Source organism: Castanea sativa, chromosome 8 (assembly GCF_040712315.1).
Source record: "Castanea sativa cultivar Marrone di Chiusa Pesio chromosome 8, ASM4071231v1".
Classification (NCBI taxonomy): Eukaryota; Viridiplantae; Streptophyta; class Magnoliopsida; order Fagales; family Fagaceae; genus Castanea; species Castanea sativa.
Genome location: NC_134020.1, coordinates 36,327,641 through 36,398,732, shown reverse-complemented (window position 1 = coordinate 36,398,732; position 71,092 = coordinate 36,327,641). Strand labels below are relative to the sequence as shown.

The 71,092-nt window shown below is 37.6% G+C and overlaps 4 protein-coding genes and 1 pseudogene across 8 annotated transcripts; 4 read left to right on the top strand and 1 right to left on the bottom strand.

The window, feature by feature from the left end:
* The first annotated feature begins 12,425 nt into the window (after window positions 1-12,425).
* LOC142606670 (cyclic nucleotide-gated ion channel 1-like) lies at window positions 12,426-18,287 on the top strand. Of its 4 annotated transcripts, XM_075778004.1 has the most exons (10): window positions 12,426-12,746; window positions 12,866-13,002; window positions 13,433-13,533; window positions 14,130-14,700; window positions 15,222-15,434; window positions 15,512-15,807; window positions 16,018-16,129; window positions 16,621-16,857; window positions 16,952-17,346; window positions 17,751-18,287. In XM_075778004.1, exons 3-10 carry the CDS (start codon window positions 13,505-13,507, stop codon window positions 18,052-18,054), a joined length of 2,157 nt encoding a protein of 718 aa, XP_075634119.1. In that variant the 5' UTR covers window positions 12,426-12,746; window positions 12,866-13,002; window positions 13,433-13,504; the 3' UTR covers window positions 18,055-18,287. The 4 variants fall into 4 exon arrangements, with proteins under 4 accessions (XP_075634119.1, XP_075634121.1, XP_075634118.1 ...); XM_075778006.1 differs by lacking the exon at window positions 12,866-13,002; XM_075778003.1 differs by having other exon boundaries at window positions 12,426-13,002.
* A 4,999-nt stretch (window positions 18,288-23,286) lies between these two features.
* LOC142608446 (uncharacterized) lies at window positions 23,287-33,712 on the top strand. 2 transcript variants are annotated; one of them, XM_075780226.1, is made up of 9 exons: window positions 23,287-23,545; window positions 25,802-25,904; window positions 26,870-27,059; window positions 29,421-29,470; window positions 30,447-30,495; window positions 30,613-31,460; window positions 32,402-32,683; window positions 32,765-32,821; window positions 33,304-33,712. In XM_075780226.1, exons 2-9 carry the CDS (start codon window positions 25,830-25,832, stop codon window positions 33,478-33,480), a joined length of 1,728 nt encoding a protein of 575 aa, XP_075636341.1. In that variant the 5' UTR covers window positions 23,287-23,545; window positions 25,802-25,829; the 3' UTR covers window positions 33,481-33,712. The 2 variants fall into 2 exon arrangements, with proteins under 2 accessions (XP_075636341.1, XP_075636340.1); XM_075780225.1 differs by having other exon boundaries at window positions 33,295-33,712.
* A 2,124-nt stretch (window positions 33,713-35,836) lies between these two features.
* On the bottom strand, window positions 35,837-38,006 carry LOC142606649 (lysM domain receptor-like kinase 3). Its single transcript, XM_075777977.1, has one exon. The coding sequence runs from the start codon at window positions 37,518-37,520 to the stop codon at window positions 36,075-36,077; it is 1,446 nt and encodes a 481-aa protein (XP_075634092.1). The 5' UTR covers window positions 37,521-38,006; the 3' UTR covers window positions 35,837-36,074.
* Window positions 38,007-61,520: 23,514 nt separating this feature from the next.
* Window positions 61,521-63,860, top strand: LOC142607284 (zinc finger BED domain-containing protein RICESLEEPER 2-like; annotated as a pseudogene).
* Window positions 63,861-67,242: 3,382 nt separating this feature from the next.
* On the top strand, window positions 67,243-67,716 carry LOC142606261 (uncharacterized). The gene has a single exon (XM_075777643.1). It carries the CDS (start codon window positions 67,243-67,245, stop codon window positions 67,714-67,716), a length of 474 nt encoding a protein of 157 aa, XP_075633758.1.
* The last annotated feature ends 3,376 nt before the right edge of the window (window positions 67,717-71,092 follow it).

Below are 71,092 nucleotides of genomic sequence, written 5' to 3'. Positions count from 1 at the left end.
ATCCTCCTCTCAGATACTTATCACATCCATCACCTTCTTAAATTCTTCAAATAATAGTAGGAAGGCTGAATTTTACTGTCCAGAGGTCATTTCTCCATCAATGCGGCCAGGGAGGTAGATGCAGGGTCTTTAATGTGGTGGTAGCAGCTTTTTCCTCAAATACTTCTCACACGTTCCTGCTTCTAAAGGGTGCTTAAACCACACTTTTACCCACTAGTTCTTCCAGAATTCTGCCTTTAGGAAATCTAGCAAGTCCTAGGGCCTTTGCTGGGCTTGTCCGAGGAGATACTCCTCATCGGACAACTCCTCAGACCACTATAGTGCGAACTGACCTGTGGGCCTAGAGACTTTGATCAAACAGACTTGTACCAACCAATCAGGCCCAAAACCCAAACGTTTATTCAAGCACTTTTACCCCTCACAATAGCCCCTAAAAACTTTATTTTTCCCTCCCATATGAGGAAAGAAATAGAGTTTTGATCCAAACAGCACACCCTCCACATACCTCGCAAACTGCCGCACGTGTAGGGGTCTTTTCGTTCCCTTAAACCGTCTCTGACGCTTCAAAACCCGAAACACACGCATTTATGACCGCAAGTTACATCCTATTCCCCACGTTCAACGATGAGATACGCATCCAACGGTCCAAATTTGCTCTAAAAAATTGAGCGGGAGAATTTTAATTTTGAGGCCGCCCCCCGCACGTCAAAACGCCTGGGAACCCGTATCTTCATTCATTCTTTCAGAAATCAATCACATCTAAGTGCCAATCATTATCTTTTCTCTCCAGAAGTTCGTGAAGAATCGCTTAATCAACTCTCGTAAGTTCTCACTTTTCTTTCTTATTCCTTCTCGGCTTCTGTCCTCGGCCATCATCTAGATCCCTTTCCTTCTTTAAACCTTTGTTTCATTCCTACCAAATGGGTAGATTTAAGTGTCTGGTTGATACCGACACCAGTATGGAGGGTTTTAGGGCCAAATACCAGATTCCTCACGACGTAGGCTTGAAATATTGCCCAGTAGAAGTCATAGGTGACGCTAGGAAAGAGGGAGAAGTTATCATTCCCATGATCACCTTCATAGAAGGTGGGATGACCCTCCCCATGAAAAACATAACCAGCGAATACCTACGTAACCATAGGTTATGCCCAAATTAGTTTACACCAAACGTATTTAGGGTCCTTGGTTGTGTCGATGCTCTAAACGAGCAAATGGGTTTGAACCTCACATGGCACGATGTTGCCTATATGTACGAGTGCCATAAACTCAAAAATGTAGGATACTACATTAAATCCAGGTCTAGCATCGTTAGACTGATATCCTGTCTTCCCAAATCCAACAAAGGCATGAAAGACAACTATCCCATCGCCTCGGGAAATTGGTTTGACGGTCCTCACTGCCCAGTTGAATGGGAGAGCCAGGTGTGACTCCATAGGAGTTAGATTTCCTAACCCATGACTCAATCCCATTACTTTTGATGTTTTTGAATTATATTGCGCATTATTGTTTTTTCCTTGATATTTATCACTAATCCAACCATGCTCGTCTTCTCGGACGTTTCCTTTCATAGATAAACAACACGTACATCCGCGTCTAAGCTTTTGCAACGTCGCAGACTTAAATTACGTCCTTCACTCTGAAGTCTTTGTCAGTGAAGACCTATAAGTGAGAGCTACCCACTTGATACTAGGATACGATCCTTTATCAGTGGACTTTCAAGAAATTGACAACGCGATCATTGCGGGAGACAAACAACGCGGAAGGATAGACGTGGCACAACCAGGCTTCCTTTCTAACCGCGAACTCCCAGACGATCCCTCCATCATACTATATTCTCGTCCGATCATAGTGATTCCTCTTTCGACACATTCCCAGACAACTGCCGTCCAAGAAGAGCTAGGGTCCTCGCAACAATCGTTAGACGAGGAGATCAACCAATTTCGACTCGAGGAAGTTGAAAGACCTCAAGAGGATCCACTCGTCATCCTCTCGAACGAAGAACACGCGCCCACTGAAACTTCAAGCATACAAGGTCTAGTAATTGCACAGCCTGATTCCAGCTCCGAAGAAGAAGATATGGACAGTCTTCGGAAGCTGATGAATAAGAGGGGCTCAAAAGTCTCTCAAAAAGGAACAGGTGGGTCGCAGGTCCCTCCGTCCTTGCCACCACCCCCTCCTCCCTCTGATCCTAAGCCTCTCGTTCCGGAGCCTAAGAAGAAGAGGAAGAATAAGGCCAAGGAGGCAGATGCGGAAAGGTAGAAGAAGCTGAAACAACAACAACAACAACAACAACAACAACAACAACAACAACAACAACAACAACAACAGAAACCTAGCAAAGGCAAGGGACATGCCTCTTTAGTGGAAAGCGGGGAGAACAAGGACCTTGCCAAGGTACGCCGTACACCGGCTAACTGGTCTCCCGAGCTGAAACTGTACGGGGCACCAATCTCCTACCAATCTAGTATTAGGACGTTCCAACAAGGTCACGCTCACCACTTGGCCGATGCCCTGGAACGTCCTCTTCTTCTACCCAAGGACATGGACGCCCTGGACAAGATGAACCAGCCACATCTGTTCCTTTTGCTAAAAAGGGACTTGACTTTGGTGAGTATCTATGTCTTATCCTCACTTTATTACTTTCATTACACCTTAACAAAAGAAACATTCTTATGTACTTTAGATTCGAGCTACTAATAATGCATTTATTTTGATATTTCAACACAGGCCATTCAAGAAGTCTTTGCTGTCGAGAAGTGGGTGGAAGATTCTCGGAAGAAAGCTGCAGTTGAACTGGAGCTTAGGCAGGAGACCGAGAGTCCCTAGGCCAAGCTCTTGCGCAGAACGAGAAGCTAACCACACAGTTGGCAGAGCTAAAAAGGGAAAGGGACGGTACCAAGGCTAGCCTGAAGACAATAAGGACCTAGGTGGAGGGGCAACGCAAGCTTCTTCGTCAGAAGGACGAAGACTTATCCAAAACTCAACAAGAAAACTTCGACCTAAAGAAGGAGCTTGCTAGGATGAGGGATGAGACTCGTACCTTCAAGGACTCCATAGAGGCCGCGAAGAAGGTCGCTTACAAAGAAGGGGTAGAGGCGATAGAAAACCAACTAACTGAGGAGTTCGCCGAGCTGTGCCGGGAATATTGTCAACAAGTGTGGGAGAAAGCCTTAAATGTGGCAGGGATTCCCACAACCTCCGAGTTAAGGAAGCCCGAAAACATCTGGCTCCCCCAAGACATCCAGGTGATCGAAAAATTTCCTCTTGTCACACCTGCCCTTGAGACAGCATCTTCCACGCTTCCACCCATGATTCCAAAGCCCATTCCATCTCTTAAAGAACCCAAGGGTTCCAACAAAGAGAAGGAACATGGCGATGGCGCCGAGAAGACTACGTGCCAAAATGCCGAGGCCAACGTCCCTCCACTGGTGGCTACAGATAAAGGGAAACAAGCCTAGACCTCATTCGAAATAGAGCTAAAACGAACAAAGGCTGCCAGCACTTCCGAGCAGGACCCTCCTCCTAAGGCTTAGGGCTTAGGCTAGCTAGGACTTCCTCCCTTTTTGTTATGTAACAAATTTTATGGTTTTTGCTTTGAATGTATATTAACAGAATTTAATGAGAAACCTTGACTAGTTTGATTTTCATTTAACTTCCAATCTTTAGTATAAAAATACTCATCAGCGCAAAGATGAATGAATGGAATAACTAACTCCACTTCCAATATTTCAATTTGCTGTAACTTTAAAGAAAAGTACACATACTTAGCGTATACTTGTCAATCGTGCCTCAAGAGCATAATATATGTGATACAGCAATACACAATCAAAAATTTAATTAAGAATTTAATTTGGGGCATGAAGCAATCCAAGTGGCTCATCAACACTTCAACACTAACGTGGTATGGTTTCTGCTAATATTTCCAAAGTAGAGGGTTTGAGAACCCGACATAACTAAACTTCTTTTTAACAAAAAGTAGGATGTCAATTTCTACAAGGCATGTGGTCCGAAGACTATGCACGTCCAAGTTTCTGTTTGATAGTTAGAAGTAGTAACTTGAAACGTTAATTTTCCCAAAGTAGAAGGTCTGAGGGCTCGACATAACTAAGGTTCTATTTAACAAACAATAAGATATCAATTTTCACAAGGCATGTGGTCCGAGGACCGTGCATGACCAAGTTACTGTTTGATACTTAGAAGTAGTAACTTGAAACGTTAATTTTCCCAAAGTAGAAGGTCTAAGAGTCCGACATAACTAAGGTTTTGTTTAACAAACAATAAGATATCAATTTCCACAAGGCATGTGGTTTAAGGACCATGCATGACCAAGTTTCTGTTTGATATTTAGAAGTAGTAACTTGAAATGTTAATTTCTCCAAAGTAGAAGGTTTGAGGACCTGACATAACTAAGGTTCTGTTTAACAAACAATAAGATATCAATTTCTACAAGGCATATGGTTTGAGAACCATGCATGACCAAGTTTCTGTTTGATACTTAGAAGTAACTTGAAATGTTAATTTCCCCAAAGTAGAAGGTCTGAGGACCCGACATAACTAAGGTTCGGTTTAACAAACAATAAGATATCAATTTTCACAAGGCATGTGGTCCGAAAACCATGCATGACCAAGTTTCTGTTTGATACTTAGAAGTAACTTGAAATGTTGATTTCCCCAAAGTAGAAGATCTGAAGACCCGACATAACTAAGGTTCTGTTTAACAAACAATAAGATATCAATTTCCACAAGGGATGTGGTCCTCGGACCATGCATGACCAAGTTTATGTTTGATACTTAGAAACAGTAACTTGGAATGTTAATTTCCCCAAAGTAAAAGGTCTGAGGACCTAACATAACTAAGGTTCTGTTTAACAAACAATAAGATATCAATTTCCACAAAACATGTGGTCTGAGGATCATGGATGACCAAGTTTCTGTTTGATACTTAGAAACAGTAACTTGGAATGTTAATTTTCCCAAAGTAGAAGGTCTGAGGACCCGACATAACTAAGGTTCTGTTTAACAAACAATAATATATCAATTTCCACAAAGCATGTGGTCTGAGGACCATGCATGACCAAGTTTATGTTTGATATTTAGAAACAGTAACTTGGAATATTAATTTCCCCAAAGTAGAAGGTCTGAGGACCCGACATAACTAAGGTTCTATTTAACAAACAATAAGATATCAATTTTCACAAGGCATGTGGTCCGAGGACCATGTATGACCAAATTTCTGTTTGATATTTATGAGCAACAATAAATAAGCCAAACTGCATAACGACAATCTGAACAACGAACGACAAAAGTACTTTTTGTTAATAATAATACATTCGTAGGTTGTTTACATTCCAGGGGCGTTGTACAATTTTTTCATCTAGATCAGCTAATCGATATGACCCTATGCCCGCTACGGAGATGATCTGATATGGTCCTTCCCAATTTGGTGCTAGCTTTCCCCAAGCTAGATTTTTGGCAGTACCCACGACTTTCCTCAACACCAAATCCCCAGGCGCTAGTGGCCTTAGCTTCACATGAGTATCATATCCTCTTTTAAGTTTTTGCTGATAATAAGCCATTTGGACCATGGCGGCCTCTCGCCGCTCCTCAACCAAATCCAAGTTTTTTTCAAGGAGGCCATCGTTATATCCCAGGCTAAAAGAACTAGTCCCTAACGTGGGGAAATCAGATTCTAAAGGTATCACCGCCTTTGCCCCATAGGTCATGGAGAAGGGGGTTTCTCTAGTGGATCTCCGTGGCGTAGTCCGATATGTCCACAAAACGTGTGACAACTCTTCTACCCATCTACCCTTCGTATCATCTAGCCTCTTCTTAAGTCCACTGACTATAACTTTGTTAACTGCCTCAGCCTGCCCATTTCCCTGAGGATAAGCTGGGGTGGAGTATCTATTTGTGATGCCCAAGTCATTATAATATTGCCTGAAAGCTCTACTATCAAATTGTACGTCATTATCTGAAATAAGTGTGTGTGGTACCCCAAATCTAGTGATAATATTCTTCTAGATAAACTTCTTGGAGTCGACATCCCTAATATTTGATAAAGGCTCAGCTTTGACCCACTTAGTGAAATAATCTGTCCCCACGAGCAGCCACCTTTTGTTTCCCACAGCCCTCGGAAAGGGCTCAACTATATCCAGTTTCCATTGAGTGAATGGCTATGGACTAGACAAAAGATTAAGGACTCCTCCAGGCTAATGAATATTGGGAGCAAACCTTTGGCATTGATCACACTTTCTTACGTAGTCTTGAGCTTCCCTCTGCATATTGGGCCACCAATATCCCTAAGTCAGAGCTCTATGGGCTAAGGATCTCCCCCCAGTATGACTTCCACAAATTCCCTCATGTAACTCTTCCAAAAGTGTCTCCATTGCTTCAGGATGTACACATAGCAGGTATGGTTTGAAAAAGGAGCATTTATGCAATTTCTGATCCTCGAACAACCAGAAACGAGGAACCTTTCTACAAATCTTATCTGCTTCAGACTTGTCCTCAGGCAGAACATCGCTTTTTAGAAAAGAGATCACAGGGTCAATCCAGCTAGGTCCAGGCTTTATCAGATGGATATGGACGGCACTTGCAGTGACTAAAGTTGGTTTTAGTAAGTCTTCGACGAGGATAATCTTAGGAAAACATTGAGCCGAGGATGTCGCCAAAGTGGCTAACGAGTCCCCATGTGTGTTTCCACTTCTAAAAATGTGCGAAAGGATGAAAGAATCGAACTCAGATTGTAAACATTTGACTTGTGTCAGGTACTCTTGCATTCTTGGATCCCTAGCCTCCATAGTCCCCGTGACTTGGCCCACAACTAATTGAGAGTTCGAGGACATATGAATTAGTCCGCACCATATTCATACTGACCAAGACAGCTTCGTATTCAGCCTCGTTATTAGTAGCCGAGAACACTAATCTCAATGATTTCTCAAAGGTAATTCCCTCAAGGGATACCAAAACAAGTCCAACCCCAAACCCCCTCTAGTTTGCTACCCCATCAACATACGCTTTCCAAATCGGAGGTCCTTCGCCAGTGATCATGCCAACTGACTTTTCATTCATGTGCGATTCCTTTGCAGTTTCTTCTAACGATGGTTCGGCGAACTTCGCCACCAAATCCGCGAGAACCTGGCCCTTCACAGAGGTGCGTGGCATATATTTGATATCGAAAACTTCCAGAGTAGTTCCCCACTTGGCTACCCTCCCTGAGTAGTCAGCACTTCGTAACACTGACTTAAGAGGCAGTTGAGTCAAAACCACAACGATGTGGGACTGGAAATAGTGAGGAAGCTTTCGTGTGGCATGAACTACAGCCAGAATTGCCTTCTCCAAAGGCAAATAACGCACCTCAGCTTCATTCAAAGATTTGCTGACGTAATAAACCGGTCTTTGTACCCCACTATCATCCCTTATCAGAACCAGGCTGACTGCATGGATAGCTACAGCTAGGTATGCAAACAGGATTTCATCGACCTCCAGCCGAGACATGATGGGTGGTCAGGAAAGATATTCCTTAAGTTGCTGGAAAGCTAAAGCGTACTCTTCGGACCATTGGAATCCCTTCCATTTATTTAACAATTGAAAAAAAGGTCTACATCTGTTAGCCGACCGAGAGATAAATCTATTAAGAGTGGCAGTCATCCCGGTCAATTTCTGAACTTCCTTTGGATTCTGAGATGGTTGCAAACCCTGAATGGCTCTGACCTGTGTCGGATTCACCTTTATTCCTCTATGAGTCACCATGTAACCTAGGAACTTTCCAGAACCCACCCCAAAAGAACACTTTGAGGCGTTAAGACGCAGCTTGTACTTCCTAAGTATTTGAAAGGTGTCTTCCAGATCTTTCACGTGCATAGGCACTGTCTTACTCTTCACTACCATATCATCCACATATACCTCAATAGTCTTTCCAAGTTGCGATTAAAACATCCTGGTCATCATCCTTTAGTAAGTAGCCCCTGCATTTTTCAAACCGAACGGCATTACTTTATAGTGATAATTTCTCGTAGGAGTAATGAAGGCAGTCTTCTCCTGATCACCCAACGCCAATGTTATTTGGTGATAACCCTGAAAGGCATCTAAAAAACTCATCTGAGGATGCCCGACCATGGCATCCACAAGCTGATCAATGCGAGACATTGGGAACGAGTCCTTTGGGCAGGCTTTATTCAGGTCTGTGAAGTCCACACACACTCTCCACTTTCTGCTCTTCTTTTTCACTACGACTGTGTGCGCCAACCACTCTGGGTAGAAAACTTCTTTAATAGCTCAGCCCTTTTGAGCTTGAGCACCTCTTCCTTGACAGCCTCAGAATGCTCTTTCGAAGAACGCTGAGGTGGTTGCCTCTTGGGAACAACGACAGGGTTGACGTTTAAATGATGGCAAATGAAGTTTGGGTCAACCCCCGGAGCCTCATAGGGATCCCAGGCAAAGACATCAATATTGTTTTTCAAAAACTTCACCAATTCCAACTTCTCTTGGTGTGGTAACCATATCCCAACTTGGAAGAACCTTCTGGGATCATCGACTATGAGAAATCTATCCAAATCTTCACACATGGCATCCTCTGCTATCACTGCATCGGGCGCATCTAGAGTCGTTAATTGCTATAAGTCCGGCACAGCCAAGGCCGAGGACTCCGTCGTGGCCTGATGCAGTACTACTGCCGATATGCATTGCCTTGCTACTGTTTGGTTACCAAGAATTTCTTCGACGATTCCACCCAAAGGAAATTTTACTTTAACATGAAAAGTTGAGGAGACAGCACCCAACGCATGCAACCAAGGCCTGGCGAGGATGGCCGTGTATGAAGAATATGCGACAACCACAATGAAATCCACCTCGACCGTTTCGGAGCCGGATTGTACGGGCAATCGGATCTGTCCCTTTGGTATAACAGTCTTCCCTTCAAAACTTATTAACGGCGAGTCATAGGGAGTGAGATCCTCCAGCCCCAACTTAAGCCCCTTGAATAAGTTAGAGTACATAATATCTGCACCGCTGGCTTGATCGATCATCACCCTCTTAACGTCATAATTCCCTATCCTTAATATGACCACTAGGGCGTCGTCATAGGGTTGAATGGTCCCAACCTTATCTTCGTCAGAGAATTCTAAGGTAGGCGCACTCCCCTTGATCCTCTTCAGCCTCGAGCCTGACTTCTCGGCCTAGGAATGTGACACTGCCATCACCTTGGTAGGACAGGAACCGGTCCTGCCAGGTACAGCGAAGATGACGTTGATCATCCCCAAGGGCGGCCGAGATAAGTTGTTCTTCTGATTATTTAAACCCGAACGATTTCCTTGTCCGTTGGGTTGATACAGGTGCTACTTCAATTTTCCCTCGCTAACAAGCTGCACTAAGTAGTTCCAAAGTGTCCGACAATTCTTGGTGGTATGACCCACATCCTGATGGTACTGGTAAAAAAGGTTCTGATTCCGTTTCGTAGGGTCCCCTGCCATCATAGTGGACCACTTAAAGTAGGGTTCCTTACAGACTTTCTCCAGCAATTGATGCACTGGTTCTCGAAATACAGTATTAACTACTTGAGGAGTGGCTGAGCCAGATTGCCCAGAGTAATCTCTCCTCGGCTTATTGTTATGGTACCTGTCCAACCTGAAATCCCTTCTCTCCTACGGGATAACCTTCGCCTTGGCCTTGCCTTGTAGTTGATCTTCCTCAACCTTTTTATACTCGTCGATGCGGTCTATGAGGCGACGTACACTCCGTACGAGCTTTTTGGTCAGGAATTTTCCTTAAATCATGATTAGTGGGAAGGCCAAATTTGAAAGTATTAATCGCCACTTCGTCAAAATCTCCATCGATCTCATTAAATATCTCCCAGTACCTGTCAGAGTACGCTTTCAATGTCTCACCCTCCCTCATGGCCATTGATAATAGTGAGTCCAAAGGTCGAGGGACTTTGCTGCATGTGATGAATCGAGACGCGAATGCCCTGGTAAGTTCCATGAATGAATCGACAGACCCCGACTTTAGTCTGTTAAACCATCTCATGGCAACGGGTCCCAAGCTAGAAGGAAAGACTTTGCACATCAAGGTATCATTCTAAGAATGTACTGCTATCCTCTGATTAAAATGGCTCACATGTTCCACCGAGTCTGTCCTGCCATTATAAATGGTAAAGGTGGGCTGGGTGAACCGTCTAGGGAGCCTTCCCTTCTCAATCCTGCTTGAAAAAGGCGATTTGGAGAGTTAGTGTAACGCTCGACTAATAGCATAGTTCCCTAAGCCCCTGGAAGGAAGCTTCCTATGCTTACGACTTGGTCGGTCGTCCCTTTCGTAAGAGAAGGTTTCGCTAGGGGAAGTCCTGGACCTTGGACTGTAACTGTTTCCCCGAGACCCCCTGAGGAAAGATTAGATGGGGGTGAAGCTCGCCTCCGTCTGACACGGCGTAGCCTTTTCTTGAGGTGGTTAATCTCCCTCCGCATGACCTTGGCATCATCCTCATAGGTGGCACTGCTTCCATTAGGCGTATGGCTCGCGTCAGGATATACGGTATGCACACTTCCCTCTCGACCCTTCTGACGCTCAAGACGCTCGAAAAGATCTTCATGCTGGGATCCCTGAGATTCTGGATGATGCGAACCTAAGCCTGCCATGATGTTCCAATTCCTTCAACGCTAGGTTCCCCACAGACGGCGCCAATTGTAAGTGCACAATTTGTACTCGGACCCAAAAACAAGTGATGGGCTCAGGCCCAAAGAGCCTTATACAATGAAATTTGTAAAGTATGGGTTTGAAACCTAGGTTTAGGATGTTGGAAGTTAATCAACAGGCTAGAGTACCACAATCTATGCAAGTGATAAATAAATATGACAAAGAACCCTCCTCGGATGTAAGCCGAGGACAATTTGTATAGTATTTCTCTTTCTAGGCCAAAGAGTACAAGGTTTAGTTTTTTAACCAAGAAAAAGATCCCCATCTTCTTTCCTCTCTCGTCTTCTTATATACTTCGTCTTCTTATATACTTCTTCTTCTTCCCTGTTTCATCCACATGTCACACAAATCCTCCTCTCAGATACTTGTCTCATCTACCACCTTCTTGAAGTCTTCAAATAATAGTAGGAAGGCTGAATTCTACTGTCCAGAGGTCATTTCTCCATCAATGCGGCTAGGGAGGTAGATGCAGGGCCTTTAATGTGGTGGTAGCAGCTTTTTCCTCAGATACTTCTCACGCGTTCTTGCTTCTAAAGGGTGCTTGGACCACACTTTTACCTACTAGTTCTTCCAGAATTCTGCCTTTAGGCCATCTAGCAAGTCCCAGGGCCTTTGTTGGGCCTGTCCGAGGAGATACTCCTCCTCGGACAATTCATCGAACCACTATAGTGCGGACTGACCTGTGGGCCTAGAGACTCTGATCAAACAGACTTGTACCGATCAAACAGGCCCAAAATCCAAACGTTTATTCAAGCACTTTTACCCCTCACACTAGCTATGACTGTTTAATAAATAGAATCAAGGAAAAAGAAAGGGCAGGCGATAGAACTATGATTATGAAAATTTAACCTAATTGATGAATTTATTTGATGCTTGCCTTTTGGTCTTGGATGCAATTTTTTACAACTTCATAAGAACAAACTAACTACGAGAGCTTTGGCATATTTAACAAACTCTAGCAATGACTCTGATGGAGAGTGTGGCAGGGTGGAGGTTAGGTACCAAGAGGAGGAGGATGGGATTTTTTTCATTGCATATCGTGTTTATAGATTTAGGATTTAAGAGAGTTATTATTGTGTGTGGGGTAAGGTGTGTATACAATTTTTACTAAAATGATGAGGTGATATTTTCTTATTAGAGAGTGTAATTCCTTGGTTTTGTATACATTAAAACAAAATTATGGTTGATCCTCAAAAAAAAAACAAAAACAAAATTATAGTTAAGACTATGAAATCTTTAAAATTAAAAAAAAAACACACACATTTTAAAAAGGAGTGTGTAATACTAAAGCTCTGTTTGGTAACCGTATTTAAATAACAAAAATTGTTATTTAAACATCACAACATATATTTTTATATACTTTTTTCCTCAAATTTATTTTTACAAAACTTAAACAACATTACTAAAAATATCTCACCAAACACTTTCCATTTTGATTTTTGAATACCGTTTTTTAAGTCTAACTGTGAAAACTACCATCACTTTCCATTTTGATTTTTGAATACCGTTTTCGAAGTCTAACTGTGAAAACTACTATCCTATGTAGGCCCAACATTATTAAATCCAACTATAATGTATATGGGTTCCATAAATAAATAAATTAAATAAAACATATATCTTGGAGGGTCAATTGAGTCATTAGAGGCTGTTGACTTGACCCTTTCTCTTTCGCGGATTCTGGCTTTGTTTATGTGTGTGTTAGTGTTTGGTGTTTCCCTCTCATTTTTCTTTCTCTTCAGACAGTAACTGCCATTGTAGAGTCTCTCCGCGAACTTTCTTCTGAAGGCTCTACCATTTTCTTTCACGAAACTTCCCTTTCATATCCTTTTTTATAGTGTTCATTTTCTTCCCTATCTTCCCACCAAACCAACAAAAGTTCAATGAACCCCAAATATTAATTCTTATGCAATATATATAGTTTCTTTTTCTCTGTTCAGGTTCCTCATTTGGTTTTTGAGAGAAACATTTGCAAAAGAAAAAGAAAACTAGTCCCAGAGGGCAACACAACACCCTTAACTTTCACCAAGTTTTGTTCAACAATTTGCCTTTTATATATAGAAGTGAGTTTTTTGTTTTGTTCTGTTCTGTTTTGGGTTCTTTTATTTTCTGGATATTAAGGGAACATAAGACGACAAAAGTAGAATTTTATTTTGTTTATATTTCCTTTTACTTTTCTTAGCAAACAAACAGAAAGTAGAAATCTGGGTGATTTTCTATTTTGGTCCTTCGATATATTCCATTTCCGGACGTGAATTTTGATGAAACCTTAGTAGTTCTCGCCAACCGAAAATAAACTTTAATCCGTCTTCTTTTTCGGTACTTTTTTTTTTCCCCTCAGTTCAGTATGATTATATTTTCAATTCTTTTATTTTACCGATGTTCATTCTTGTTAGGATTATTTATTATACGTTAGGATTTATTTATTTATTTTTACGTGACTTTCTCTTATGCTTTGTACAATTCCTTTATAATAATAATTAATAGACTAACGGTTCACTTAAATCTCGACTTATTTTTTTAATAACTTCTGCCGCTGACTGTAGAAATTTGGTCGGTGCAGTAGAAAGTGATCAAGACATGTTACACGTTTGAACTTTTGAATTTTAGACTTCATGGATTGACTAGTTCATGCTCAATAAATTGTACACGTTGGTCACAAGATTGTTAGCAAATTCATTGTTCTTACACATTAATCTTTTAGTGTTTTGTTGTAGAGAATTTCAAATTTGAACTTGTAATTCTGCAGGGCCTCAGTACTAAGTGTGTTCAAATCACAAGTTTGGTTTTTTTTATGATGGACGTCTAATTGGCTGAAGTTATGGATTCCATGAAACTAAAGCTTGTAAGGTTAGTTTGTTCAAGCCCAAGTTCCAATAATCTCTCCATTAGTCCATTTGTTGCTATGAATTTCTTTGATTTTATTCTAACTTGCTTGTTGACAATTTATCAGCATCTATATGTTGTGTCTTTGAATATATATGCATGTGTGTTATGAATACTATGGTTAATTGGATTATATCTATATGTGCTAAAAAAATATAGCACAATCAGTTTTTAAACGGGAGGATAGAATGAAATTCATGAAAGTCATAAATGGAGCAGTCTAAATGATCAATTGCATAGGACCCGCAGTAATGCATTCTAGTTTTGTACTAAATGTACAGTCAACTGGGTGATTCTAGTATTGCAAACGATGAATTACAGGATTGTTACATGTTTTTCCAATCTTCATTTTTAGTGCAAGGAATGAATACTTAGGGCCTTGTTCTTATGTTTGTATTTGGAAGAGACAGTAATCTGGACTTATGTTTCCCATCTTCTTTTGTCTTGCCAAGTCATTACCATTCAAATTATTTATTTGAATTTGTTAGTATCCAATTAAGTAATCCAACGGCTAATGACACCTTTTTAATGCTGCTTATTATATTTATTCTTACATCCAGGTTTAAAGATTGGAGTTCAGAGAAATCTTTGAGTTCCAACCAGGAATATCCCATTGATGATGGACTTCATCTGAAAAAAACTAGACCAATTGGCAGAATTTTGGGGAGTATCCAGAGAGGAGATGAAAGGGTTTCCGAGAGGATTACAAGTTTGAAAAACCCCTTAAGCACCCATTGCATAGATGATTGGCCAAGAAAAGAGTCAGGTCTCAGGAAGACAGTTCTTGATCCACAGAGTAAATTTCTTCAAACTTGGAATAAAATATTTGTGCTCTCTTGTGTGATATCACTGGCCCTGGATCCATTGTTCTTTTACATACCAGTGATGACTGGGGAGAAGAAATGCTTCGCTACAGACCATAAATTGGCAATTATTGCCTCTTTTCTTCGTTCCCTTGGAGATGCTTTTTATGTACTTCATATAATCTTTCAGTTCCGTACAGGGTTTATTAGATCTTCGTCTCAAGTATTTGGAAGGGGTGAATTGATTGATGATCCTGTGGCTATAGCAAAAAGATACATATCCACACACTTCATCATTGACATTCTAGCAATTCTTCCATTGCCGCAGGTAAGCGTGTGACATTCATTCAATTTGAGGTATCAAAAATTGTGTTTATTTCTAGAAATCTATGGTTTTTTTTTTTTTTTTGGTGTTAATCACAACATTCAGTTCAGAACCCACTGTGGTCTAAGTTCACAATTTTATAGGAAAAAAAATTTCTTCCCCAACTTGTAACTTTGTGGTCAGTGAGGGGAGATGATTATTTTCAAATGTTTCACTTCATTTCCATTTATTATGATGTTACACAACTTCAGGAAATGAAAAAATAACCACATGAGGATTGCTTAACTTATGCACTTTGAGGTGTCTGGATAGGCTAATGTTTGGTAATTATCAATGGTAGAACTGATTTTTTACCTCACTCTCTGAGAACTCTATTAATTGGTACCTAGGACACACAATGGAGAAACTTGTAGTAACCATACATTAAGTTGAGATTTGTGTGGGTTGCATGATGTAAAAGAATGACCTATGTAAGGTAATGTTAGTTTTTACAATTTTGATCTGTTCTGGCTTACTTTATTCAGATGGCGATTTTTGTTATCATTCCCACAATGAAAACCAAAGTTCCATTACTCATGAAGGAAATGTTGAAGGCTGTAATCTGGTCCCAATATGTGCCAAGAATTATGCGGATCTATCCACTATACAAAGAAGTAACAAGAACCTCTGGTATACTGACTGAGTCAGCCTGGGCTGGAGCTGTTTATAATCTTTTTCTCTATATGCTAGCTAGTCATGTAAGTTGATTTGGTAGGTTTTGAATCCTTAACACTATTCCTAGATTTTTTGATCACTAATAAATGTTATATACCAGGTAGTTGGAGCCTTTTGGTACTTATTTGCCATTGATCGAGAGGAGGCGTGCTGGCAAAAACAATGTAAGAACTATCCTGGCTGTAGAGATACAGATTTTTACTGTGGAGACCACCGAAGCAGCAACACATCATCTCTATATGCTGCTTGCCCTTTTAATGACACTGATGAAAACAACAATTCAACGGTCTTCGATTTTGGAATATTTCGTGATGTTCTGAAGTCTGGATTGGTGGAATCAAGAAATTTTTCAGAGAAATTCTTTTACTGCTTTTGGTGGGGTCTGCGTAATCTTAGGTTAGTGAATTCATAATCCTCAAACTATATTTTTACTGAATTTCCTTGCAGCCAAATTATTTTGAATGCCACATGCTTAATTTTCAATTTTAAAATCTAATTCCATAAGGCCAATCAAAGCTTGTCAACTTATAGCAAGACTGACCACATTCTGAGTAAGGTCTTTGGAGCTAATGGCATTCTTAATTTGTGTGTTTTCTTTTTTCTTAGTTCTCTTGGCCAAAGCCTGCAAACAAGCACTTTTGTTGGGGAGATACTCTTTGCTGTCTCCATATCCGTCTTTGGGTTGATTTTATTCTCGTTACTTATTGGCAATATGCAGGTAATACTTTGATCCTCATCAATTCTCTTTACAACCTATGTTGTAGCATTATGAGATGATGATGTTAGTACATGTCAGACTTTGTGCATATCCATCTTATCCTGACCATCCAACTGGTGTTTATAAAAAATTAGACTTTTTGCTAATTCATCCATAATATACATGCCTTTTATTAATGAATGAACAACATTTATGATTATTATATAGAATTACTTTGCTGTATCCAGACTAACACCAATCCAACCCATTTCATGAATAAAATGTGACCAATTAACCAACCAATACTTCTGCTCCAATCAATCTCTATATGGTGTATTTCTGCTGTTCTATTTTAACCTGCCAATAGTCATATTGTCAATAGAAGAATGATATTGGTTCATTCTTACCAAATATAATCGCTACTATCTCCAATTAGATTTTTTTTGTAGAACCATCCTGGTTCTAGATTCAATGGACTAAGGTTTGATGTTATGTTTCTTGTGCTGTTATAGAAATATTTGCAATCCACAACAGTGAGAATAGAAGAAATGAGAGTAAGAAGGACTGATGCAGAACGGTGGATGTCACACCGTATGCTTCCTGAGAATTTAAGGGAGCGAATTAGACGATATGAGCAATACAAATGGCAAGAAACCAGAGGTGTTGAGGAAGAGAATTTAGTTCGTAACCTTCCTAAAGACCTCAGGAGGGACATAAAGCACCATCTTTGCTTGGATCTTCTCAAGAGAGTGAGTGTTTTCCTTAATTTTCTTTTTTGGTGCGTCTTTTTGTCCAAATTCTAGCTAATTTGTTTACGAAGTCAATTTTATTTTTATCTTTTAGGTCCCAATGTTTGAAAAAATGGATGAACAACCATTGGACGCGCTGTGTGATCGTCTCAAGCCAGCACTTTACACAGAGAAGACCTGCATTGTCCGTGAGATGGATCCAGTGGATGAGATGCTCTTTATCATGCGAGGAAACCTAGCCACTATGACTACCAATGGTGGGAGAACTGGGTTCTTTAACTCTTTTGATCTTAAAGCTGGTGACTTCTGTGGAGAAGAGCTTCTTACATGGGCCTTGGATCCTCACTCCTCTTCCAATCTCCCCATCTCGACTAGAACAGTGATAGCTCAAACTGAGGTTCAAGCCTTTGCTTTAAAAGCCGCTGACTTGAAATTTGTGGCCTCCCAATTTCGGCGCCTTCATAGCAAGCAGCTCCGGCACACTTTCAGGCAAGGCCTTAAGCCATTCTATTTAACTTTTTTGGTAATTATTGTCATGGCATATAAATGAAGCAAGGTTATACAAACAAGAAACTTGTACAGTAATTGTACAAAAGGACATGGGTGGCCATATATATATATAATTCCTTCCCTAATTTAGGACAAATTACCATAATTATCTCATCAAAATCTACAATGCCACTGTCACATTGGTTTCTATACTATCATGATAGTTTTTCCTTGTTTATTATTCTCTTCATTCTTAGAATAGAATATTCATGTTAAATTGGAAGAAAAATATAAACACTTAATAAAAAGAAAGCAATAACAGTTATTACAATTCTGATTTCTTTATTCTTCTTTTTTTAATGTAATGATCCTTCATAATGTAATTGTGCAATTATGACTTTCAGGTTCTACTCCCTACAATGGAGGACATGGGCAGCCTGTTTTATACAAGTAGCTTGGCGCCGACATTATAAGAGAAAGCTCGATAAATCTTTGCGGGAAGCTGAAGACAGACTGCAAGATGCTTTAGCAAATAAACCTGGGATGTCGCCAAGTCTCGGCGCCACTGTTTATGCATCAAGGTTTGCTTCCAATGCGCTTCGATCCTTGCGAAAAAATCGTGCACGCAACCCCAGAGTACCACAAAAATTGTTACCGCTGTTGCCACCAAAGCCTGCTGAGCCCAATTTTGCTGATGAAGATCATTAATAGATTGTGTTTCAAGTGACTATTATGTAAGTTTTATTTTTACATATAAGGTTCATATGCAATAGGTTTTTGTATATAGCACGTGTAAAATGTACTCACCAAATTTTTACTTTACTACTACTATTGTCTTCTTCTGATTAACTACTTAGATGATAGAAGTCAGAAGACAATACTTCATTTCATATTTTTTATATAGAAAATAAAAGTCACTTTAACAACATTGATTATCCATGCTTTAAATTTCTATTGTTCCCTACAGAATAAAAGAGATATGTTAGAGATAAGTATGTGTGTTGAGTCTAAATCTCAGACTGTCACCTCCAAGAAAAGAGAGCAATGGTTCAATACGTTATCGGAATGCTATTGGTTGAAACTGATAAATGAAGACATGTTTGCCTCTTTTTCTGTACTTGTAATTTCACATTCTTTTGAGTATAGAATATAATTTCCTTACTGATTTTATTTCTTGGTCATTATTGTGAAGTGTACAGCGTATATAGAAAAAGTTTGTTTATGGCTTATGGAGCCTTTTCTCCCAATCATCTAATAGCTGATCAGAGCCAACAGGTTTATGAAATTTGCATAAACAGTTTTTTTTTTATGAATATGTTTCAATTTGTTAAAAGCAGCAGATCCTGTGTGATGTATCTCTATTTTATTTAATTTTTCATGATTGTATTTTTGTTATTAAGAGCTGAATAATTAGATAAAGATAAGATAGATTGTTAGGCTAATCTTTGAATTTAAATGTTACTATATCTTGAAAAGCCATTTATATATATGGCTTGATGTTGAATAATAAAGCAGGCTGACAATTATTATCATTGAGTGAGTTTTCATTTTCGAGGTCTAGACTCTCTCGAAATAGTCCATTTATTAAATTCAGCGGTATGGGTTCCCTCGAAGTAACCAACGAAACAATTGGTTTCATATCAGTTTGCAAAGCAAGAACAAGTTACACAAGCAGCTGAACTGGAAACACATCAAAAGAATCCAAGCAAACTCATAGCCACTTAAACATAGGAACATACCAGTTATCACAAAAATTTACAAGCAGGTAATTCAAACCCCTACCAACTAACAATCAAACACAGAAATTGAATATTCCAAAGACCAGCACACCAAGAAATTGAATGTCTTGTAGAATGTTTAGAGGAAAGGGTTGGTATCAAGGAAGTCAATTTTGTACTAAAGGTCATTTCTATTTGGCCAAGGAAACAAAATATTTCAGGTAACAGTTGATACTCGTTCATTGTTTCAAGGTTACTGGTATTTATAAATTTATGTGTGTGCATATATGTGTGTGTGTATATATATATATATATATAATTGTATGTATATATGTACTTATTTTTTATATCTTTATTTACATATTATTTTAAATCCACATATTTTATAATTTTAATATTAGTCTAAATATATTATCCAAATATATTAACTTAAATAACATGTTGTATAAATGTATAGTATTGTATCATTTATCTTTTATTTTGGTTTTTAAAATATGTATAAAGTTGATATTTCACTTTCATTTGGAATGAGGGAAGTGAACAGAAAAGAAAAGAAAAGAAAGGATATATAAGAGATATACTTTTCTTTTCTTTTTTTTGACTTTAAATGACAGATTTAAGAGATATTCTAAGTATTCAATTGCTTGGAAGTTTAGTAGGAATGAATGAAATAGTTACGAGGCAATGTTCATCATATTTCAGTCACTTCTAAGCATTCCTCCCACAAATAAGAGGTGCACTTATTCCATTAATGAAATAGTGATGGAGTACCAAATTTATCTTTATTTTTATAAAAGGTGAATGGTATTGTAACAATTTTTTTTTTTTTCATTTCCATTAGTTTTTTATAAACTGCCAAACACACCAAGAAAAAAATATTTCATATTTCACTCCGTTCCTTTATATTTATATATATATATATATATATATATTTTTTTTTTTTTTTTTTCTTTGCTAAGTTTGATAGTTATAATGGGAAGAGGGATTAGAATCATAAATATTTCTATTGAAAATACCAAAAAGTGCTAATTGAGGTATAAGTATAAAAGGAGTATGTATTCCTCCCAAATGGAGTGCTTAGTTGGGAGAAATTTTTTTTATTAAACTTTCTAACAATAAAATGAATAAAATATTCTTTAAAAATATTTTTCAAACCTTTTTTTTTCCCATCCTAAACAAATTGTAGAGCAAAAACACAAGTACTTGACACCACTAAATTAAGAGTGGTATAGAACAACTAAGAATTTTATAGTTCAATTGACACTTCATAGTATTTTTGAACAAAGATGATAGGCCGAGAATGTATTAACTCTTTGTGATAAATTAATTGATTAATTGGATTAATTAAGTAATTTAGCTAATTAATCAAATTAACATGCAAAATGCGTAGTAACACGAACAAATCACCAACTAAGTTAATATGCAGCAGAAAACCTCCAAGGCAAAAACCCCACTAGGTGATTTTAAGGTCAATACTCCCGAGAATCCACTATTATCACAACATGCGGTTACAAGTAAAAGAATCTCAATACCTTATACCAACCTACAATTAAACCATTTCTCCAATACACAATTGGACTTGTTCTGTAGTAATAATCTCTCATTTTCAATGCATGGCTCCCAGTAAGTGACTAATCAATAGATGCGCGGATCCCAGTATCCAACTTAATCACCAACTTGAGAAAGATGTTGGCTGCAAAGTTCTTCAGTTCATTAACACGATGAAGATCACGAAACTCCTTGGTCACAAAATCTAATGGCGTACAAACGCAGTAGCTTTTTTCAAGAGAAAAATGAACTAAGGCAAATTCTATCTCTAGTCACAATTTTTATGAACAAAACTTTGCTTCACACTCGTGTAACTATGCAACCTTTGATGGCCCTTAAAATAATCCTCATATATGTTTAGAGTTGTGAGAAAAGAAAGCCTAAACATGTACACACAGATTGGAGTGAAATCAGATCTGAAAAACTTATTTTTATAAATCTCGATAGATAGGGTTTCTATCGAGCAGTTGTCGAGCATCGGGCTAAAGCAGCCTTTTAAACCTCAATAGATGTTATCTGTCAAACTAATTGTCGAGTTTTAAAATCTAGCACTTCTTTACTTGTTTCTTAGACAGATTTGCATGGCTTTAACACTTAGACTTGAAACCTCATTCCTTAAAGTATTAAACACATCCTAGATCTACCTAATTACAAGAAAAGTACATTTTGTCAAAGGATTAGCAAATTTTAAATGACATATCTTCCTAACATGAATCACATATATTCTAACAAAAGACATGTTCAAATCCCCCTAACTATCGAATTACAAAAATTATATATATATATATATATATAGAGAGAGAGAGAGAGAGAGAGAGAGAGAGAGAGAGAGAGAGAGAGAGAGAGAGAGAGAGAGAGAGAATTTAAGCCAAAATTTTAAGTTGGCATGTTTTGTTTGGACACATGTAAGGTCTGTTTGAAATCTGCTTATTTTGCTGAAATTGAAATTTTTTTACTAAAAGTATTGTAAATAAAGGTAAAAATTAACTGAAATAGTACAGTAGGACCCATGAATAGTACCAAAAGTGTAGTGAGACCCATGAATAGTAGCAAAAATAAGCTGAATAGTAAAATAAATTAGCAAAATTAAACATGTCAAATGGATGTGTAGCTTATTTTTGGTTCTATTCATAGGTCTTATTACACTTTTTGGTACTATTCATGGGTCTCATTGTACTATTTCAGCTAACTTTCAGTAAAAAGTTTTCAGTTTCAGAAAAATAAACAAATCTCAAACGGCCTCTTAAGGTCTATTTGGAATCCATTTATTTTGCTGAAATTGAAAACTTTTTGTTGAAACTGAAAACCTTTTGCTAAAACTTAAAACTTTTTGCTGAAATTTAAAACTTTTTACTAAAAGTACTATAGATAAATGCAAATGTTAGTTGAAATAGTACAGTGAGACCCATGAATAGTAGCAAAATAAGCTGAATAGTAAAATAAGTTGGCAAAAAATAAGCTAGCCAAACAAACACTTGTCTATTTGGATAGCTTATTTTTTGTCACCTTATTTTACCATTTAACTTATCTTTGCTACAATTCATGAATTCCACTATACTATTTCAGTTAACTTTTACTTTTATTTACAATACTTTCAGCAAAATGTTTTCAGTTTTAGCAAAATATTTTCATTTTTTGCAAATAAGCAGATCTCAAACAAACCCTTAGCCCATAAATAGTACCAAAAAGTGCAGTGGGCTCATGAATAGTACCAAAAATAAGTTAAAAAGTAAAAGAAGCTACCTTTTTAATTTGGAGCCAAACTCACACACGTTCATTTGGCAAAGATTATTTTTGCTAGCTTATTTTTGCTACTATTAATGACTCTCACTGTACTATTTCACCTAACTTTTACCGTTATCTAACAGTACTTTTAACAAAAAAATTTCAGCTTATTTTTGCTCCTATTCATGGGTCCTACTACACTTTTTTGGTACTATTCATAGGTCTCAATATACAATTTCAGCTAACTTTTACCTTTATCAACAGTATTTTCAGTAAAAAGTTTTCAGTTTCAACAAAATAAGCAGATTCTAAACAGACTCTTGGTTTCCCCGAGCTTATTGCTAAATATAGTTTTTAATACTCCTAAACTAATTTTTGGAAGAGAAATTTTGTTAAACTTAAAAAAGAAAAATACAAAAAAAAATGATGAAAAGTAAAAAGTAACTTACAATAATTTCACAACATTCTTAAATTAATATATCAACTCCCCATTAATTTCTTCCTAAAAAAAAAAAAATCACTTTTTTTTTTTAATAATATGGTACATAAATTTAGAAATATTGTGAAATCATTGTACCTTTTTGGTGCGTACACAACATTTCTCAAACCAAAGAAAACTAAAATCTAAAGTTTTGATAATAATCATGGAGAAGCAAAAAAAAAACTAAAATCTAAAGTTTTGATAATAATCATGGAGAAGCAAAAAAAAAACTGGAAGAGGAGTACAGAGTGGTGACCCTTGGTCAGTATAAGTAGGGTGTAGGTGCACCAATCCGTGGAGGATGGCCAAATTCGTCAGATATCAGAAGCCCACCTCTCTCACTGACTCACATGCTTCCCACTTCTCAGTGGACTCTGGACTCCAACCCCTCTAATTCCATTTCAACTTTGTAAATGCATTTCAAATCCGTCACCCCAATATATTTTAACTACTAAAAAAAAAAAAAAAGGCTACCACCATTAATAATTGTTGTACAGCTACAGTTTCTCTCTCCCCAACACACTTTCCCTCTCTCTCTCTCTCTCTCAAAGTCCCATTGCTGGTTTCAGCTTTTGGGTCCCCGAAATTCTCATCTTTCTCTGTAAGCACAATGTGATAGAACCATTTCTTCCTCTCTTTTTTTTTTTTTTTTTTTTATTGTTTGAAAACCAGAGGCTCTCACAGTTGCCTTTATCTTCAGCTCATTTTTGCTCCTTCTGGACTAGAGGTACACTCTCTCAACTTTTTTTTTTTAAGCAAAAAAATATTATTTTCTATGTTTAAAAAAAAAAAAAAAAACTGAATTCTATTTATGTTTCTGTTTTCACATGTGTAGTGGTAGTGTACAGAACTTTCATTAGGTTCTCTTTTTTTTTTTTTTTCTTTTTTTCCCTCCAAATTGTGGGTGATTTTTGTGTTCATTTTCTTAGTGGATTTACTGGGTTTTATGTAAAAGTATTTTACTACTAATTATAAAACATGCTAACAGTCAGGGACATTCTTGCATGGCTACTTTGGTTGTCCCATTGAGGCTGAATAGCTCCATTATTAATTGCTTTGTATGTTATGATGAAAATAAGCCCAAAGAAGGGAGGAGAAAACCAACAAAGAGAATAAAGAAACTGATGGATAAAATTTTTAGGGAAGTGAGAAACATATGATGGGACTAATACCTTAATGTGGTTTAGGTTCCATTTTCTTGCTTGGCAAGACACAGATGATGTTTCTGCAGCCTCAAATTGCTGGCTATTGTCTAAAACAGGACATTTAAACCATTCACATTTCACATGTGTCCTTGCCACTCTCTTCTTAGTATAACAGTATCAATAAAATTTTTTAAAAAGATTTCTTACTTTAATTTTAGTTTATCCTGAATAAGAAGATTGTGAAGGAAAAGGTTTGCAGTGTTACCGCTGGCAAAATCTTCCTCAGTAGTTCAGTCTTTGCCCGTGAAGGAATTGTCACAACCCTTTTATCTGTGAATGAAACTGAAAATTTTGTTATAACCTTTTTAAGGTACTGTTCTAACTGCTTTAATACCACTTGAAAAATAGTAATTAGACACCAAGCAACTAAGCAGGATAAATACTCAAGTTATGATTGATTCCATCCAAACAAATTAGCACAAATAGTTATCTCAAAAGCAATAAAGATGTAAAGCATTGAAAAGACATAGATTTGGTAAGGAAGTGGAACAATAATGAAGATCCTCTTCAATTGAAAAACCACTCCAGTGTTCCAATCCCAAAAAAAAAATTCACAAGAAGAAAAAGTTACAATATTTTACTTACAAAACATTTTCCCATCTAGACTCTCTTTTGTAACCTCTGCAAACGCCTAGTCTGCCATCGCAATGTAGTGACCCAAGACCTCTGGAACTTTCTACGCGAACTTCCTTTTTGACAAACCTCTTCCGCAACCTGGGAGTCTGGATAACGGAGTTTCAGGTAAAGCTTCAGGTAGTGGTAACAACAACCCTCTGTTGAGGAACTAACTTTGTGATTTCTAGAAATCAATGGTTTAAGCTCAATGAGAAACTCTTAAAAATATCTCACAAAGAGAACCAATCTAGGCAGAGGAATTTAGAACTATTTCAGTTCAAGCAGATTTGCTCTCAGCATTATATCGATACAGCAAACTTTGTTGGCTTATTTTGTGCAACAAGGGTTGGTTTAGTACATGGAATCCTTATGTTAAGTATTTTGGCCTACAAAGTAGGTTTATTGTTTGCCGCAATTTCAATTGAGCAAGAATTTTTGCTTGAGCGAAACACTCAAAGACTACACAATTATGCAAACTTCAAATAGTTGTATCTCACTCATTACAAATCCAAATTGGATAAAGTTTGTGTCCTGTTAGAAGCCTCAAATGTCCACTTTCCATGAAACAAGTTTCACCCACATATTCATTGTGGTGCAAAAGATAAGGGAAAAAGATCATCAATTCATCATCTTTGAGCAAATTGAAACCCATTGAAATCCTGTCTTTGCGCAGTTTTTGACCCAAACACAATTTATTGATATAAACCAATTTTGACATGTTTTGGAACTAGGATTTGCCAACACATTATGAACTTTATCAGAAATAAAATCTCTTCAGTGAATTAGTTTCTTTCCCTGTTTTCTTATTAATATTCGAAAGGAATACCATTGAACTTGAGAGTTCAAAGGGTTCAAATGGCTCGTAGATTAGGGATGAAGTATAAGCGTTTGACAATATTTAATTTGTTTCAGTCTTACTACTTATCAAAAAAAAAATTGTTTCAGTCTTACTATTAGACTCTAGATTTGGGTTACTTTATCTAATACTTGCATGGACAAGTTTAGGTTATGTTTTTAAATGTCTTATTTCTTTGTATCAAACTTATCATTGTGTCTAAAGTTGTTGAAACAATGATTGGGATACATATAACTTTTGGTAATTTTAAATTTGGTTATTGATATATTTATCGTCCTAAATTTTTGCTGCTTGCATTTACAAATAGTGCTAAGGGTGGCGAATTCAGGATTGCAATGAATGTCACATCCAAGGACTCTTTAATAACTTCTGATGAGATTGCAAATATGTTCACTTCTAAGTTTTCGGAGGTATGTCATTATTTTTAGCTTTCCTCTTTCACCTATGGCTCAAAATTGGACCATCTGACTAGCATAACTTCATTTTTCTAGTCCCTGATAAAACAATCTTCTTTGATTGAATGTTGATTGTTAAAGTTTGTACACTATTTAACATCTATCTAGGGACTAGCTGATGCAAATAATAATATTTATAGTAAATTACACTAACATTCTTGGAGGTTTCATGAAATGATGCTTCTCCCAAATGTTTTACTAAATGACATTCTTCTTAGGTTTGTATAAATGCAATAAATAAGTCTTTGTCCTCTCATACTGTGATTTTACTGACAGAAGATTTTTTTTTTTATACAAGACTCCCACCCAAATTATTAATGAAATTGACACTCTCTCCGTGATTTATTTATTTACTATTTTAAAAAAAAGACTCATACCCAAACCATGGAAGAAATTGACACCCCCCCCCTTAAAGTTTGTTGACAAATGACATTCACCTCTTGACTCTTGAGTTTTGTATAAATTAGTAGGAATCTTTATTAAAAGTGGAATATTCCTTTAGGAAGTCATAGTGCAAGAGGGCTTATTACATTCCTTAAGGGGAGTGTTATTTCATTCATAGTGGGGAAAGTGTTATTTCATTAAACCTTAAGAAGGTCAGTGTAATTTACCCTATTATTATTATTTTTTATTTTTATAATTCGGTAGTTGGGGAGGGGGATTTGAACAGTGGACGTCTATTTTGGAGACACCAAAAAGTGCTACTTGAGTTAAAAGGCTATTGGCTAATATTCTCTATTATTAATCTAAATGGGTAGCTGCAATCTAACTTTTGTTTTCTTAATCCATAGGTCACTGTATAATATATGTTGCTTTATAATATGGACACATGGGGTTCCATCGCTATTATCCATAGCATATCACATGGGGAGTTGGTGCATTTTTGTGTTTCTTTATAACAGTCTGTCTTGCTTGTGCAGGTTGACCTATCCCTTTTTGCTGCTTCAGAACAAGAAGCTATAGGAGTGGAGCATTTTTTAGTAGAACCTAAATGTAACCAAAACTTACTCGGTGGTGCTTTTGATTTTGAAGCATTCCATTCACAGAAATTCTTTGATGTTGAAGATTTTTCAGGCGCAATTGAATATGATGAGATAAAAGCTGATTTCAGTAATCTCTCTCTCTCTCTCTCTCTCTCTCTCTGTATGTGTTGTAGTTGATGCTTTGGGGAAATTGTGTTTTAGGTTAATTTGATTAACCCTAACACTGGTATACCCTCACAAGGGAAAATTACAAATTTAAATAATATATGGACTATATATTCCAACACTCCCCCTCACCAGTTTGGGTGATACTATACTTTGGGTGTTGAAAGGTCTTGCGTATTTTTTTTGTCCATCCTGCTAAATTCCACTTGCAAATATGTCACCAAAGACCTTCAAGAAAATCTCTAAATTATAACACATTCCGCCTTGATATGACTAACGTTAAGATGTTTTATAGAGGTATATTAACTATGTGTGCTCACCCATGCAAGCCCCTTCATCTTTGTATTCTAAACATCATATGTTTATACCACTGATTTCAGCTAAAGCTATATCTAATATAAATTTTATTTATAAGTTGCAAATCAACTTTATATACATTTTTTTTAATGTCTGCCTATTTTCTATTTCAGCATGAGTGGCTAAAACATTTGATGTGTATGCATGCGAGTAAACATACAAGTTATTAACGAACCATAGCTGAACCCAATTAAATTGCTGTTAAGGTTTAGTTAAGTTGAGTTGGGTCGAGTTGTATGCATATAAAGTAGATTAAATTTTTATAGAAATATAATTTTTTTTTTTGATACATATAGAAATATAATATTAAAAGAAGTTGTTAGGGACATATTTGATGTAATTGGCTAATCTTTTGCCAAAACGCACTTTAATTGTAATTGGGTAGATCTAGGGTGGTTTAAGTCTTCAAGAAACATGTTCAAGTCAAGTGTTAAAGCCATGCAAATCTGTTTAAGAAACAAGTGAAGAAGTGTTGTTCATTAAAGCTCGACAGATGTCTCGACAGAAGCCTAACTATCGAGATTTAATGTTGAAGCTTGACAGAAGCTTGACACAAGCTGTATCTGTCGAGAATTACAAAATCAGACTTTTCAGATCTGATTTCACGCATATCCTTAAGTATTTGTGTAGGGTTTCTTTATTCACAACCCTAGACATATATATATATATATATATATATATATATAAGGATTATTTTAAGAGCCGTCACAAGTGATGGAAGGGTATTGAAAACAGAATACACATAGATTGTGACTGGAGACAGAAATTGCCCTAGTTCATCATTCTCTTTGTAGATTTTACTGCGTCTTTGCACCAAGGGTTTTGATGAACTGAAGAACTTTGCAGCCAACATTTTTTTCAAGTTGGTATATTAGTCACGTATAAGGATCCGTGCATCATTGGTCTATGAAGCACGGGTGCGGATGCGGGACTCGGCAATTTTTGAAAAAGGTGGGTGCGGGTGCGGGTGCGGCGGGACTCGGCAATTAAAAAATTATTGACAATATTTTTATTTATATTTTCTATATATTTATATTATTAAAATATTCTTAAAAAACATATTACTATGCCTTGATTCACAAAACAAAGAAAGAAGAAAGCAAGAAACACAAAACAAAACACAAAACCAAAAAGAAAAGTAGAAAACACAAAAGAAGCAACAAATATTCAAAATAAAATTAAGGAAGGACAAATTTAGGGTTTTTGGGTTTCATTCAGAGCCGATTTCGGCTGTTCCGGCATGATTCAAGGCCGATTTTGGCCTGTTTCGGATGTTTCGGCCGTTTCGGTCACCGGCCGATACGGCCCGATTCTGGCCGATTCAACCTGAATCAGCGCTAATCGAAGCCGAGTCGGCGCGAGTCGGCTGAAAAAAAAAGAAAAAAAGAAAACATGTGGCAGACGCGGCCCGACGCGCGAGCAACGGCATCCCTCGCACGTCGGACGCGGGTGCGGCACCTCTGGCGCCACGTCCGTGCATCATAGTCATAGGTTAGTCACGTTTGAGATTCGTGCATTGAACGGAAAGATTTCCGCTACAATACAAGTCCAATTGGGTATTGGATAAGGGTTCAACTGTAGGTTGGTATTAGGTACTGGGATTCCTTTTACTTGTAACTGCTTATGATTGATAATAATGGATTTTCGGAAGTGGTGACCTTAAATTCACCTGGTGGGGTTTTGCTTCGGAGGTTTTTCTCATTCATAAACAAATCAGTGTTAAATTTATTTTCCGTTGCATCTAGTTTAATTGGTGATTTGTTTGGGCTACCACGTTATTGCATGTTAAATTGACTTAATTAAGTAACTTGGATAATTAATTAATTAATTTTCCAAAAGAGTCAATACATTTTTGGCCTATCAGAAGCAAACTTATCCAGCCTGTGAATTTGAATGTTCGTGTTTTGTAATGGACAATAAAGTTATTTCTCTTAGTATGAATGATTCATACTTGCTTTCTCTGCAGATGTAGTGCATTCTAATCTTACTCGGGAAGCACAGGAGGAAACGCCAGAGGTAGGCCTGCAAAGCTAGTACTGGTTTTGTAATTTAAATATGGCTTTCTGTAGATTCATTTTATGAAGGATGAAAATATCTTTCATTTGAGATTTTCCTTTGTTGCGAAACCAGTTTTATCTTTTAGATAGCAGCATAGCAGTCACACTCTTAATAGTGTGTTGCCTATTCAGATATCATTTCATTTTGATTTTGTAATAATTTATGCCAATTATGCACTTATCAAAAAAAGAAAAATTTATGCTAATTATGAATAAAATAAACTTATACCTGCTAAAATCACCTGTTAGATTGAAGACAGTATACTCCCTGTTATTCCTCGTTGACTATAGTTTCTGAACTGGTAATTTAGCGTGCTAGAGCTGCATTTTGTATGCACTTAGGCCGCTGATGCATACTACATTTCTTTCCAGAGGTTTTGTTGTTAGTCCAATGTCTAACCTTCTTATTCAAAGTATGTTTACTTTCTTGTATTGTTGCATGAGAAAGTAAGCACGACTTGAGTTATTGCTGTAGATTAACCTTACCACCTCTTATCAAGGGAGGTATGTGTGATTGGGTCAACTTTCTAGTCCCATATAAGGTTAAATTTATCTACAATTTTCCTCCCAGAACTACTGAACTAATTGAAAAGGAACAAAAGAGAAAAGCACAATGTATGTATGCATATGTCTCAGTTGGCATTAAATTACCCTGCTCTATTTAAACCAGATTGGGGATTAACCTGTTCAAAAATTGTTCCCCTCAACATTTTGCTCCAGATTGTGAAATTATGTATTGCTGCCAGTAATTTAAAGTATTTCTAAATCAACCCAGCTCTATGTAAAGTCAAACAGTGCCCCTCCCCACCTTCCCTCTCCCCTTCTTGCTAGAGCATGTAGTTGTTTTTAATTTGCCAGCTTCACGCCTTGACTCTGCTTAGGAGAAAGATATTATTTACTTTAGTGTTATTTGATGGTCGTTATGGGTCTTGTAGCTTCTTGACAGAAAAACTAGGCTTCCAACATGTGAAGAATTTATTTTGGGTAAGTCTTCTTATTATTTTACCTAGTTGGATCATTTCCCCCTTATTTTAGGCATTTGATATTTCTTCCCCCACCCCCCTCCCCCCCTCTCCCATATCCTGTTTTTGTTTTTCTTAGATGCCAAACCTGCTGATGAAGTCACCATTTTGGATCATGGTTCATGCAAAGTATCCTGTGTGGGAAATGTGGGTTTAGGAAGGAACTCCCCAGATTTCCATGAAAGAGACTCTGCTGTCGAGATATCGAACATGTCTTCTGCAAGTGTTCCAGCACTTGAATCTACATGTAACCAAAATTCTCCTGTGCTAGACGAAATGACAGTCGAAGAACTGCATGAGGCCTTTAGCAGCATGTTTGGACGTGAAACTTCAGTAACAGACAAGCAGTGGCTGAAGTGCCACCTTTTATTTGGCTTGCAGAACCAAGTTGAGTTAGACAATGGCTTGAACCTCATCAAACGTGGTACAACTTCCTATAAAATTGGAGGCAAAACTTTGTGCTCTTCTAGTTGTGACTCATCTGGTAGTGCCACTGGTTGTATTGATAGTGCTTTAGTTGATGAAACTATGGCAGTAGGTTGGCATGTGGAAAGGAAGAAGTTTGCTGACCTTGATACCTTGAAGACCTCCTCTGAGGATAGCAAAATTGATTTATGTTCCCTTGATGGAGGAGATGAAGCACTTGTCACACAAAAGAGACAGCGAAAACCTCCCAAAAGATACATTGAAGAATCAATGGAGGATAAATCGAGATATTGTAAGAGAAAAAATGGAGACTGTGAAGTATTCTATAAAGAATCAAGGGAGAAACTTTTGTCTGTCAGATCTCGCAAGCGTTTGTACCCAAAGGGATTTGGAGCTGCACCAATGGTTTGCCAAGACAAATCTTTCAAAGGAAGTTGCATTCAGGTTCCCTTTGGTATTCCAGTAGAGGAGGGGCACACAGAGACAGATACATCATCTTGGGTAAAACATTTCTGTTTTATGACTTCAGTGAAGTCTATATTTATATATATAAATGGTTTTCAAGGGCCAAAAAATTAGGGAATGAATAAATAAGAGTTTTATTTATAACTGTGTGGATCTAAATCAAGAATTACCTTGGCAGTTTTACTGCTTAATAATAACTTCTATTATTATACAAAACCTAAAATTGCAAGGGGTCTTACAAAGTCTTATCAACAAAGATCAACTTTACATTCTTCATCACCTCTTCCCTTTAATGACCACATTTTTTCCAGTTTGGATCCCCTCAATTTGAAGTGACAACTGGATGGTCCACTGAGCTGTCGGTTTCCATGGCAGTTAATTAGTCTCTTCCATCCTGTATCAAAGATTCGCAGTTTCTGTAACTGTGTTTACTGAACTTTCTAGCAGATCTAGAAGCATTTGTATACCATGTTACGCATCAACCTGTTTAATGAGTGTGGACCAAATAATTTTAGTCTACTTAATTTGGCATCTTTCAATGTCTAAAACATGTGCGTCAAAATTGTGGATCAATATCTATTGTTCTTCAAAAAGCGTAGTGATATTAAGTTGTAAGCCCATGGCTGTCACTCTGCCACTTCTTGCTTGTAAATGCTGTTGAGTTCGCTGTGCCAACTAACATGTTCCACGCATGAGTGGGGTAATATGAATCCTAATTTTTTTTTTTTTTTTCTTTTTCTGGGGTATTTGGCATCTTGGTAGCATCTCAAGACAAGGCACTGCTTTAGGCGAGAACATTTGTTATTTTTGCCTGACCTATAAATGTATGATGTATGCAGGCATGCTATGTCTTGTGGAATAATGCTTATTTGTTTAGTACAGTTTATTTGATTTTTAAATGGTTGTATGTTAGTCACAATTGTATTCCACTATTCTGTGTTAAACTTATGGTTTATTATTTTTCGATTGAGGTCCAGAACTCTGAGGATTTTAAGGATGATAGACTTTCATCTCCAAATGAGGAAGTTGATACAGAGCCTCATTCAGCAAGGTCACAAGATGACATTTGTAGAGATGGGTTTATTACAAGGGGTAATACTCAAAAAGTCAGCAGTCATAGAAAGCATCATATATCATGGACTTCTTCAGAAGTGATGAAGTTAATTGAAGGTGTTTCTAGGTGTGGAGTTGGAAGATGGGCTGAAATAAAGAGGCTAATGTTTTCATCATCTTCACGTCGAACACCAGTAGATCTCAAGGTAGTTCATGGAATTATAATATTTACTCCATTTTTATTCTCTGGAAACTGAAAATTCTAAACTTCTTATTGGGGTTTCCAGGACAAATGGAGAAATCTGTTGCGGGCTAGCTATGCTCCATTTCAGTGCAAGAGAAAGGTTGGGTTAGAATTCGTTTTGTTTATTGTTGCCTTTGACATCATGAATGGATACTTTTATTACAAGTCTGAAACATAAAAGGCGAAATCCGAGCTGATTTTGTTTGGTATATGCAATGCTTAAATAACTAAAATGCTAAGCACATATGCCTCTAATCTTTTACTGCCAACATTCCATGATTGTTATATGGTTTTTGGATTTCATGAATTTGTTTTTATAGTATCTTCGCATGATTACTTACTTTGGTATTGACATAGTAACCCTAGTTAGAACATCATGCAACTAGTGAACTAATAAAATAATTACATCCTTTCAAATGAGGGTGTTATTTAAAGGGGAAAGTCCTGGCCAAGGAATTATGTTCATCTTCCAGAATTGTTTACTACAGCTCCACAGATGGGTTGTGGAGGCGGAGAATTCCTCTAAGCTTGTTAAGTAGCTCTTGTGTTTGTCTATTCATATTTTCTTGTTAGCTCATGCAGGTCAAGCAAGGACAGAAGCAAGTATCAAATCAAGTACCAGAGTCTGTTCTGTGGCGCGTCAGAGAGTTGTCCACTACCTATCCATATCAAAGGGAAAGGAAGTTTAAGGTCTCATGCACTGATTCCTCAAACTTCTCAGCTTCCACCAACAATATATTGGTACCCTTGTCGACGTAGTATAGAGAAAAGAAAATATTAGGAATTAGCAAACTAACATAGATTTGAGAACTTTACTGACTGGTAAATGAGAAAAGAACACTTGGAATGAAAACTGCATCCTTTTCTTGATTGTTGAAAACTGCGTCTGTTAATATAGTCGATTTCTTTCAACTCAAGGCTTTGTATGTGACATTCTTGTGCTTTTATGCATGGAAGTTGAGTGCACTATATCTGTCATTGAGGTTGAGTATTACTCTTTGATGCTTTGTTGCTTGGTTATTGTTATTTGAATGTAACTCTTTAAAATTGTGTTCTTCTGGAGGAGGATGCAGATTTATGATATGCTCCTAGTAAATCTAGGACCCAATTTTTTTCATATAGGCTGATATGGGTTGTTGTGGTAAGAGAAATATCATTTTGACTTGGGTCCACCATTGACACAACTTATCATCTAAGATGCACAGACACTTCATTTAAGGTGTTATATCAATGTTGTATTTGTGTCGTACTCGTATCATACTGATGTCATACTTGCTGTTTTATATTATAATTTTTCAAAAATTGCTCGTGTCGCTATGTCGTACCCATACCTTTCGTGTCCATGCATCCTAGCCAAGGTTGTTAAAATCGGGATCCTATGTAGGATCATGAGAGGCAGGTGAGATTGTGGATCGTAAGATCGAATCGTGGATTGTAAGATCCTACATTGTTTGAGAAAAAAACATATTAGTATGTTAAATAATCACATAAATTATACATTCATTGATATAATTACCATACATCACTATATCCATTTGTAAGCATTATTTAAAGAGGCCAAAAACCTCAAAATGTGACTCTATGGGGATATTTTTTATTTGGGTCCAACTAACACCTCTTTACATTAAAGTAGAAAAACTTGGTTTATTAAAATTTTATTTTTTATTTAGGTCTAACTGAGCTTTCTATGAGTTCTATCAAGTTAAAAAATATTACAAGAAACCAAGGTCGTTTGGGATCATTAGAACCGTACGATTCTATCGATCTTGAATAATCGAAAGATTCGGATCGTTTGGGCTGGTGAGATTGTAAAATCATAAGATCGTAGAATCCAAATCGGAATTTTAACAACCATGATCTTAGCTATTTATGCACTAATCACAATATTTATATTCATACCTTGCTTCCTCTATCTTTAATTTTGGATTTCAATGCGCTTTCATCTATGCATTGACTGGGTTTTTTAATCTTTCTAGTCATTCTTCCAAGGGACTTTTCATTATAGAATCTGAATTTTTACCGTGGCTTGTGTCAATATTCTCACTTTCATCATTGTGGTCATTACCGTTTTCATCACTGTAATTTCTACCCCCACATAAAAGTAACTTTTATGACTACTTGGTGCATTCACTGTTATTTTGACCTTTTAGACTATGATGTTTTTGATTTTGAAAGTCCAGCTCTTAAAGTCTCCTGTGTAGAGTCGTGAGAGTATTGGATTTGGATCCTCTTGCAACCTTTTTGCCACTCACTTTCTCTCAAGTGGACACCGATTTACGCTAGCGGCTACACGCACATGCTGAAAACATATTACCAATAAATAAAGAAATGATGACCCTTTGATATGCGTACGGTGACCATATTGAAAACTAATGTGGAGACCAAAAAAACCTTGCATGATGCTGAGATCACGCTATTGGTTTTGGTATTGGTTGAGCGGTGCTATCATTAGCACCGTCAACTCCTTTGAACTTGAGAGAATTCTGTCTTATTCTTATCGATATTGCTTTAAATTTCTCAACCTTTTTTCTTAGACTCGCTCATTTTTTTGAAAAGAGTCATTTGAAGGATAAAATTTGGCTTCAACCACGAAAATGATTAATGAATGTCTTGAATGCGCATGACTCCCTCACTAAATTGGGTCAAGTGAGTCATTTATATTGTACATAAACGGTGCAAGTCATGAGTCATTTATATTGTACATAAACGGTGCAAGTCATGGCATGGTTAGAACAGTCAATCCTTTGAACTCGAGAATTCTTCTGCTTTAAATTTCTCACCCTCTCTTCATGGACTCACTCATTTTATATTAAAAAAAAAAAAAAAAAAAACCAATTCTCATTCAAATGTGCTTTAGATTTATTTTGGTTTTTGTTATGACTTATGAGAAATGTGCTTTATATTTAAGACTATATACAATAGTGAAACATCTCTCGACCCCACAACATTTGTCACTACAGTTTTTTTTTTCTTGCTAACAAAAACGTAAAAAGCAGTGTTCAACTATAAGCTTCTGACAAATATTTCCTCAAAAAAAAAAAAATAATAAAGCTTCTGACAAATAAAAAACGCCTAGTTCCTACCAGAGCAGACACTGTGATCCACAAAAATATTAAGACAATCTCTTAACGTAAGCTTTGTATAATCTTCTTAACAAGGTCTTGTTGAGTCCTGTCTCTATCAAAATGGACCATAACAAATCAAATAAAAGAAGAACTGAAACCAATGGTGAATGGTCGTATGTACTATTACAGTGTTACTATTAAGTATTATCCTCTCCAATTCTCCTTTAAAAATAAAACAAGAACAGAAGAGCCGCCAGCCACCGGTGTAGCCGAAATGTGTCATCCTCATCATCTAGGAGCCAATGAGACTGAAATACCAGTAGGCATTCTAACATTATCTGACCAAATTCTTGACTCCAAATATAGCTTTGATATCTTTCCGGCCACGCGACCCATGTTGGGCCTCTTATCTGCCTCCACGTGTACACAATCAAGTGCTAGTCTTACTATCTTCTCTGCCACGTCTATTGGAAACGAGTCATTCAATCTCCGATCCACCCATTTCCTCAGCCTCCCTTCTCTTCCACCTCCGCCGCCTCCATCGCCGTCGTCTTCTTCGTCAATCACTGCTCTCGCTGTGTCTATCACCGAAGTTCTAACAAAATCGCCGGTGGACTTGTCGTATCTGTACTTCAATGGCTCTTCCCCGCACAGAAGCTCCAAAATCACAACCCCAAATGCGTACACGTCGCACTTCTGCGTTATGATTCCGGTTGCTTGAAATTCCGGAGCCATGTAGCCTCTCACACCTTGGAATTGCATTTTTTGACTGTTTGACCTCTTCAATTCCGGAGATGGCAACGTTTTTAAACTCTCCTCCTCCTCCTCCTCCTCCTCCGAAACCTCTTGGATTTCCGAAACTTCCTTGCTTTTTTTACTCTTGTCCTTCTTCTTGTTGTTTTCGTCCTCGTCGATTTCGCCGCAGAGCTGGGCGGTACCGAAGTGGCAGAGCTTGGCATTGAAGGAAGGCTCGGTGACTATGATGCTACTGCTTTTGATGTGGTTGTGGACTAAGGTACAAATGTTGAGACCCGTGTTGTTGTGAATGTAATCGAGGCCGTGAGCTAAATCTGTAGCGATCTGCATTCTGGAAATCCACGTGTCGAGCACCGTGAAGTTCGGGTTCTTGGGATTCCGCAAACAGTTGGCGAGGTTAGCGCCCTCGACGAAGTCGTAGACGAGGTAAATGTGGTCGCCGGAGATCGAAGCGCCGAGGAGTTTGATGATGCTCATGTGGTGGCTACGGCAGATGACGGAGAGCCGCTGCCTGAGCTGCGGGGTCTCGATTTTGCGGCGGAACTTGCGCTGGAATACGATGACGCTCTTGGCCCGGAGAGTGCAGCGCCAGGAGCGGGTGGAAGAGGTGGAGGTGTAGGTTTTGGAGAGGAAGTTGTTGGTGGCGGAGCAGAGCTCGGAGAAGGAGTAGATGTGGGGATTCTCCGGGAGCGAGTCACGGAATTCGGAGATTGCGGTTCCGGCGGAGTGCTTGGAACTTGAGGTGGCGGAGCTGGTGGCGAGGTATGCTCCACTGGTTGAGGTGGAGGTTGAGGGTACAGAGGCAGAGGAAGCGGTGGCGAAGGAGGTTTGTGGCGGTGGTTGTGGTTGTGGGCCCGGTGAGCGTGGGTTTCTGGGAGGTTGGGTTTGGGTTCGTGGGGTTCGAGGAGTACGAGAGGGGCGAGTGTTTGATTTGGGAGTTGGATCGGTGGCTTGTGTTGCCATTTTGGTTTTGCACATTTAAGATTTGAGGTCGAAGAAGAAGAACGGTAGAGAAATTATTTATATTGTTTTTTTTTTTGTTTTGGTGATAGGAAAAGTAGAGAAATTCTTAAACCTTTTGAAGAATGGAGAATTGGTATTTGGGTCCAAATTAGAATTACTTCATCGAGTTGGAGTTGAACGCGCTTTGGCAATTGGAGGCGCCGGGCGCGTGCTTGAGAGTTAGCCAAATTTGGACGGAATTGGGGGAGGGGGGTTTAGCCATTCGCTTGGGTCAGCAAAAGTGATACAATGACCATGGGCAAGGAGATGAAGTTGGGTACAGTTACCTGGTCGGTAAGCAAAAGATAATCCTAGCTCTTTTTTTTTTTTTTTTTTAATTTTTATAATTGATTGGATTTGTATGTATCATTGAATTTTTTGGCACCTCTCCTTTTAGGATAAAGGACCATCGGCATTGGGTTGTAAAATTTCCTAAATTGTAAATTTATAGCATTAAAATTATAAAAGTGTGTATTATCTAGAATTCTAATTGAATTTTTTTTTACAATTATGCTATAGTATCATCTTATAAAAGCATTCATAGCTAAAAATTTTATCATATTCTATTTTATTATCTCAAAAAAATATTTTATCAATTATACAATATTATTTTACAATATACTCAACATCTCAACTTTTATTTTACCATACTACACATTAAAATAATATATCTACATAATAAAATAATATATTTTGAAGAGAGAAATTAAGACAGTGGAGAGAGGATATGAGACCGTGCAAAAGTGCTACGGTACTGCAATAGTACTGGTAGTGTAGCAGTATTGCAAATTTTTTTACTTTACCATGCTAGTTGCGACCGGTTGTTGACCTCTTTTGTGCTGAAATGGTAAATCTTCGCAAGATATGACATATACCATGTTAGCTGTGAAAACTATAAATAAGATGGTACTGTAACAAGATGGCTTTTTTAAAAAAAAATTTATTTTATTGGATTTTGAGTTTTATTTGGGTATTGAGTTTTATTTGAGTATTAGGTTATATTATTTTATTATGTAGATATATTATTTTAATGTGTTGTATAGTAAAATAAAAGTTATAATGTTAGGTTTATCGTAAAATAGTATAGTATAATAAATAAAGTAATTTTTGACGTGATAAAATAAGATGTTTTTTAGATTGCCAACAGTAATGCTAAACGGCTGGTAAAAGGAAATTTTTTATTTGGAGGGTCTATTAGTTCATTACATGGGGATTCTAATTATGACTCAGCTCAACCATTTGAAACTTTCTCTAACTCTGACCTCATATTTTAAATTCACCACTCGATATCTTTGTTGAATTTATTGAGAAACATAAAAATTTTATACGTATCTTTTGGCTTCTCAATATTGTTCTTGACAACTTTACACATTCATATAGGATATACTTCCCTCGATAAATCTGATAAGGGTGAGCAGCAGTAAGATTTGGGGTGCACGCGTTTGGAATACAGTTAACTGGACTTAAACCTTACGTCACAAACGATGTGAGGCATCATGGTATGAACGTTAAAGACCTTTAATCCTCAAATCCAATGACTTTTTTTGGTTGGAAATTCAACATGTTTTTACAGTAATAACAAGTTACTGACAACGATTTCTAAGTTGACTCTGACATATGCTGCCACTTTTCTTTCAATAATTCGAGGAACAACCCCCTTGGCATACACTTTATTAACGTCTAGTCTGGATTATACTAAGCAGTGGTTCGGTTTACCAAACGTTTAGATTATACTAAGTTGTGGTTCGGTCAACCCAAACATAAATTAAAATAGTAGTTTCAATTAGCTTAATTGGTAAAAAATTTTATAGTTGAATAAAAAATTTAGAGTTCAATTTTTGCTAGATCAAAAATTGATTAATATCTTTTTTTTTCTTTTTAAAATCGATTAATATCTTAATCTGGTGATAAAAAACTATTATAAAAGACAAATACGAAAGAGATTATACCAAATACTATTAGAGATTAAATTCAGTCCGGAGCTGACATAAAACACTGCTTTTACCCCGTTTATCACCACACAAAAAAAAAAAAAAAAAACACTGCTTTTACCCCAGCTAAGAAAACATGCCACGTGATTCTCTACTTTACTCTTTTTTTTTCTTTGGATTTTCTTCCTCTCCCCGTTCCCTTAGTAACTCTCTCTACTTTACTCTTTGAATTTTCAAAGGCAACTTTTTTTGAGTATCTGTGACCGATTCTCTCTCACGCACAAAACATCGGCCAACCCAAAGCAGAATTTGTGTTCATAATCATCATCAAAGATCATCAAACACTAAAAAAGTCTCAAACTTTCCCTTTCATTGATTCATCCACCTCCATTCTGTGCTCAATAAAAGCAAATAATCACATCTTTCCTGCCATCTCAACCCCACCAAAACCAAACATGCGTCATAGACCTGGCCGTGGCAGAGCTAAGAGCATCGAAACCAATGGGGTTCAAAAGGAGGACGGTGGTTCAGTGCATTGTCACAGCCCTGTACTGTGTTACAAAATCCCTTTTCCCTTTTTTTTTTTTTTATTGTGAAATTTTAGTTTGGAAAAGATAGTCTTTGTAGAATTTGTGATTTCTCTCTTAGATGTAAATTTTCTTTTGATTAGGATGTGAAATGTGACGTTTTATGTAAAAAGTTGCAAATTTGAGATATGGGTTTCTGTCATTGTTGGATTAGTTTAAGGAATATTGTGAAAGACTTGCAAAAGACCCAAGTTGAATATTGTTGCATTAGGCCGAAGCTTGCATTTTGGTGTTACTTTTCTTTTCCTTCAACTTGAAGCATTGTTTCTGTCTCTGAAACTTTCAGATTTAGGCCCGTCCGTATGGAGTGAAAATAAGGAGGTGAAAAACAATGAAAAAAAATAGGTATTTTTCACTTTTCGTTTGGATTGGAGAGAAAACAAAAGGAGGATGAAAAACGGGAGAAAAATTTTCCACCCGGGCCACAAATATTTTCCGGAAAACTGTGGGAGAAAAGTTGGGATGGGAGCTTTTACTAAAAAGCCCCCATCCCACCTGAACATTGTTTTTTGTTTTTTTTTTTTCAACGTTACTGAAACGTTGTTCACTTGTTATTTTTTTTTTTTTTCTTCAACTGAACGCTGTTCTTTTTTTCTTTTTTTTTTCTTCTTCAACTGAATGTTTTTTTTTTTTTTTTTTTCAACGTTACTGAACTTTTTTTTTTTTTCAATGTTACTGAATGTTTTTTTTAACATTATCTGAACATTTTATATTATGTAATGAGTACAAATAAGTCTATTTCTTACATATTATGTAACAAGGGTATAACAGTCAATTTATATAAATTACATTTTTCACCCTCTCACTTTTCTACCCTTCTAACCGGATACACAAGAGGGAAAACTAAATATTTTCCATCCTCTCACTTTTTCATCTTTTCACAATTTTTCATTCTCCTCTTTTTCCACTCCTCTAACCGAACATACCCTTAATACCCACTGTATTGACACATGGATTAGCAGGGAAGATAAGTACCATAGGAAAAGGAAAGCAATGGATTTGATGGTATGGAAAAGGAAGGGGGAAAAAAAAAGAAGCTAGAAGAGAGTTACAGAGGGAACGGAGAGAGAAAAAAAAATCCAAAGAAAAATAGAGTAAAGTAGAGGAATGTTATATAATTTGAAGGAGAACCACGTGGCATGTTTTCATTGACTGGCGTAAAAGGATGGAATGTGCAGACTAGCAGTGTGAGGGGCTTCTATGTAGTAAGTTAGACAACGTTTGAAAGAATAATGGAAAGTAGCATCTCAAGTTTTAGAAACTCGAAATATACATTAAAACTCGAGTCTCAGAGACTCGCTTTGTGCTCGCTGACCTGTACAAAAATGCCACCTAGATCTCGAGTCTTAAAGACTCGATTTGCTCAAAATAAAAATCGAGTCTTTAAGACTCGATTTTCTTAGGGAAAAAAATGTTATCACTCATAGTTTTAATTAAAATTTGCATAAAACTCGAGTTCCACTGGGCAAAATTCTAAAAACTCACACGCATAACACTCAGCCCGTATTTAACACAAGTGAACACAGATCAACACAGCCTTCTCACAGCCTTCTCACCCAAAAACAGAGCATCCTCACTAAGTCTCTCAGCCTCACTAACTCTCACTCACCCATAACTCTCACACCACATTGCCTCTCACTCTCACTCACCACACTGCCTCTCTCATTGCTCTTCCCTCTCAACAAATTCATATCTCAGGTAAGGATTTGCATAATTTGATTGTCATTGTAGTTGGGTATGTTGTCTATGGGTGTGGGTTAAAGAGTTTGACTATTTATTTTGTAGATAGTTAACATGACTTGGTTAATTTACCAATATTGTGAATTATAGAACTTTGTTTTGTTAGTATTAATTTTTTGAGAACTTTACTTGTATTATAATATTGAGATGTGTTGTTGTAAAATTGTGAACTTGGTAGTTTGTATTATGTTATGGAGATTTGAATTGGCTTATTATCTTCTGTCTTTGGATAAATTACGTGTTTATTGTGTCTTTTTTTTATTGGGTTGAATAGGCCCTATTAACTAAATGATTGAGTGGTTGAGGGTGAGACAATGGTGTTGGTCACTTTATCTATATGCTTGTATGGTGTTTGAGAAACGGAGTTATTTGAGGTTAAAAGACAAGATAGTTAGTGAGGTTCAATGTATAACCTGTATTCATCTACATGGGTTTCATAGTTAGTTGTCATGGTTTTTGTTATCAAAATTTTATTCATCATTTCTAGGCTTTTATTTTTATCATGATCTTACAAGTTTTTTTTACTTTATTCATCATTGTTTTGGGTATGAAATGGGTAGTGAATGAATGTAATGAATGGGTATGAAATGGGTATGTAATCATACTCCTCTACCCACCAAGTTCTTTCAGAACCCTTTTAGGCATTATAGGTCACCACACAATGGTAGAATAGATAATTCCGTCTCTCCATCCACTAGGATTAGAAGGTTTACATCTTGGCCTTTAGATATTAATGAGCAATGGGGCACTCTATAATCTGGCTTGAATATGTTTAGCCTTAAGATCACATTACTTTTTTCCCCCACTTTACGATTATGTGATTTAACTAACATAGTACTTGACTTGAAGAGATTCACAATGCCTGAAATTGATATAATCTTATACCACGATGGTCCGCTTAAGAATGCCAATGTGAACAAGGGATTGTCATTTGAAGGGCTGGGTATAAAGACCTATTATACACAAATTGATCGTAGGTTGAAGACCCTTGACGAATTGAAGATGTTTGTCATGGAAGAGTTGTGTGAGAATTCTGTTGTGCACAACATACAAATTACTTATCGTATGCCAAATGAAATCCTGAAGCACCAGATTAATTACAAGTATATGGCGATAGAAACAGACAAACATGTAAAGATCATGTTTGACAAATTGGAGAGAATAGCTGAAGTAACTAACATTGAGTTGTACATACAGTTGGACCACGTGCAGTATGGCAAGAGGATATCCAACAAACAACCACAAGCTTACAGGTTACGATTCCGGATGCTCAATATGAGTATTCTACACATGTAGAGGATGATGATGTTCATGCCGATGATGATGATGATGATGATGATGACGATGACGATGATGATGATGACGACGATTATGTTGATGAGACTACTGCCGTTAACAATGATGATGATGACTATGTTAATGAGAATCTTGCCATTAATGGTGAAGATTTTGCCGATAAAGATGAGTATGAAGACATGATTGACAGAGGGGACTTTCGGGACTTTGAGGACTTTGAGAGGGACATTGATGACGATGAGACATTGGACGGTAGTGAACTTGATGCAGACAATGTTATTAGTGTCCAAAACATTACGAACACAATCCCTGCCTACGCACCTCTTACGTTGTCATTCTCTGCAAATACTTGGGAAAATATGGTTGATCCTTCACATATTGAGATGCCATTTGTGTCTACTTGGAGAGAGGGGATGAATTGGTGCAAAGGGTTGACTTTTGCCAATAAAGTGAAGGTGAAGTGCGTATTAACAATTTGTGCCCTCAAGGAAAACAAACAGATTAAGATCACTAGGTCGACGACGAAAAATCTTTGTGCGAAATGCGTGCATGAGTCATGCAAGTGGTATGTCTACGCAGTTATGAAGCCCAATCTCCACAAACTATGGATGATCACCGTGTATGTGAGTCCTCACACGTGTATACCGACTGGGGTGCGAAATGATGGTAGAATGATGAGTTGTAATTTTATTGCAGTAGAGATCCATAAGAAGTTATGTGAGGATCACACTACTCAAAATAAGCATCTTAGATCTATGATAGAGTTGAAATATAATGGTCATAAGCCTTCTTACTACAAGGTATGGGATGCAAAACAAAAGGTGATTGCGAAGATGTTTGGAAATTGGGAAATGTCTTACCAAAGGCTGTAAAAGTTACTAATGGCATATATTGATCAGGACCCGACTACCCAGTTTTGCTATCGTGTCACACCCACCGATGAAGATGACACCGTATTGTTGCATTATGTGTTTTGGTCTTTCGGTCCATGCATATCAGGATTCAAATACTGCAAGCCGGTTATCAGTATTGATGGGACCCATCTGTATGGTAAATATCAAAGAAAGTTGTTGGTCACAATGGCAACCGACGCTAACAACAAAGTATTCCCTCTCACCTTTGCTGTTGTGGATTGTGAGTCAGGGTCCAGTTGGAGGTGGTTTTTACGGTGCCTCAGAGAAACAATTGGCCACGTGATACCTGACGAAGGCATTTGCATAATTTCTAACCGACATCTCGGTATAAAAAATGCCATTGCAAACTGGCCTAGAAGGGATGATGGAAAAACATGGATATTTCATAAATATTGCCTTCGACATGTTGCTAGCAACTTCAACACCCATTTTTCAGAACTCGACTCTAAAGTCAGCGGTGTTGAAAGCGGGATATGCTAGTCAGGTAGTTAAATTTGATACCATAATAGATTCCATTAAGCAGGTGGAAATTGAGACCATTAAGAAGAAGAAGAAGGTGACGGGGAGGGATGGTAAGGAAAAGAATCAAGATTATCTTCCATACACATACCTAATGAGTGAGTCTGTGGATATGTGGACCCAGTCACATGATGGTGGGAGATGTTTTGGGGCAATGACAACCAATATATTAGAGTGCTTCAATGGTGTACTAAAAGGTGCACGGGGCCTTCCTATTGCCGCGTTGGTTGAGTTCACTTGGAACAAACTTGTTGAATATTTCCACGACCGGCACAAAGAATACCATTATGAGTTGTTAGAGGGTAAGAAATGGAGTGAATATGCCTCATCCATGTGGGATGGAAATAAACGTAAATCTGAGAAACACTATCTCAAGCCATTTAGCAATGAAGAGCTGATATTTCAAGTAGTTACCCAACTGAACACGTGTAGCGCAGGAGGGGGAAACCACAATTATGAAGTTCGATTACGGGAAAGAACATGCAGTTGTGGGAAATGGCAAAACATAGGGATCCCGTGTTCACATGCAATTATAGAATGTGACTATTTACATATTGATTCGACCACATATATTCACCCATGTTATGGTTTGAACCATGCCCTTAACACTTATGAGCATGCATTTGTGGTTCCTAAGTCACAGTTATTGTGGAGGGATCCCATGGGGCCAAAGTGGTTGCCTAATCCAGCATTGTTGCGGGCCAAAGGTCGACCAGTGAAGTCAAGAATAAGGAATGAGATGGATGGGGTGAGGAATAAAGATCGAGAACCGGGATGGCGGAGGGAGGACGCAGATTTGATAGAGAGTCAACCCAAGCAGACATGTGGACTGTGTCATGCTTCCGGGCATAACCGCAGAAAATGTCCGCAGTCCCATGGCGCTTCCACAAGCGGTCATGTTCCACACTAGGTAGGTAGATGACAAAAAGTTATGCATCGGTTAAATAATTGCTGTTCATTCTATGTTTACCTAATGTTTACTATCTTGTCTCCTAACGTGCTCTACGTTTTTCAGGCATGCTTCCATGGACGACGTTTTTGTCGTGCGGACCGCCGATCTTAGGAAAAGTGACTACATTGTATTGGCTCTATGTGAACTTTTTGGTTTTTGTTGAATGTACTTGTAATTCTCTATCCAATGTACCTCTATGAATATTGTGATTTGAGTTGTATGGTTAGAAATGCAAATTAAGCCTGGTTGGGCATGTTTAGAATGTTGATATATTGAGAATGCCTTTTGCTACGATGTAAGTGCATTTGCATTGTAAAACTATGTTTATGCAGAGAGCGTAACAGTTTCTATAGTTTGGTGCCTATTAAGAACGCGTTTTGATGTAATTTAAGTACATTTACATTCTCAGCTTCTCTATCTCTGCTTCTCAGTAGGTGCATGCACACATTTTAGTTTCTACTTTGCCTGCATGTCCAGGAAAAAAACAAAAAAAATTTCCTAGTTTCTGGTTTGCTTATGTTTTGCTGTAGCAAGCCGACCACGGCCCCTAGCTGCACTTGTGCTTGGGCTTGCAGTAGCACGCCGAGCACGGGTCGGTGTACTTATGGGTGCTGCGCTTGTGCTTGGGGTTGCAGTAGCTGCTGATTCAGTCTCATGCCCATTGTTTGCCTGCCCATTTGCTGCAGGACCACCACCAAGCCCAGCCACATCATTTAGGACGCATCGGACATGGTTGTGTGCTTAGCTGCCTACAAGAAGCATCTCTAACAGCGCTAAAGAACCAGTACAATCAGATTTGAGACATTTACGTATCAATTGTAGAATGGATAATATAGTACTTATTAATCTACTCAAATACTCAACTAAGAACTAAAAGTGTTATTAGAATACTATATGTAATAGAAAGTCTTTTTAATTGTAGGTCAGTCAAATCAAACCAGATTTGCTGAAAAAAGAAAAATTGATTCTACGTTCCTACATGTACTGAAGAAAAAATGAAGTAGGCAATAAAATCTAATTAGAACACATTACCGTTATATCTAATTTTGCGCTATTGCGGTCGACATACTTTCGAGTGACCGGACGGTACCAGCGGTAATAGTCATGATCGCGAGGCACCTCACTAGTCTGAGGAGGTGCATGGCAAAGTCGTTGTTGTCTCATATCCCATGTAAGGATATACGGTCTATGCTCCTCCCTCCAATTCTTTTCCACCTTCCCACGCAAGTCTATTTTATGCAGTCTTTCATCATACACAACATGGTCGGGCCGCTCTTGCGCCAACCCAAACTGTCGAAGGACACAATCTGGGTGGTGTGTCTCTACTATGCAAAAACACACAAGTGGCACCCTTGCCCTCCACGTATCCCTCCCTACAACGCAAAATTCAGGAAGGTGGCCAAAGTCTGCCTCGTATGGCTGCCACACAATTTACAATAAAAACAAAAAACAATTATCATAACATCAAGGAATGTGAAACAAGGGAGAATACATAGATAAAGGGAAAAACAAAAATTAAAACAGAAGATATGTTAAAGGATGAAGCAATCATATTCTTAAGGAAAATTAACATAACCAAACAGAATTTTTGTATACTATTACTTGGTCCAGCTGCATTCTAACTAATTACTCACGATAGGGGATCAAGGCCATGCCGGATGGCCTACTCTTCGGGCTTGGCACCCACACCCACCTACAGTTATGAGCGAATAACATAAGATAAGATAATACCCATGTTATAGTTACTAAGAAGAGTACATTGCAGAACATACTAAATATCAGGAAAATACTTACTTAAATGCAAGTGGAGCATATGGCCATGGGCCATAATCACATCCAGGTGGGGGCTCTATCCTCGAGCACAAGAATGGCAACCTTGCCCATGCCCAATACTGGACCAATGTGCACGCCCCACCAATCTGCGATGCCCCTTTCTTGCTTGCCCGACACAACTCTCTATACAACCAGGCCAAGCAACCACTACCCCAACTATACTGTGGCGGGTCACGAAGGTTCCGCAGGAACGCCAAAAACATCAGATGCACCCTATCCCCCGACTTGTCCATGAAAAGCTTATCCCCTAGCAGCGCTAAAATATAGCACCGGGCATACTGGTGTAGCTGCATCTCCGTTGCGTCATGAGGCAGTGGCACTACAATGGCGTCAACAAAGCGGCTGATGAGAATTCTTTGCCCCACCAAAGTTTTGTTGTCATTCGCTGGAGTAAAACCAAGTAACTCCATGCACAGATCTCACCAATCCCCATCCACCATAGCAGTCGGCCCAACCAAGACCTCACCGTCTATAGGAAGTCCGAAAATGACCTCCACATCTTGTAAGGTGATTGACATCTCACCATGTGGAAGATGGAACGTATGAGTCTCCGGCCGCCATCGCTCAACTAGGGCCGATATTAGGCAATGATCTATCTCTCTAGAAGGGGCCCTAAACAATCCTTCCAGCCTTAGCAACTTGATAATGTCAATCACCCGATTATCTCCTATCTGAATGTTTGTCATCTCCTTAGTGCGACCACGACACGTAAGTGGGCCCGGGTCCTATAAAATCGATAAAAATTATAGTGGTTGTTACAACTACAAATACAACTTTGAAAGAACTTGCTAACTAAAAGTCAAAGACAACGTAAAAATTAAAGCGGTTGTTAGAACTAGATATTTCACCTCGCCATTCCAAATGTCCTCTGATCGATGATATCGTTGTCGCGTCAACAATGACTCATCAAGCGGACCAGGGTGCAAGATCTGTGGCTCGTTATCGATCCAAGGCTCCATACTGCAAAGAGTGCTACTATGAGATCATTAATAGTGTGGGGGCAAAGGAATGCTATTCTACATGCAAGGAAAATCTATACTGAGCAGCTTATTGGCATTATTTAAAAAAGGATGCTAAAAGAATGGAAAGCAAGAAGAAGTACATCTATAACTCAGGATTAAATAGAGTAGTTTGCTGTGATTGGGGATTCAATCCAACCTTGATCTTTGCTATTCCTATGTAATTGGTAAGTTATTTTTAAAAATAATACCTCAATACAAGTGGAATCCTTTATTTCTCTAGCCTTTTCTGACACACACATACACATGTAATATGCTTTAATAGATTTGACCAGGAGTCTTTATATATCTCTCACACACACACATACACATGTAAATATCTACATGAGAGATGGATTTGAAATTTCACAGCTAAATCATGAAGAAAAAGCATTTAAAACAGTAAAAAAAAGAAAACAAAAGAAAAAAATCATAAGGATAATAATTTCTAAATAATTGAAGAAATTAGCTGATCCTACATAAAGCACATTATTTTTCTCCATTAACAAATAACTACTTGTCATTATGTAATACTAGTCATAGATTGAAAAATAAATAAAAAAAGAAAAAAAACTTGGCTTTAGGGATCAGGACAAATGCAGACTGTACATATACAGGAGTACATCATAACTTTGGAGGAGAGCACTATTGATTGTAATTAATACGTTTTCATGAAAATACCCAGCTTCCTTTTCTTTCTTAAAACACTTACCCTTATTATTACTAATTTTCGCTTGACTTCGATCCAATAACATTAGGTTTTTAATTCCATGCACTGAGGTAATGGAAAATCAGTAGAGATAGATATTATATATATATATATATATATATATATATATATATATATATAATAAGGGTATCACTTGTGATATCTCCAAGGTACTATGGAACTAGATAGGTTTAAGAGGTAAAAAAATTCAAAGGTAAGAGTTTACTTCTAATGTTACTAGAATGGCTTAAAACATGCTTGTGGCATCAACCCCCCACCCTCCAAAAAAAAAAAAAGATTTAAGGCCAGCATAATTGGTGTTTCCAAACTAATTCACAGGAAATTAAAGAGAGGCAAAATAATATATATAAAAAAATGAAATTAAATGGCATCAACAAAACAAAACATCTAAGCATAACTATTTTATTGGGACTAAAAAAAAATTACACAAATCATGCTAAGGAAGGAAAGATAAAATAATTTCCAAAGAAGAGTATAAACAGTTCATCTTCAATTCCTAATCACCCAAACAAAGCAATACTTGCTGGAGACCCGCTTTCTCAATGAACATTGGCCCTATGAGAATGTATTTCAATAAGAAGATAGGAATATATGGTAATAGAAGATTTAAGAGGTACAAGCAAAATCTTTATCATAAACATATAACAGTTGACAGTAAACAAAAAGAGAAACTATTTAATAAATAATACAAGGAGAGCATGAAGAACATTTAGTATGAGTGTGAAAACATGAAGCTAAAAGAGGTTACCAAAAAATTTCTAACATTTGGCATTTGAGCACATCTATCTATACGTTGTAAATCATAAGTGGTAGGAAACATGAACTTGGCTTGGTAAATAAGCTTGCTCAAAGTAGATAACCAATATTGACCACCTCTTTCATTATATAAGTAATAAATGATTATATTGAAGAAAATTTGAAATGAGGACAAAATATTTTAAGTATACAATGCTATGTAGTCAACTATTGCCTTCATATAATCAACAGTAATCTCTCAGCCTAGATGAATTAATATTTTTTTTTTAAAGATAAAGCCACTTAAGTAAGTCAATCAATTAGAAATAAAAAAAAGTTAATAGAACAGTTCCATATCAAACAGTATATATTCATACCTAATGTATGATATGATCAATGCCAAGTATATAGAAAGAACAAAATGAAAATCCATGAAATGCATTGGTGGCTTTATTTATTTATTTTTATTAGCAAGTTACACATGTACACAATGAGTGTTGAACCCATTATCCCACACTCCAACTACCACTTCTAAGGGGAAGAAGAGCTAGTTGAGCGGGAGCTCATTCGCAACCCACGCCCTCACCTTTTAGGTTCAACCAAAGCTAACTTTCTAAAGAAAGGATATCTTTCCAACCCCAAGAGTTAGAAGGCTTAACCCTGACACTAAAGATACTTTAATCCTTACGAACAAAAAGTGACTGCCTCTTAGCACTTCACCAAGTCACACCAATTGACTCTCAATGCATTATGAAAATAAATTAGTTACACAGCCATGAGAGCAATAGCAGGTAGAGTCCAAGAGTTGGTCTGAGACAAACCAAAGAGACACTAATCCATTCTCATTTTCTAGACTCCCAGTCTCTTAAATTTTTCATCTATTACTCTTGTCAAAGCTCATATGTACAAACTGAAAGATTTGGAAAGTAAACTGAGAACATGTGTGGACAGGTTCTAGAAGGTTATCATGCATAAATAAGTTTCTTGTCATCTGGTAACATTGGTGATACCCAATCGCCAGCACATATACGCACTGCTTATGCCTGATATTACTTGCCTATGTACATCTTATGGCGTCCAAGGGAAAAAAGTGCACACTTCTCACCGGAATGTAGAAGGGTCTGGTGGCATTGAAAGCAAACAAATAGCCACTCCTTATCAAGTCACTAATTTCTATACAGTCAGATTTGGCTAAATGAGGATGTTTTAAAAAAATTTGAAACCTCCTATTCTTTTTTTTTTCTTCCCCTTATTGGTAAATTACACTTCTACCCATGTGTCTTGAAGCCACTACCTCATTCCAGAAATTCACTCTTACAAGGGCAGGATATGCTATTTGAGATAAAGCTATTTAGTCAAGTTGGTTGTATAATAAATACAACACAATTTATTTAGTAACATACTAAATGAATTAGTTCTAATAATTAACAATTCTCCCAAAAGCTTAAATTATTAGGAAATTGTGAATTTAATCACTTAGCCATAATTCTAACACCCCATCATGTGTGAAACTAAACTCCCCCTTAATAAGTAAGGCTCAACAAGTAGGATTTTTTTTGTTTTTTAACATTTTAAATGGGAGCAGAGTGGAGACATGGATCAAACTCAAGACCTCCTACTTTGATACCATGATAAATTACCAACTCTCCCAAAAGCTTACGCTGTCAAAATTCTAACAGGTTCTACAATTTGATTCAGTCAACTTGGTATGTATCATAAACCTGAATTGAATCATATTGTTTCCTTTTTGACGAGTAATATTTTTGTAGAAATGAAAAAAAAAATTGTTTTAAGTTGAGAAAAATATTGTAGAGCGATTATAGAGAGAGCAGAAGTGATTAAGAGAAAGAGAGAACACACAACATGGCTCCGCCTAAGAGCTTATGTCCATGGGATAAAGCCCTAGCGGCTACATCTTATTGAATTCTCAATTGCGGTACAGAACCCAAAGTAGGGTTTACATACTATAGAAACCTAAACTAACCATTGATTAACTCAGGGTTAGTATGTTTGTTCTCCAAGTACATGGGTCTACAAAACCCATATCTTTAACATAAATAAGTTGTCTTTTACTAAGATGGGAAACTATCAAAATGGGTGGACAACAGCATCTACCCATATATATCAGGAAGAAACTTATTGTACATTATTAGCTTAAAAAAGATATAATGATATGAAAGAATCATAAATCCTAACACTTTGTTCAAAGAAATCAGTAACGAATACAACCCAACAGGGAAAAAAATCATTGATAAGATAAAACCTTAATGGTGTTCAGTTCCGTTATGTCAAATTTTGCCTTCTTCTGGATAGCTCTTCGCGTGTATTGAATTGCGAGTTTCACCTAGAATTGGCAAAGAGGATAAGTAAAAGTTATAAAAGTCCTTAGAAATAGAAAAAAGGTAAAGTACAGGTGACAAGAGACCATAAAAAGACTTATGCAATTGGGCCTCAAGCAAAAATAAATATGAATGGTCAAAAGAAATTGTACATTTAAGGGTGAACACATATGTGGACCTTTTAGAGATGAGGTAAATAGCAAATATAGAAATATGCCTGACAAGAACAAGATTTAGCTGTGGCTCGTGGGTCTTGAACAACCTAATATGTTTTTCAGTGGCTATCTGAAGCAGATTTAGAATCTAAATCCATATAATAAAATATAATTATAAATGTTGATCTCATATATATATTTTTTTAATGAGTATGTAGATCTCAGAATTTTAACTATAAATGTTGGTCACTGGGAGGCAGAGGAACTCCTGTCCATTGAGCCCAGTCATATACACGTTGCTGCCAGAGCAAACTCATAAAGCTATCAATCAAATTAATGAAAATTTTCTTTAGTAAGATCAATTCCATCAAAGTAATCCACACCCAATAAGCTTAGTCAACAATAAACTTAGGCACCAAAAACTTTTAGAATTCATCAAACTAACCAAAAACCACGCCAAATTACTAAACCCTTCACTCAAATTAACACCAAAACAGTGACAAGGTGTCATAATTCACAACTAGGCAATTACTTATAAAGCGTGTTTACACTATTGGCTAAAAAGCACCACAAAATTTGAGAATTCATCAAATTAATCAAACCCAAGTACAATTCCCAAACCCCTTCACTCAAGGTATCATAATTAATAAACAAGGTACCATAATTAATAAAATTCATAATTTCAACTTGAAACTGACTTCCCCAACTACTTATAAACCTCAATTACACAAAATTTGCATAGTTTTCGACAGAGTAACCAAAACCCATTTATCTAAAATGCACCACAAACTTTGACAACCCATCAAACTAACCAAAACTCACAAGCCCCCTTCACTCAAATTACCACCAAAACACAAAAAAGAAAAAAAAAAAAAAAGCTATCATAATTCCCAAAATTCAAAACCTTATCAGGTGAGACAGCGTCGAACACGTAAACCTCACCTTGGAACGAGAGCGTGAGCTGGTCAGAGCCACCGTTCTCGGTGTTCACCAGAGGATAATCGGAGCCACCGAGCACAAACACGGCATTGGGAGCAACTTCTTGGACGTCACCGTTTAGCGTCGACACTGTGGCAAAGTATTTGCCTCAAAAGTGAATCAAAGTTCCAAAATGCCATCTTTGAATCAAATCCAAAAATGGGTACTTGGGTTTCCTTGAAATACCACATTAAAAAAAAAAAATTCAATTCTAACAATCACATAAAAACTAATGTCATTGCCAAAACATAACCATATTCTCAGAACACCAACAAAAAAAACACAAAAAAAAACCCAAAAAGATCCGAAAAACCCTAGGTCACATCATGAAATTCCAAAATCTAAAATTGGAGAAAGAGAGAGAGGCAGAGGAATATGAGAAGCAAAAACGACAAAGTATTGAGAAGAAAAAGAGAGACTACCTTCGGCACGGTGAGCTACGAACGGCTTTGACAATGAGCTACGATTGCTTAAGAGACTACCTTCGTGACAGTGGGCTATGATTTTGCTTCAGCACTGGGCTACGAATTTGCTTTATGAATGAGTGAGTGAGTTTGAGAGTGAGTTTCAGAGGGCGGAGCGAAAGGGTGTTCAAGTGAGTGAGTGTTTGAACTTTAAGGATTTTGTAATGAGCCGTTTGAAGTGGTATGGATTTTTTTTTTATTATGCAGATTTTGAGTCTTATAAACTCGATTTCTACATGACTCCACGTACCAAATTTTCCCAGGTAAGGTAGCACAAAAACATTGAACTCGAGCTTTAGAAACTCGAGTTCTACGTGGCAATTTAGACTTTGAGTCTTATAAACTCGATTTCTACATGGCTCCACGTGGCAATTTTGTCCAGGTAAGGTAGCACAAAAACATTGAACTCAAGGTTTAGAAACTCGAGTACTAATTAAATCTCGAGTTTTAGAAAATCGAGTTGCTAGTTTCACATATACTTTCAAAACCGGCCAACTAACGAAATTGTTAAAATATTATTGTTATTTGGAAAGGGTGTTCGACGTAAAAGCATTGTTTTACACCAGTTCTGGACCGAATTTAATCTCATACTATTAATAAGTGATTATAAAGTTTTAAGTGGTGAATTCATGTGTAAGTAAAATAATTCAATTATTCAAAACCAAAAAAATATACCCAATTACAAGTTCATACCAATGGTAAAATGACAATATATGTACTGTGGGTATCTAAAAGAATTCCTTTTGTTTCCCACAAGTTTAAAAAGAAGAGCATTGTTAATTTTTTAGAGACACGACACATCTTGGGAGAAAATTTCAAGCTACTCTCAGTTAGAACCTACCACTCACCACAACAGAAAGGTAGTACTCCTATAAAGGTCTGAAATTTTTTACGTACTTTTCCATGGTTCTAGACTTTTTGTTTTAATAGTTGTTGGGGACTTTTTTGCGACAAGGGTAGAAAATGTGAAAACGGCTCAAATCTCCCCTGGGTTCTTTAGAAGTGTTTATTGTGTAGAATCAAGCCCAAAATTCCAAAATTATAATAAATAAAAGGCTAATGGTGCTTTGACAAGAGAGAATCAAAATGCCAATAACAAAAATGCAGAAATAGCATAAAAACATAATAGGTTTGAAACTTCAACCCACAATCAGCAAGAAGAGGAAATTAAGAGAAGTTGTGAGGAAGAGAGAGAAGGTTCCACTGTACCCATATTTCCACCCCTATACTTCAGAATTGCGAGGATGTTAGCTGGGTGAATGGGCCTAACAAAAGTGCAGAAAGAGCATAAAAACATAGCAGGTCTGAAACTTCGACCCACAGTCAGCGAGAAGAGGAAATTGAGAGAGGTTGTGAGGAAGAGAGGGAAGGTTCCCTTGTACCTATATTTCCACCCCTAAGGTTTAGAATTGTGAGAATGTTTCCTGGTTCAGTGGGTTTTTGCTCTCAAGTTTCAACTCTACGAGGAAAACATGATTTTTGGTTTTTTAGTTGAAGAAAGACTTTTGTATTGAGCTTAGGGTGTTGCTCTCAAAATAAAATGTGATCCCCTTGTTTTGAATTTGATTGTGGCATTTATATTGAGTTGGGGTGCTCTAAGTGATTGGTTTTTGGTCAATAGAAGAGGATTTTATCCCCTATGACATTATTTTGGTGTCTTGGCTTTGGTTGTTTTTGTTTAGGGAAGAGTTTGGAGTGCTTCTAACATGATTTAAGAAATGCTTGACTAAGCCCTCATTGGCTCCCCCTTTTTAGTTGTTTCAGACCATTAGGAGACTCCCCTGAATGAGAGCTAGTAGCTGAAGTTGGCCAATGAGAGCCAACCATTTTTAAAGAAAAAAAAAAGGGTTCGGGTAGAAACTTTGGGTCATAGTCAGCCAGAGCATAAAAGCTGTTTTGCGAGGAAATTTCGGGTACAAGACCTCCTCTATGAGCCTGAGGTGCTACTAGTGTTTCTTGCCCACTTAGTAGCATGCATGTGTTGGGCTCATGCAAGAGGTCCAAAAGGAACCGACTCATACCCTCCAAACCACACTTCCTCAATTTCCCCAATAAGTCACATGGGCTTGGGTCATGCTTAAAAGAATCAAATATAATATAATACATAAATTGAGCCCACAAGGAAGTCGGGCTTGGTTGAATCAAGCTTGTAGAAAATGTGTTGCGAAAATGGGTATCAACAATAGTCAATAAAGCTAATACCACAACAAAACTCAAAAACTTTTGCCACAACTTACTTATATATCAAATTATAAGCGGTATAGTAAAAATAGTGGATTCATGTGGATATACAACTCTATCATTTACAACTCATCACATGAGCAAATTATGACAAATTTGTGGGTTTTATTGTGGAACTTGCGAGATTTTGAGTTTGCAAATGAACAACAATGACGCAAAAACTATAACAGAAAGATGAAGAGAGAAGAAAAATAAAGAGAGAATTTTATTGAATGATGAAAAGTGTTTATACAAGCTCAAAGAAAATACATTACACAAATCGCTACTTATATAGCACAAAATAGATACAATAACGTTCTAAGAGATTCTATCATAACTAAATCATAACAACCCTATAACAACTTCCGAATTTTAAGGGAGCACAATTATCATCAAGGCTCTGTGTCAATCTCTGTAACTAAATCAACCTCGAGCACTTATGAAGAACAAGGCAAGTCTTGAAAACCTGGACTGAGGAAAAGATCAAAACAGTGCGTTCCACTAATATGAAATGTCACCTTTTCTTATACTTCGCTTAAAACCCTTTCTCACTTAAGTCACACGACACCGTTTTGATCTTAGCATCAAGTTACTGTTGAGCTAAACTAGCCATTACTCTGAAACTTCTTGTTCTTCCAATTTCATCTTCAAGTTATTACTCAAGTCCTCACTTGCTCTATCAGTACTAACATTGCACTTTAATAATACGAACTAGTCGCAGACCCACGTAATACATGAGAATATTATTAAAGATTATTTTGTGGTTAAACTTAATTATTTGAAAGTAAAAAATTGTTAAGAATCATTTTGTGAATCGTCAAAAGAAAATTCTTACCACATAAGTTAGTAAACTACCATTAATAAAAATAATAATAATAAATGCCCAAAGATATATAACATAATTTATCAAATTATTAAAATAAAATTTTGTTAAGAAATCATTTAAATCATCCGTCAAATATATGGCCTACCCTAGAAACTTCATAATTAATTATAGTGTAAAGTAACTATGGCTATTACAAAAACAATGAATTCAAATTGGCTTTTAGTGTAAATTTTTATGTGGTTGACGATTACTCTCATACTTGTGCACTCCATGTTATGGTTTGTTTTATATATATATACACACATAGAGAGAGAGAGAGAGAGAGAGAGAGAGAGAGAGAGAGAGAGAGAGAGAGAGAGAGAGAGAGGTGTGAGTAGAAATATAATTATTATTTGAATGATTATTGTAATTTATTGATAATAATTAATAAAAATAATAATTAAAACTTAAAACTTATTTTTTTCTAATATAATAGAGGCGACTAATAGATTGTCATTTAAAATAACTAAAACAACAAAGAACATGCTCATATAGTCAGACGTTTGTATTACCTATAAGCAAACAAAAAGTCATTCCTATAGTGTTTGATGTCTTTTATATTTAGCAAACCATTTTAGCAAGGACTTTGATTTTATTATTCTTGTGGGGGAGATGGGCCTAGGAGTGCATATTAATATGCATATTGGGCCGAAGGCCCAAGCCGAGGACACTAGGCAGTCCCAGGATGGGGAAACATCTTAAGGTTCTGTGTTAGTTTATAGAAAAGCAAATTCTGATCATGATCATCCGAGAAGTTGGTCCAAAGAGGAATATATCCTTGGATCAGCTAAGCAAAGGTCGGAATGAGTTGTCTGCCATCCAGAGGCAACGTCGCATGAGATTTTGTTAATAAGGTTGTGCAACACAGGGGTATAGGACAAAGGAAAGCCATGAAATATCTAAAGAAAAAACTGCTGCCACCACATTGAATGCTCTGCAGCTAACTCTCTGGCCGCATTAATGAGGAAGTGATGTCTGAGTAGCAGAGTTCAGTCTTACAGCTATCTTCAAAAGCTTTAAGAGGGGACTGATGGGACAAGTATCCTGACCGACAATCTGATCCATACGTGGAGGGTAGAGAGAGAAGAAATGGAAGTATAAAAGGAAGAGGAAAGCCCCAAGGTGGGGAGGGGGGAGAAAAGGAGAGAAAAATACTGTAGACTTAATATTTTTGTAATATGTCTTTAAGAAGAAAGAAATATAAGAACCAGTTCCTCAGCTTGAGTCCGAGGACAATTTTTCATCATAGAAACTAGTCCATCAATATTGTTTTGTGATCTTGGGCCCTTACTGTTGTTAGCTAAGCTCATGAGAAACCAGATTTCAAACTCACTCTCTATAAATTTATTGTATTGGGCTCTTTGGGTCTATACCCTTCCTATTATTGGGCTTAGGTACAAATTGTGACCTTACAATTGGCACCATTTATGGGAAATCCTGTTGTTTCATTGAGTTTAACGTTCAACTATGGTAGGTTCATGTCCTCACCAAGTTGAGTCTATGGGGTCCCAACATCGAGAGTACTCCCTTAATCTTGAGCGAGGCGGAGACTGGAAGGGAGTGTGCATACTGCCCATACTAGCAAGAGTTAATTACTGGGTGGGAGCCATGCCTCCTATGCAGCGCGTGCTAGAGGCATGTAGTTGGAGATTGATCACTTGAAGAGGAAGTTACTCCATAAGCGACGAAAACGAACCCTATCCACTTCTGACCCCTCTTCTGGCGATGATGAGACGGTAGCTACAGACCCAAATCAAGGACTCCCCCTTGTGAGTCATTTTCGTGTGAAGGGGATAGCTTGAATGGCCACAGAAATAAAAGTTTGTCTTGTAAAGGCCTGGGAAATGACGCCATGAATAGGGCGCTGAACCAAATTGCTAAATCACCTTTCACGCGCAGCATTGAAGAGGGTAAACTTCCTTGGCGGTTCACTCAACCAACCTTCACCATGTACAATGGACGGACAGACCCTGTAGAGCATGTGAGCCACTTCAACTAGAGGATAACTATACACTCCAGGAATAAGGCTTTGATGTGCAAAATGTTCCCATCCAGTTTAGGACCTATTGCAATGAGGTGGTTTAACGGCCTGGGGGTAGGTTCTATAGATTCTTTTAAAGGACTCACCTGGGCATTTGAGTCCCGTTTTATTACATGTAGTAGGGTTCCTCGGCCCTTGGACTCCTTTTTGTCTATGACTATGCAAGAAGGAGAAACTTTGAAAATGTATTCAGATAGATACTGGGAGATGTTCAATGAGATTGATGGAGATTTTGATGATGTGGCCATAAGAACTTTCAAGGTCAGCTTGCCCACCGAGCATGATCTAAGGAAATCATTAACAGGAAAGCCGGTTAATAATGTACGTCAGCTTATGGACTGCATTGACAAGTATAAGCCAATTGAGTAGGATCAACAATTAAGTAAAGACAAGGGGAAGGTGGTCCCTCAGGACAGGAGGGACTTCAGGTCAAATCGGTTCAACAATAATCGTCATTGGCGAGATTTTTCTGGGCAATCCGGGGTTGTTGTGGCACCACAAGAATTTAACTTAGTGTTTCGAGAACCAGTGCATCAAATCCTAGAGAAAATCAAGAATGAACCATTTACCTAGGGGTGTCCACTGACCCGCTCGCCCGCCCGAACCAACCCGAACCAAAGGTCCACGGGCGGCTCCGAATTAGTCTATGGTCGGTCACGGGTTGCCAAAAGAAAAAACCGAATATTTCAGTTCGAATTCGGGTTTCAAAAAATTTCACCCGTAAAACCCAAACCGACCGAATTATTTATTAAAAAAAAAAAATACTTCATAAGACTTGACAACACATGCCAGGAGCAGCCCATGCCCAGGCAGCCCAGTAATGCCCAGCCCGAGTCTCAAAGTAACTTTTTCTCACACACCATCCCAACATCCATATCAACCGTCCATCTCAAATTGAAATTTAAAATCAATGGTGTTGATGAGAAACCAACTAAGCATGATATGATTGATTAGGTGTTACACAGTGGCACAATAACCCATTCTAACTCAACTATTAAAATCGAAGATGAAGAGCCAATCTAACGATGAGAGTTAAATGGGAAAGATCTGATATCTCTCTATTCCTCTCACAAGTCTCTTCATCAGTTTTCACTTCAAACTTCAGAGACAATTCGGTCATGGCTTTGGCTTCCCATTCACGCCTCCTCCCCTTTTCACTCTTCCTCACCTCTTCAGTCTTCACTTCTTCAGTCTCAGACTCTCAATTCTTTACATAGCTCTCTCAAGCTCTCTCAAACTCTCACAGTCTCACACTCTCTAAAGGCTAAACCGTTTCTAAACTGTCTCACACTCTCTTCACTGAGTCAGTAAGGTAATTGTTCTCTGTTTCTTTTTTGTTAGTCTTGTTGGTTTCATTTGTTATGGAAATCGAATGTTAAAATCAAATAAACCCATAGATTCATACTATGAAACCCTAACTAAAAAAAACTTAGAAACCCTAACTATTTTACTTTTGTTCTTTAGTCTTTTCTTTAATCAATTTTAATCCAGTTTTAATTTATCCAAGATTGAAAGCTAACTCCAAGTATCATTTTCTGCCCTCAAGTTTGAACCCATACACCCACGGTTTTAAGATATGGTTTGTTAATTATGTGATGCTTGTAAATTGTAGTGATACCCAATTATGGTGCTCTTAGCTTAAATCCAATGAGTATTACAATATGTTGTTTGGTTATTATTCCATTTTTGGGTTTCCTAAATGAATTGTTAACATTAGATATTATTTTAATAATTTTCTGAACTTATCATTTTCTTTATTTGAGCAGTCAATACCCTTTTTTTTTTATTTGGTTTATTTGAGTTCAAATCATGGAGTTTAATGTTGTGAACTGGTAACTTTCTATTGCAAGTCACCTTTAAAAAGTTGAGATTCTTAAGGTGGACAAAAAATTTGAGATGGAGGGAGTCTATGATTCTTTTTTGAGTAAATTTTGAGTATCTATTATTGCTGAAGTTTTTGGGCATATGTTGCTCTCGCTGATTGTGAGACGCTACTACTGACACGCATGTTAAGATTTGAAGTGGTTTTATTTTGTGCTTAGTGTGGAAGGAACTTCTTGTACCTTTATGGACACTGAAAGACTTGGATCAATAAAAATCAGTAATGCTTCTCACCTTGTTTGAGTGGTCTCAGATTTGGAGTTTTACTCATTGAGCAACCATATTTGAGTTTCATTCTTCTCTTAGATTTGATGATTGATTTTTTTGATAATCATTTGATGGTTGATTTTTGTAATTGCTTGAGAGCCTTTATTTTTTTTTATAATCATTTAATAAAGATTCATTACTTATAAAAAAAACTTTGGGAACTTTCACTTTGGCTAGCTTTTTCGTAAACTAATCTAACTGATAGAGTATTTTTTTTGATGCATTAATGTGGATTGTGGATGCTTTTGATTTTGCTTTTCTATTAGTTTGTAGCTTTGTATGTTCTCTATTGCCCAAATTAGACAAGGTTTATTTAACATTTTCGTTATAGAATCTTATGGAAGTTTTAGTTTACCTTCCTTTGTTTATAACACATTTAACACCAGGAAGTTGATTATACGAGAAGATTGTTATAATGTGACTGTTCCTAATTTTGGGTTGTGTGGTTATTATTTATTATTATTACTATTAAAGCTATGAATTATACTTGTTACTCTAGTTTGCTAATGCGTTTCTTTGTTTTTTTAGGTCATGGAAACCTTCGCTAATGAACCCTCTGTCCAAACACCAACTGCTACAGAAGATGTTGGTGCTATTCCCACCCAAGTTGAAGATTCTGCTGCTACCCAAGCTGAAGCAGTTGCTGCTGCTGAGTTGCCCCCAGTTCCACCATTCCAAGTGAATATGACAACTCCTGTTAGTGGTACTTGTAGTGGTAGGAAAAAGTCACTTGCTTGGGCTTATTTTGAAAAAGTAAAGATAGGCGAGGGTGATACTAGTAAAACTAAGGCTATTTGTAATTATTGCCAAAAATCGTATAATGCTGATAGTAAAAGTTGTGGTACTAGTAATTTGTTAGCTCATGTGCCAATATGTCCCATGAACCCTAATAGAGATGATCTAATTAAAAGGCAGAAAACATTAGCTTTTGAACCCAAAAAGGATGGAGAAGACGAATTCCACCTTATGTCAACAACCTTTTCTATTGAGACTTCTAGAAAGGCATTGGCCAAAATGATTATAATTGATGAGTTTCCTTTTAGGTATGTCGAGGGATATGGGTTTAAGAAATATGTAACTACCTTACAACCTAAGCTTCGATTAAAGGATATCCCATCTCATCAAACTATGACTTGAGATGTGATTGGCATTTATAATAGTGAGAGAGAGAAGCTAAGGAAATCCTTGAAGGGTTGTAGGGTGTGTCTCACTACGAACACATGGACTTCTGTTCAAAATTTAAATTATATGTGTCTCACATGTCACTTTATTGATGATGCTTGGAAATTGCATAAGAGAATTTTAAATTTTTGTCAAGTTGAAGACCACAAGGGGGAGACTATAGGTAGAAAGATTGAGATGTCATTGCGTGAGTGGGGTATTGATGGGATATTCACCTTGACAATAAAATAATGCTAGCTCAAATTTAACAACAATTAAATTTTTGCAAAGGGTGACTAAAGATTGGAATGGGACAGTTTTAGGAAATGAGTACATGCACATGAGGTGTTGTGCCCATATCCTAAATCTCATTGTGGGGGAGGGTTTGAAAGAGATTGATGCATCTGTTGCTAAGGTGCGTGAAGCTGTGAGGTATGTGAAGTCATCACCCAATAGAAGTCAAACTTTTAGGAGTTTTATGGAGAGGTTAGGTATGGAGTCTAAGAGTCTTCTTAGTCTAGATGTACCTACTAGGTGGAACTCAACCTATATCATGTTAGAAACTGCTAAAAATTTTGAGAAAGTGTTCCTTCGAATGGATTTTAAAGATGATGGTTATTCGTCGTACTTTAGGACCAAGGAAGATAGTGGTGGTTTGGGATCTTTGTGTATGACTGATTTCCAAAATTGTAGGTCATTTGTGAGTTTCTTAAGGCTTTTTTATAATGCAACGAAGAAATATTCCAGTTCTTTGTACGTTACTTCAAATGCCTCCTATGATGAGATCTTTGTTATTCAGGAGAGTATTTCCAATTTAGTTAAATCCCAAAACACTTTCTTGAAAAACACAGCCACAAACATACAAACTAAATTTGAGAAGTATTGGGGGAAGGGGAGAAAATTAATCCTCTTTTGTATGTGGCTGTGGTTCTTGATCCACGAAAAAAATTGAGGTTTTTAAAGTTTTCTTTTTCTGAAATTTATGGGAATTTAGTTGCAGAAGTGATGGTTGATAAAGTGAAAGATCTTTTGTATAAGTTGTATAATTTTTACTCTTCTATTCATTCACCAAATGTGCAAGAACAAAGTGGGAGTGAGAGGTCAAAATTGGAAAGTGATGGTAGTGATCCATATGTGATGGTTCACTCGCGATATGAACGTCTTTTGCAAGTTGAGCAATATGCAGGTTGTAGTAATGAGCTTGAGAAGTATTTGGCTGAAAACTGTGATGGTAGAAAGGATGTGAATTTTGAGATATTGGAGTGGTGGAGGGACAATTGTAGTAGGTACCAAGTGTTGTCTAAAGTTGCTACGGATGTGCTGGCTGTACTAGTTTCCACTGTTGCATCTGAGCCTGCATTCAACACTGGAGGTTGAATTGTTGATCCATTTCGAAATTCAATATCTCCTCTCATGGTTCAAAACCTTGTATGTTCACAAAATTGGCTTCAAGCCACAGTTCCTTTTCTCATCGCCAGTTAAGGGATGATGTAGAGGCATTGGAGGAGTTACTTGACTTAGGTAATATGTTTAAATTCTGAAATTTAGTCTATTAATTTTATTGAATGTCTTATGTATTCAAGCAAAATTTAATCTATTGTGTTTATTTCCTATTCTTTTCTAGTTTTAAATGAACAACCAACAGCAAGTGCCAACTCAAGCAAGGGTTCCACTTCAGGCAAACAACCCTTAATTAGCATTGATGATTAATCGTTGACTTGGTATGATTCTGCCTTTAGCCTCCTACTATTATAAACTTGATTTCCTTACTAGTTGGTCTTGTATTTGGTACTAATGTATTGTTTGTTGAATATATTTTTGCCTATTGTAGGAGGATGGTAATTTATTTTGTAAAGAAGGTAGCTTTTTGGGAATATTTTGGAAGCTTTTTTGGACATATCGTTTTTCTAACTTGTAACGATACTCAACTGTCAATGCTTATAGAAAAGAAATCTTAGTTCATAGGTTTTCTTTTCTATTAGTTATAGACTTATAAACTTTAGAGTAGTCATTCAATGCTTTGGAAAAGCTATTTTTTGGAAATATCTATGGTATTTGATTGTTGTAACTAGTTATATTGCTTGGAACATTGTATAACTACCAAGCTTTTTGCCTTATGGGTTACTGCCCAAAAACTTGCGGTAACTGCCTCTATGGTACTATTGGAGTTTATTTGTTGCTGGAAATATTATTTGTTGTGGTTGGCAGGTTTTATAAGTGTTGAGTTACTAACTTACTGCCTAGGTGCTTAGTGTTGTTTAACAGATTACATATTATTTGTTGTGTTTATTTTTTATGGTTAATGTGGGAAAGATTATGTATGTGGATTGATAGGTGCTTCTTGTTTCAGATCATAGGTGATAAAAAAAAAAAGAAGCTTTTTGGTGTGTTGTGTTGATCACAGGTGATAAAATGAATAGGCCTTTTTTGGGCCTTTTAGATATGTCCTAATTGATGGCCTAATTGGTCTAGTGTAGTTAAGCTTGAAGCCCTTTTTTTAAATAAATTTAGTAAAAAGAGGCCCAATTTGAAATATATAGGGAATTCCAATTGCCAAACCGAGTAATTTGGGCTAAAAAGATGCAAAAAAATGAAATTACCAAAATTTTAACAATAGCAAAAATTATGGCCCAATTTGAAGCCCAGACCTGTCAAACCGACAACTCCGACCCAGACGACCGATTACCCAAAACGTCGGATCCGACCCAAATATTCGGTCAAATACGAGTCCAAAATTTAGTAACCTAAACCAATCGAGTCGAGTTCAGTTTGGGCCCAAAACCGACCCAGCCCGACCCGTGGACAACCCTAATTTTTCCAATGGCCAAACAAAATGGGAAGGGATCCCACAAGGCGTAACCAAAGCCTTCATTGTCAATACCATCAAGAGCGAGGGATTTTAGAACTCTGTGGGGTCACTTGGAGCAACTGGTACGGGGAGGTAAGCTAAAGCAATTCATATACCATTCCGTTGGACAGGGCGGCCAAGCAGGGTCAGGATCTCAGAGGGACACTTCTTCAAAACCACCTCTGGGCACAATCAATGTTGTTCTCACCACACCAGGAAAATTTGGTTTCCACCATTCTAGGGTAATATCCATAGCTCAACCACTTGAAGAGGAATGCTACCCCGAACCCAAGAGGAGTAGGACGGAGGGCAACTAGTGCTAAGTTTCTCTGATGACGATAAGGCTGATACTCTACAACCATATGATGATGCATTGGTGGTTACCCTCAAGATAGGAGGATACCACGTGAAGCGAGTGATGGTTGATCAAGGCAGTGGGCAGAAATTATGTGCCCTGATCTATATAAGAGTTTAGGGCTAAAATTGGAGGATTTAACTAATTATGATTCACCCTTAGTAGGTTTCAATGGGAAAGTAGTTATACCAATGGGTCTGATTAAACTACCAGTGCAAACTAGGACGAAGATAGTAGATGTCAACTTCATAGTGGTGGATGCTTTTTCCCCTTACACAACAATCATGGCAAGACCTAGGCTTCATGCCATGGGGGGCTGTCTCCTCAACCTTGCATTTGAAGGTAAAATATCTGTTCAGTGACCGGGTGGAAGAGCTAAGAGGCAACCAACCTATGACCAGGCAGTGCATGGTGGCTACCGTTAGGCATCAAACTGAGATGGAGTCTTCGGCATTGACCAAGCAGAGTTTGTAGCAATCAAAAGAGCTAGCATCAGTTGGCGTTATGGCAAAGGGGACAGGGTGCGAGGAATTGGAAAAAATTGTAATAGATAATGATGAGGAGAGGTATTTTCAGGTTGGGTCTCAATTGCCTCCTCAGGTGAAAGAAGAGTTGATGACGTTCCTAAAAGAAAATATTGATGTGTTTGCCTGGAACTCTTATGAGGCTCCTAGGGTGGATCTGAGCTTTATTTTCCATCATTTGAATGTCAACCCAGTGGTGGTACTAAGGAAGCAACCACCTTGGCGTTTATCTAAAGAGTACTCTGAGGCTGTCAAAGAAGAGGTGATCAAACTCAAACAGGTTGAAACTATCAAGGAGTATTTTATCCTGAGTGATTGGCTAATACAGTGGTAGTGAAAAAGAAGAATAGGAAGTGGAGAGTATGTGTGGACTTCACAGATTTGAACAAGGCTTGTCCCAAACACCCTTTCCCAATGCCTTGTATAAATTAGTTGGTGGATGCCACTGTTGGGCATCCTTGGATGAGTTTTCTGGATGCTTTTCAAGGTTATCACGAAATACCTTTGGCTTTGGATGATCAAGAGAAAACAACCTTCGTCACTCCTACGGAAAATTATCATTACAAGGTAATGCCCTTTGGTTTAAAGAACGCAGGGGCTACTTATCAAAGGATGATGACCAAAATGTTCGAGCCACAACTGGGAAAAACTATTGAGGTTTATGTGGATGACATGGTAGTGAAGAGTAAAGTGGCGTCCGCACATGTGGGAGACCTAGGGGACACCTTTCAAATACCAAGGAAACACAAGCTGCGCCTCAATGCTTCTAAATGTTATTTTGGTGTGGGCTTAGGTAAATTTTCGGGTTATATGGTCACTCATTGTGGAATTGAAGTTAACCCTGCATATGTTAGAGCAAACCCTGCACATGTTAGAGCAATTAACAACTTGCAGCCACATCGGAATCCCAAAGAAGTCCAAAAGTTAACGGGGATGACTACTGCCTTAAATCAGTTTATCTCTCGGTCCGCAGACAGATGTAGGCCTTCCTTCCAGTTGTTGAACAAGTGGAAAGAATTTGAATGGACCGAGAAGTGAGCTTTAGCCTTTCAGCAGCTTAAGGAATATCTTTCTCGGCCGCCTGTTATGTCTCGACCCGAGGTGGATGAAGTTCTATTCCTCTACATTGTTGTGGCTCATCATGCCGTTAGTTTGGTGTTGATACGGGTTAATGGTGGTGTACAGATGTCGGTTTATTATGGAAGCAAGTCATTACATGAGGTAGAGGTGCATTATTTACCGTTGGAAAAAGCTATTCTAGCAGTGGTGCATGCTACGCATAAGCTTCCCCATTACTTCTAATCCCATACTGTAGTTGTTTTAACTCAACTTCCGCTTAAATCAATACTTCGAAGCGCCGACTACATGGGAAGGATTGCCAAGTGGGGTACCATCCTGGGAGCCTTTGATATTAAGTATATGCCTCGCACCTCTGTAAAAGGTCAAGTCCTTGCCGATTTGGTGGCTGAATTCGCTGAGCCCTCGTTAGAAGAAAATGCCAAGACTTTGGACATGGATGAAAAATCAATTGGCACAATCTCCCTAAAGGAACCTCTGCTGTGGAAAGTGTATGTGGATGGCACTGTAAACCAAAGAAGATCAGGAGTGAGGCTGGTGGTGATTTCTCCGAAGAGGATCGTGATTGAGAAATCTTTGAGGTTGAACTTCTCAGCCACAAATAATGAAGCTGAGTATGAGACTCTCTTGGTAGGGATGACCATGGTTCAAAAGATGGGAGGAAAAAAGGCAGAAATGTTCTTGGATTCGAGGCTGGTTGTGGGCCAGGTAATAAGGGAACTAGAGGTCAGGGATCCAAGGATGCAGGAGTATTTAAACTAGGTTAGGCAGTTACGATTAAAGTTTGAGTCTTTTATCTTAGTGCAAATCCCCAAAAGTAGAAACACCCATGCAGACTCTCTTGCCACATTAGCAACATCCTCGACACAGAGCTTACCTTAGGTTATCTTGGTGGAAGACTTGTGTAGACCTAATGAGATGAATGGGAATGCAGTCCATGTTCATCAAACTCGAGTAGGGCCTAGTTGGATGGACTCCATTGTGTTGTTCCTTAAAGAAGATGTCTTACATGAAGAAAGGTCTGAAGCCGACAAAATGCATAAAAAGGCTCCTCGGTTCTGGTTATCTAAGGACCAAAAGTTGTACAAATGCTCTTTTTTTGGACCATACTTGCTGTGTATACACCCTAAAGCAACCGAGTTACTATTGGAAGAATTACATGAAGGAATTTGTGGAAGCCACATAGGAGGTAGATCTTTATCTCACAGGGCACTAACCCAAGGGTATTGGTGGCCAAATATGCAGAGAGAAGCACAAGAGTATGTAAAGAAGTGTGACCAGTGTCAGAGGTTTACTCACATTCATCAACCATGGGGCATCCTCAATCCTCTGTCCAGTCCTTGGCCTTTCGCTCAGTGGGGCTTGGATATTGTGAGACCTTTCCCTGAGGCAGTGGGGAATAGGAGATGGTTACTGGTTGGCACAGATTATTTTATTAAGTGGATTGAAGCTGAGCCATTGTCAAATATCAGGGACTTAGATGCAAAAAAGTTCGCCTGGAGAAATATCGTCACCGGATTTGGAATTCCTCATACCCTCATCTCAGATAATGGCCTTCAATTTGATAGCAAGGCCTTTAGGAGATACTATTGCGATTTGGGCATTACAAACAGATATTCCACCCCGGCTTATTCACAGGGGAATGAACAGGCTGAGGCTGTCAACAAAGTAATAATAAACGGGCTCAAGAAGAGGTTGGATGATGCCAAAGAAAAATGGGTGGAAGAATTGCCACACGTCCTTTGGACGTATCAAACTACCCTACGAAGATCAACAGGGGAGACACCCTTTTTAATGACCTATGGGGCCGAGGCTGTAATTCCTCTTGAAAATGATTTCCCAACATGAAGGACGAGCTTTTTCATTCCAAACAATAACGATGAGTTATTGAGAAGAAGTTTGGATTTGGTCGAAGAACGAAGAGAAAATGCCATGATTCAACTGGCGTATTATCAACATAAGCTCAAACAGAGCTATGACTCACACGTGAGGTTGAGGCCACTGGTGCCAGGGGATTTGGTATTAAGGAAAGTGTTAGGTACTTCAAAAAATCTGGCATGGGAAAAATTAGGGTCCAACTGGGAAAGGTCATATCGTATTACCTCGGTGGCTGGGATAGGGGCATATCATCTGGAAGACTTACATGAAAAAGTTGTACCATGCCCATGGAATGTAAATAACCTTTGAATGTATTATTATTAATAAAAATCTTTCTTATCACATGTAATTTATGACATTTTGTACTTTCTTTAAGTATCAAACAGAACCTTGGCTATGCCTGGCTCCTCGAACCATATACCTTGGGTAAATTGATATTTCATAACATTTTTCTAAGTGTTAAACAGAACCTTAGTTATGTCTGGTTCCTCGGACCATCTACATTGGGTAAATTAACACTTTAAGTTATTTTCCTAAGTATTAAATAGAACCTTAGTTATGTCTAGTTTCTCGAACCATCTAGTTTGGGTAAATTAATACTTCACAACATTTTTCTAAGTATCAAACAGAACATTGGTTATACCTAGCTCCTCGAACCACATACATTGGGTAAATTGATATTTTTCAACACTTTTCTAAGTGTTAAACAGAACCCTCTGGTTCCTCGAACCATCCACTTTGGGTTAACTAACACCTGAGGTTAATCTTGATTATGTTTAGCCCTTCTGATTGCATATCTTGGAGACTCCCAAAACAGTGATTTGAACAGGTGGGAGTTCATGAGCATCACTTAATGCATTTGTAAGTATATCAAACCTATCTGTTGTCTGGTCAATACCTGATTATTTCCTTAAGATCATTAAGTCTATAGTGAATGATGTGAATGATTATTCTGTTGAGATGTATGGATTTTGTAGTTACAAAGGTGTTTTGCTAACTTGGTTGACTTACTAACTTTTGATTCTATTGATTAATTAGAGAGGAATTTTCACTTATGCAGATAACAAAGTTAGGCATATGTCATTGTCCTACTAATTAGGTACTAAGCAAAATAGAAATTATACAAGGAAAAGATACAAATAACATACACATAAAGGAAAAACTCGTCATTTTCGTTAATTTAAAGTCTTTTGAAAAGGCAATTTACTTACATGATATCCAATTAATTTTTTTAAAAAAAAACTAAAAAATCTAAAAGAAAGAACAAACAAGGACGAGTCACGACTTCATCTTTATCACAAGATTGCCCTTGGAAGTCTTTGGACACTGGTTAGGAGCCATGTTGTCAGAAGCAAGTCCTTTGCCCTTTAGGTCCTCCTTGGTGGTGATAGGAAGGGTCGCCAAGACAATCTCCATTGGCTGGGTAGCTTCTTTCTCCTTGGCAAACTCCTTAGGGGTAGTGGAAGGCTGAGCAGTATCATGGGCCACCTCTTTAGTTGTTTCAGTTGGTTTCCCAATGGCCTCAGGCTGCTTAAGCTCCTCGGACGGATGTCCAGTGGAAGAAAGGGCTTCAACTGAGCCATCCTTTCCAACATCTACTCCCTGGGAGGCACCATCAGCCTTGGGGATAGATGGACCAAAAGCCCGGATGGCTGGGGGATAGTAAACATTTTCTGTCCTCCAAAGGTTAGAAGAGGCATCAACCCCAACCTAGGTAAGTGCCTCATTCCACACTTGGAAGCAGTAATGCCTACATACCTCCGAGACCTCCAACCTGAGGTTTTCCTCGGTCTCAGCCACACCAGCCTCATATCCATCCTGCTCAGCCTGATCCCTTACCTTCTCAGCTTCCTCCTTAGCCTTTATTGCTTCTTCTCTAGCTTTGTTGGCCTCCTGCCTTTTCTCATGCCATTGCCCTAATTCATAGTATCTAATGGACACTTTGGGCAAGATCCTATACAGAGCTTTAAACTCCTCTATTTTCTTCTCGGAATCTACTAGAGGGGCGAATCTACCCATTTTCAAGAGAGGGTTGGAGGTATTGAAAGATAAAGGAAGAGAAAATAGAGCCAAGGACAAAGACACGGAAGAGAGAGAAGTAGATGAAAAGAAAATGAACGAAGAGATTTATGAAGACTTACACTAGGAAGAAAAATCTCCTCAAACTAGTTCTTGGTAATTGTGAGGGCACGTGTAGACTGTGAAATTTTTCAGGTTCGTTGTATGAGTGTTGAAGTGGGAAAGATAATTTGATTAGATG

Bases quoted from the DNA above. Each gene is read 5' to 3' on its own strand.
- LOC142606670 (XM_075778006.1), top strand. From the start codon at position 13,505: ATGGATTCCATGAAACTAAAGCTTGTAAG. The intron at 16,130-16,620 runs GTAATACTTTGA...GTGCTGTTATAG, and splicing joins TACTTATTGGCAATATGCAG to AAATATTTGCAATCCACAAC. The intron at 17,347-17,750 runs GCAAGGCCTTAA...TATGACTTTCAG, and splicing joins CAGCTCCGGCACACTTTCAG to GTTCTACTCCCTACAATGGA.
- LOC142608446 (XM_075780225.1), top strand. From the start codon at position 25,830: ATGAATGTCACATCCAAGGACTCTTTAATAACTTCTGATGAGATTGCA. The intron at 30,496-30,612 runs GTAAGTCTTCTT...TGTTTTTCTTAG, and splicing joins ATGTGAAGAATTTATTTTGG to ATGCCAAACCTGCTGATGAA. The intron at 32,684-32,764 runs GTAGTTCATGGA...TGGGGTTTCCAG, and splicing joins GAACACCAGTAGATCTCAAG to GACAAATGGAGAAATCTGTT.
- LOC142606649 (XM_075777977.1), bottom strand. From the start codon at position 37,520: ATGTGCAAAACCAAAATGGCAACACAAGCCACCGATCCAACTCCCAAA.
- LOC142606261 (XM_075777643.1), top strand. From the start codon at position 67,243: ATGGGAAGGATTGCCAAGTGGGGTACCATCCTGGGAGCCTTTGATATT.